Source organism: Pagrus major, chromosome 12, assembly GCF_040436345.1.
Source record: "Pagrus major chromosome 12, Pma_NU_1.0".
NCBI lineage: Eukaryota > Metazoa > Chordata > Actinopteri > Spariformes > Sparidae > Pagrus > Pagrus major.
Window position 1 is genome coordinate 435,912 of NC_133226.1, and position 72,089 is coordinate 508,000.

Below are 72,089 nucleotides of genomic sequence, written 5' to 3' on the forward strand. Positions count from 1 at the left end.
CTCCCCATGAACAAGTATGTCGTCCAGGTACACCACGCACTCCTGGCGGGGAATGTCAGCAAGGACCTTGTCCATCAGTCTCTCAAAAGTGGCAGGGGCATTGCAGAGGCCGAAAGGGAGGACCTTGAACTGCCACAAGCCCCTACTGGTGATGACGGCGGTTTTAGGTCTGGCCTCAGGAGCAAGGGGGACCTGCCAGTACCCGCTGCGCAGGTCCAGAGAGGAGAACCAGGAGGACCCTGACACTGTATCGAGGGCCTCATCAATGCGTGGAAGGGGGTATGGGTCCTTTTTTGTAACCTTGTTGATGGGTCTGAAATCCACACAGAACCGCCAATCATCCTTCAGCTTTATGGGAACCATGACAACCGGCGAGGCCCAGGAGCTGGTGGAGGGTTCAATGAGCCCAGCCTGTTGCATCTCACACAGGGCTTTGTCTGCCGCCGCCTGCTTGGCCAGGGGGAGGCGCCGAGGTCTCATCCTGACGGGCTGTGCATCTCCAGTGTCGATGTTGTGCCGTATGAGATCTGTCTGGCCCACATCATCCTCTGAAAGTGAGAAACAGTCCTTAGCAAGAGTTGCCACAGCAGACCTTGTTCACTAGAAGTCAGTCCATCACAATTTTTCTGCCAAACCTCTTTCACAGCCAAGACTCTCTCCCCGCTGTCAGGTAGTGAGACAAGGACTGGTTGTGGTTGTAAACCAGTGGCAGGCAGGGTGGGAGTCAGCAGGGGCTGCAGGTTGGGGGAGGTGCAGCAGTTTCCCGTGGCGGCTGTTGTCTCAGCTGCGAGCACTGTAATGGTGTGGGCGGCAGAGCAGCCAGGCTGGGGTGGCCTTTTAGATATCTGGATAACATGTCCATCTGGAAAAGTGAGCGTTCCTCTTCCTGTGTTAATGACACAGTCCAATGCCCCAAGAACGTCCAGCCCCAGAATACAATCGTCCAGAGCCGCAACCTACACTGGACAGCGAATTGACTTCTTCCCCACGCCCAGAGTCACTAATGCCTCCCCCACCATGGGAGCTCGCTCTCCTGTTACTGTCTGCAGTTTCACCATGGTGGGGAAAATAGTTGTATTCTTTCCCACCAAACAAGGCTTCACCAGGGTTGCTGATGAACCTGTGTCCACCAGCGCAGGGCAGCATGTACCCCCAATAGTCACCGGAGCGTACCAGCAGTCTCCTACCCAGGTTCGGCCCAGGACCACTAAGCGTTCAAGCTTACCGTCCAAGTCACCTGCTGGTTGTAACACCCCCACTCGGCCGGTGCGCTGTGCTACATCCTCCTCTGGAGAAGGTCGGGACACAGTACAGGGGGCCCACGTCGTCCCAGTTACGCGGTCCCCTTCTCGTTTCCCTGGTTCTCATGGTTGCGTGGGCAATGCCGGACCAGATGGCCAGGCTGACCACATCCCCAGCAGACCCTTGACTGTTGCCTGAGCTGCCGCTCCTCCCTCAGAGTGGCAGCTCGCTCTAGCTGGGTCAGCTCCCCCACCCAGGCAGGTTCTGCTGCGTTCAACTCAGTCCCACTAGCAGCCCTCACCTGTGGTGGTCTGTTGAATGAGGAGTCAGCATCCAGCATTTCTCTCTCTGTCGCTAACTCCAAAGCCTCCTGTAGAGACCTGGGGTGAGCCAGTAGTGTCTGGACACGCAGGTCAGCTGGTAGCAGAGCTGGAGAAAATGGTCCCGGTCTAGTTCACTCTGGATGGCAGGTGGCATGTGAGCATAGGTACGGTGAACTAGCCCCTCAATGTCGTTAGCAAGATCCCTTAGCGGCTCCCCAGGGCGTTGCTGACGGCTACACAGTTCAGAGTGGAACAGGCTAGCCGCTGAGCAGAGCCCAAACCGCCTGTTCAGACCTCCCACTAAAGCATCATAGCCACTCCTATCATCAGGGCTTAGCAGCAGCAGGCTGGACAGAGCGTCTCCAGTAAGGCACATTGCTTGCTGGAGGGCTTTCTCTTTAGTAGACCACTTGCCGGCCTGGGCCAACAGTTCAAATTGGGCATGAAATGCTTCCCAGTTAGCTTTGCCATCATACCTGGGGGTTTTCATTGAGGGTGGGAGGGCTCCGCCATGCGGCTCACTGTGTCTGTTTATGTCCGTAATTTTGGCCGCGGCTGTGTCCCCACGGGCAGTGTGTCTGTCGTTGGAGCGGCCAGACGAGCCCAAGCCGGCCTCGGCAGCCATCCTCACAGTCATTTCTCTCACCCGGTCTCTGTGCTCGGCCGCCCTGTAACGTCCCCGTTCGTTGGCGTCCTCCTCCCACTTGATTCCGGAAAGGTGACAACATGCTTCTCACATGCAGCAAAAGTCACAGCAGCAGCTAGCCCGTCACCACCCGGTACAGGCGAAATCTGTTCGTCACTTCTGACACCAAATGTAGCGTCCCTAAATGAGAAGCTACGAGACGTTCAGCTGGGTTTCCTTTTCCTTTATTTCTCACTTGAACACAGGCTACTGTGGGCCGTAGCCAACGCCAAAACAATAAAAACTCGCTGCCTCAAAAGTGAACACACACGCTAACACCGCTCCTTCCTGCATTCACCCGCAGACCTCTCAAAACCCTGACCTCTCTCACTCTCAGCCAATCACAGACAAGCTATCTCACACACTCCCTGTCATAGGTAGCTGAAAATGACTGACAGGCTTCACAGTTTCTGAACTTAGAACATGTTCACTGACATTAAGGAAAACTCAGTAACTGCCTTAACATTACCTTGGTTTAACACACAGTATCACACAGTGACCTACACATCACTTTATCAACCCAGTCCGTTACAATATGTTTAACATGGTTCCTCCATATACATTTCTAATAAAACCACAATCCTAAATATTTGAACTTACTTACCCTTTCCATATTTTGCCCATATAATTTAAGCTGCACATTATCTACCCTTCTCTTCCTGGTAAAGATCATGTAACATGATTTTGTAACTGACATCTTCTCCAGTCATATGACCATTTTTCAACCTTTTGTAAAGTTTCCTGAATGCAATTAATCACATGTCTGATGTTTTTCCCTCTTTTCCATATAGCCCCATCATCCACAAAAAGTGATGACCCTATATCTCCACCAACATTCACAAAAATATAATTTATCATAATGTTAAACAGAATAGGGCTTAAAGCACTGCCCTGAGGAATACCATTTACTATATCAACCTCTTCTGACACAGCATCTCCAACTTTAACACAGAATGTCCTGTTAGATTCGAACCCAGTTATACAGTCTACCACCAATAACAATTTTATGCATTTTTAATCAGGAGTCCTTCTCTCCACATTGAGTAATAAGCTCTCTCAATGTCAAAGTACACTACAGCCATGATCTCTTTCATTGTAACAGCTTTTTCTGCCTCATTACTAAATTTAACTAAAGCATCTACCGTAGCTCTTCCTTTACGAAAAACACTTTGACATGTGCTTAACAAACCTCTTTGTTTTAAATAGTATGTCAGTCTATGAACAATGACCTTTTCCATCCATTTACACATGTGAGATGTTAACGCTACAGGTCTATAGTTTCCTGCGTTAGCTGGGTCTTTGGCAAAAGGCAGGACCAGAGCATTTTTCCAGCTGTTAGGCATTACACCTTTCCTCCATATCATATTAAACAGGTTTAATATAATTTCCAGCACTTCATCTGGGAGTTGTGTGAACATAGCATAGCATAGTTGATCTTGTCCGGGAGCCGTATATCCACTTCCCTCTAATGCCATTTTCAACTCATGTAATGTAATATCCATATCAAGAAATGATCCATTACCATCCTTCTTCTTTGTTACATCATTATTTCTCTTAAAATGTCATCTTTTCATTGTTTATGGATTTCATCTAAGTGGCTTCCACTTTGTACAGTAGCAAACTTCTTACCCAATAAATCTGCTTTTGCTTCTAGGTGCTGTATCGTAGGCAACTGGACTTGTTTCTTGAAGATGTTTAACCCCTTGTCCAGAGAAGACAGATGGTTTGAAAGAGGAGTAAAAGAATCCATCTATGTCTAACTGGAACGACCGTCTTTGAATAGAGGAGGTGGTCTACGACATTACTTATCACCCACCTACAATGCAGTACTGAGTTCTCTCCCTAGACAGCATAACAACCATTTACACCTGGGCTCACCTAGCTCTTGCAACCCACATGAAGGCCGGTTTGACCAATGACCCACAAGTGGCCCTAACGAGTCTGAAACTCAGAGCTCACACGTGTCCTTAACGACTCAGTAAGAACACTCCCACACAGACTTTAAAAGCCTGCAACTCCCCTCCAGTTAGTTAGAACTCAAAAAGCCTCTTGGATGAGAGGTGAAACATCTTCAAGAAAGTGAAAAAAGTCCAGTTGCCTACGATACAGCACCTAGATTTACCATGACTTGGATGACTGAGAACCTTCATCAACATGCTGTTTTTTGCTTGTTTGTAATTGCCAGATATTCTCCATCTACCAGCACTGGGATTTTAACAGATTTCCTTTTTCCTTTTTCTTTTTAACCATTGCCCAAATGTCATTAAGTTTAATTTCTCTGCCTATGGAGGAGCAGAATTGTCTCCACGCATTCTTTTTGGATGACTTAATTGTTTTCCGTGCCATGCTCTCTTTCTTTGGTAATCAATCAGATTATCTTGACTTAAATTATTTTTCAAAACTCCGAATGCACGGTTTCTTTCTTTAATAGCATTTTTGCATTGATTGTTCCACCATGGAACCATTTTCTTTTTTCCCATTGAATGTATGTAATGAATGCTCTTAGGAATACATGTTGATGTATCGCTAATAATCAAGGAAGTCACAGCTGCTGCACATCTATCTATGTCACCCTCCATTGTAATTCCTTCATTAGACTCACTGCAGCATGCTCTAAATTCTCCCCAGTCAGCTTTAGGAAAACAGCATCTTTCTGTTGTGTATCCTTCCTGTGCATGCATATCAAAATTAATAGAACACAAAATCTGAAAATTCAATTAATTCTTCCACCACTTCTCCATTAGTATCTGTATGATCACTTCCCCAAATAGTACTGTGGGCAAGTCTCGACACCAAATTTCTCACTTGTCTGCACTTCCTGATATCTCCTGAAATATTTGCATTTTTAAGTTCTTCCAAGGGTTGTAAAAATTAATGACTTTACCATCTCCTCGGGGACTACACATTTCTGTCACTGTGCATTCATACTCATTTGGTACATTGATTCTTCTATAAGCTAAAGTGTCCTTAATAAATGTTGCACATCCTCCACCTTGCCTTCCAATTCTATCATATCGTACGGAACTATATCCTGGCATGGCAATGTCCAAGTGTGGTCTTAACCATGTTTCTTGTATGCAAATAACATCTGGTACAACTTTCAGATCAGCCACAACTCTTGCCCATTGGCAATTAAGCTTCTGGCATTCCATTGTAGGATATGGATTACCATAAGGATGATACTAATTACCTTGAGACAGTCCATCATTGTTAGTCGGGTTCAACATTTCATGTATCAGTTCAGCTGTAATGTCTTTAAACCCCAGGATCTATACAGCTGCCTCAACAATTGTCTTGATTCTATCGCTTTTTCTCTTTTGCTGCATTGCAACATTCACAGTCTTGCAGATGAAAGCAACAAAGCTAATTTTATCCACAATCAGTGTGTCTTCATTAATCTCCTCTATGTATGGATTTGGTGTAGGAAGCTCTTTTTGTTGGTTCTCAGACTCCACTTTATCACATGCACAGCACTGGGTCTGGCTAGCTCACTTTCCTTTACTTTTTATCTGCGTCAGCATAAGACACCTGGTTTGTTACTTTATATTTTTGCACCTCTCTGGCTTGCCTTTGAACAGGGCACCCTCTATAAGCAGCACTATGTTCACCACCACAGTTACAGCATCTGATTTTTGCGTCTTGGCCACACTTTCCATATTGATATTCACCTGCACATCTTGCACATCTTGGTTTTCCTTTACATTGTCCTGCAGTGTGTCCCATTCTCTGACACTTGAAACATTGCAATGGTGCTGGTGCTCTCTCACATCATAGCTCAAATATCCCATTCTTACTTTCTTAGGCAAACTTTTTTCAAACTCAAGGACTACTGACAGGCTCTCTGATTTCACACCCTTTCTTTGTGTTTGAAAAATTCATTAAAAAAATAATTTAAAACTTCACCATATTCGTGTTCAATATGTCCTCAGGTGCCTGTGTGGTGATTTTCAGCTGGTTTTACTGCAGCCTTTTTTAATGATTAGATGATAGTCTGCCCCAATATGCAGCATTATTATACTATACTTTACATTATTTCATAAATGTACAATGTATAACCTTATGCCTAAACGTAACTGTCAATATTGTAAGAGGTTGAAGGCTATGTTATACTGTACATCAACATTCTGATGAATCATTTCTATAATTCAATAGAAAAAGTATTCTGCTTGTGTGTCGTATGATTTCATACTTGTTGTTAAGCCGCAGTATGAAAACTGAGGCAATCAGCCTTCCAGTAGCCTATATGATCATATATCATTTGAAAGTAGGAATTGTCTGGACAAAATGCATCCTGTGTGATTACTTCTATATTTGATTTGACTTTCTGTAGGCCTACATTTTTGCCGCTAATATTTTTGAGCTTATGTGAAATATTGAATGCAGGGCGGTGACAGAGATGGGAGTACACTCACTCTATTAGTGTACAATTATGAGAAACTTGTACTTCACGTGAGTATTTCCATTTTCTGCTACTTTATACTTCCACTGCACTACATGTTGGAGGCAAATATTGTACTTTTACTCCATCACATTTATTTGACAAGCTTTAGTTACTAGTTTCTTTGCAGATTGCATGCTGCATCAGAGCCAAACTAGGGATTTTTTTCTTTATTTTATCTGCAATTATACAAACAAACGCTGATTCTGATAATCAGACAATTGCAGATAATCGGTCGACATACAGCCTAGTGTACAGCGTATACATACTGTACATGTACGTATAATTAACTTTTACTTGAACTTTCACTCTTAAATACATTTAATATCAGATACTTTATGACTTTTACTCAAGTGTATAGGTGATTTTCACTTTTACCATAGTAATAGAAGTAATAGAAATTGAAACTGGGTTTGTAATTAGGAGGCTGCACAAGAGGTACTGGGATGCCATCAACGTTTTCAACAGTGGAGGGCAGTAATGAGCGATGTCTGTTTTTAAATCTGCCTAGAATACACGAAGAAGAGTATGATCCTCGCCATGGCGGAAACGGAGAAGCAGTCAGGTATAGTAAATTGAATGCTTCTGCTCAGTATTAGCAAAGAACTGTGTCGCGTTTGTCTTGTTGTGTTAAAAGCTGGTGGTGTTAGCAGGTACACCACACCGCCACGCTGGACATGTTACCAATTAACCTTTGGTTTAATGCGCCCAGAATGTATATCACCGCTATCTTAGAGCTCATATATATATATACATCTATATCTATAGCAAAGCTGTCCATATACCTAATGAATAACGTACGTTGCCATTTTGGTTGGTTACACACTTGAATACCAACTTGAAGTCATACTCAATCTCTGAAACAACCCTTTATTAACGTCACTTGCTTTCTTGTCCAGATGTGTCAGCTAGCATGTAGAGTGAATGTGGAGAAGACTTCAGTGTTGCACCAAAGAACAGCAAAAGCATCCTCAGGACAGACTCTTATTTGAAAGTGTCAGGGTTAGATTATTACATTATGTATGCTGTACAAATGCAAACCAGCCAAGCACGAAGACTTATATGACGAATGGAGACAAGTATTCACCTTATCATTGATTAAAACGTTGTGATTAAAGGGCTGCTCCTGCACTTTACTGTTTGACGTTTGTAGAGGTACCCCAGTTGTAAGAGACACATTTAAACATTAACATGTCAAAAGTGAAGCAGCAGAGGTGGACATATACTGGATTATAGTCCCTATATTGGGACAAGCTCGAAAATACTGGATCCTACTTTTCCTGTGATGCAACTCAATTGCATATTTACATTAAAATGTCTCTGCCTGGTACTCATTCTACGGTAATATTAACAACATCAGATTTATTGTTCACTTATTTAGAAAAGCTAATGTTAGCTTCCAAAAGTATCTGCTGCATATCTAAAACTCTTCAATCTCTACTTTACTTATTTAGGATCCACTCCTGAGGATGAAGCACCTGAAGTCATAGTCAGCAACACCTTCATGGTACCCAAGAAAGAAATTAGCATGGTTCCTGACATGGGCAAGTGGAAGCGATCTCAAGTAGGTGTTTCAATATCTTCCGTTTTTGTCTGACTTTTCATGTCATGTACAAAAAGTACTGAACCACGTCAACTGACCACATATATCACCTCTCTTCTTACAGGCATATGCTGACTACATTGGCTTCGTTCTGACGCTGAATGAAGGTGTAAAGGGAAAGAAGCTCACATGTGAATATAAAGTGTCAGAGGTATGTTGTCCTTCTTATCATTGGCTTATTGCGGGGGTTGTAGGTATAGAGTAGCGTATTTTGAGTCAGAGGCGTCATGCTTTAAGAGACACAGCTTTACAACTTGACATGAACAGTTTTACTTCACCATAAGAGACCTTCAACATGTTTCACAATATAGTGTGTGGCGGTCCTACAGACTATATTACTTTGTTGTGTGTGAATCAAGCACATCATTAATTGGGTTTCCATCCAAATGTATCGAATTTAAGAGCGGATTTTGTGAAAATGCGCAAAAAGCAAATGCGAATTTATGCCCGTTTCCATTTGTTATTGTTTTGCGATTATTGGGAGAGGAGGAGTGCGCCATGGCGTGAATGTATCCATGACAACAGTTGACACTCACCTGACAGTTGACACTCAGCTGACACTCAACATCATGGACAATTTACTGGTGAACCTATCGGCTCTTGGGAGAACATTAGCTACAATTTTGTCAGCGTTCACAGCCTACAAAACCCTCCTGAAGAGGAGAAGGAAAAGAAGATTTTTAATGTTACGAGTGCTGTCGGAGTTTGCTGGAAGGAGACCGCGTCGTTCTCCATTTGTTTGGGAACGTCGCCGGGTGAAGGACTTTTGGGAAGTCGTCGTCCAGCAGCACTTCAGACGTACCACGACGTCACATCGGGGTTAGTCATGATTTATTCGCAAAACCTGTTTCCATAACAAAAAGTCGCATTTTCCTTTTATCGATACGCTGACAAATCCATCCCCTCCAAGCATAAAAACTTTTTTGCGAATTTACTGCCTTTTTTCGAATTTCTGGCGTAACCATCCAAGTATTTATTCGCAATTTTTGAAAATGCGAATAAGAAAAGGTGGATGGAAAAGCAACTATTGACATGGACAGGTATAGAATAATGATGGTGTGCTCCGAACAAACCTAAACCTAAGTGAACATTTCCACTCTGTTTTGGCCTTATGTGCACCAAAGTAAAACATTTTTTCCACGCTCAAAGCAGAACCTTTTTTAAATGACACTCTCCAGAGTTGACAAACTGTTAGATAGGCATGTTGACGAAGAATACTGATGACGTACTGTCGTAGAAAATGCACATACCAAGTAGCAGAAAACCCCATATGTACAGTGCACATAATATACACAGAATGTACGGGGCTCCACGTTAATCTATCAAGTGAAGGCCTTGCACAGCACCTAGGGTTAATCAGAACAACTTGTATATCAACATGGGATATTAGCAATGTTTCTATCCCTCTCTTAAACTCGTTTACGTCACCTAATGTTACCCCCGTGTGGAGCAGCATGCAGAGAAAGAATATTTTTATTCCAACCAGAGAGAAATGGATTAAGGGTTTACATGCTTACTCGGCGATAATATTTTCCTGTCGATCAGGCTGGTTGGGCCAGTCTCTTCTGACGAGGCATTTTTATTCTGTTTATGTTACATTTCAAATCATAAGTGGAATATTATTGTAATGCATGTAAATACAGCTTGTGTTGCTACAGTCACTGTTGTCTTGTTGTGTGACAGACAGTGGAGAAGTTACTAGATCTTCTGGGAACTCTAGACCGTTGGATAAATGAGACGCCCCCTGTCGACCAGCCATCACGCTTTGGTAATAAGGCCTACAGGACATGGTACAGCAAACTAGACCAGGTTGGTACACACACACACACACACACACACACACACACACACACACACACACACACACACACACATATCCAAGAGCTCTATTTTCTTTCAAATAATTTATCAATACCTACCAATCTGATACCAGTCCTGAATGTGAAGTCTGAGTCTGTTATTACTTTACATCAGTTCTTAACTTGAGTGAGGCTGTTCACAACATCTCATTTGTGCACTTAAGTTTGTTAAAATCTGTGTAGAGTGAGCACTTCTCCTGTGTCAAGATAATCCATCCATCTGACAGGTGTGGCACATCAAGGATTAAATTAAATTAACTAAAGTGCTGTGATAAACAATGATCAGGGCTGATGATGAACTTGCTGTTCTCTGTGTCCACACAGCGGCTGGAAAAGGCTAACTGTAATGACATGTTTCTACATGGCTTTATCAAAACACCTCACAAACCAAAACCGACCTGCTAAACAGCAAAGCTCCTCTGTAGTGCTTTATGACTCTAGTTGTTAAAAGGTCATTGTGAATTAGATGTAACATCCGTCCTTGTTCTCAGAGCTGTTCTTTTTCATCAAGCTTTCATGTGATGACATGAATCAGATGTTTTGTCTATGCAATGTTTTAAAACTCTTACTTGCCCAGAATCGCAGAAAATTACTAAGGCCCTGTCCACACATGTACGGGCATTTTGTACACTCATAAATGACATTTTAGGTCACTGAAACAGACCATTTGGAAAACTCCTTCCATGGTGAAGATAACAGAAACTCTGTTTTCAGTGTTCACGTCTGGACAGACAGATGAATTCCAATATAATATTGGAATATCTGAGTTTGTACCGTGACAGAGTCAATATTATATTGTTTGACGTTATATTTAGGAAGACGCCTGAATCTACTTTAACAAAACCACACAGAGTATATTTAAGTTCATATTACCAAACGGCAGACATTTATAAGATACATATCCAATTTAAAGTAAAGGTCCACCACTGCTTTCACATTAAAATGCATTTGTCATGGAGCACAAGAGTGTGTGGATCAGTCACATCTGACTGATGGCCAGTCATCTTAATTAGGTCAGTGTCTGCGCAAATACAGTGCATCTCTAAAGGACACTGCCACACACTCTCTTACACAGCCATACATATGACCACTTGGTCTGTATGAACATGCCTAGACTGACAGGTGATGTTGCTGCCTGTGTGTGTCTGTGTGTGTACAGGAAGCAGAGGCCTTGGTGTCAGCAGTGCTCCCTGCTGACAGATGTGCTGCAGCTCGTGAGATAGCTGTCTATCTGAAAGAGTCTGTGGGGAACGCCACCAGGATAGACTATGGAACAGGTAACAGTGCTGTTTTTCAGTATTATCTTTCTTCAGTTTCATGCTTCATTCAAAAAAACATATATAATAATATAATGTATAAGGTGGTAAGGATGACATATTAGGTAGGACAACATGAAGCATTAACACGTTCACACACCTAAGACATAAACCACAAGATAAGTGACATTAATATCACATTCATTTGTCTTATACAAATCACAGTCATCCCATACCTGATCCCAGCACTTGTGCGCATAACCCTGCTGTCATCTGTCATGTCAAGCTGAGGGGTAATTGGGTAGCTGCTGTGTTGCCATATTTCATAAATGTGATGCTTTCTGCAACTTGATACCAAGTATATCACACTGTAGATATACAACACAGACAGTAGTATATGTTTGGCCACCAGGATGCACTGAGATACTATCAGTGATTCAGAACTGTACAATGGCAGCAGGCACTTAGTCCTACAAGTGAAACCCTAAGAAGAAGTTGCACTATGCGAGGAATAAGACTGAAAGTTCAGCTTTAAGGTTTACACATGGATTTAAAATATTTTTAAAAAATATATGTGTATACCAAATGTATTGTCAATATACTAAAAAGCAGTTTGTAATAGTGTGTGGAGCAGGAGTGTCACAAAGAGTCCAGTAATCCAAAATGGATTCCCTCTAGCTTTAGTAAAACATTTGGACAAAAGGCCAAATATCCTGTTAACATTACACTGAATAATAGGAAATAATGAACGATTGAGCAGGCACAAGTGAAAACAGTGGTAGTATCAGTAGTAGTACTATGTACATTAAAAGTAACGTAACTGATAATAGCAGTAGTAAGCTGACATTATTATCGATAGTTCAAAGCAGAGGTAGTAGCTTGATTGATATTTTTCTTCCTCGGATCCAGAAAGGACCACTTGGTGATCCTGAGCATGTCAGAACATCTTTCATGTGTGTGAATTTATCTTCTCAGGTCATGAAGCTGCTTTTGCTGCGTTCCTCTGCTGCCTCTGTAAGGTCGGAGCCCTCAGGGTAGACGATCAGCTGGCTATCGTTTTTAAGGTTTTTAACAGGTGAGCTGTTACTGCTGTCGTTTACTTCATGTTACTGTAAAGATGAGATTGTTTATAGGCACACAAACAGTGTGGCTATAAGGTCACGATAATTACATTAACAACATATCATTTTTATCTTATCGACTGATTGATATATGTACATAACCTCCATCATTTCTGCTGATCTTGATACTGCCTGTTGTATTACATGTACATTTACATGTAAGAATGTCCCCAACATTTTATCCATTTTAAAACATTTTTATATGTTTTGTTTATTTTGGATAGTCCAATTCTAATAATTATGGTAACACTTTATAATAACCATCATAAATAAATGGTAGTTTAAGCGGAAATAGACAACTTTTCGTTTCCCTGTGGTATTACTGTTGGCACCACTTTCACAAACACAGCATTAGTAGCATGGCTACAGCTAGCAGCCTGGCTACTGTCCACAGCAAATAACAACTGTAAGAATCCCAGTTCGACCTAGAAACCCTGGTCTCAGTGCTATGAAAATGCAGAGTTACACAGCCCATAAGTTAACTCTTGTTTTACCTCGGTTTCTTCACCTTCTGTGCCTCCTCCATTAGTGGTCTTCTTTTTCTTTTGCAGTGTAAAGTTTCCACAGTTATTCCAGTTGTTCCTCTGTTACCTGGGGATAGTGATCGGGAAAAACAAGGCAACTCTTCCTGTTTTGGTTGTGCAATGACAGTCGAGCTTCCTTTGTGCCATTATTTTGACTGCGTTTTTGTAGGAAACATCCGTCCTGGTGGGCAGGCCGAATATCATAGTGAAAGTGAGGCTTATAGTGAACCAATCTATAGGTGGATGATGTCATTTTTCTACAACCATTATACATCAGTATTCAGTATTTACTGTAGAATGAGAAGTAGAATCAAAACATTTGTCTTTTGCCAGTTTAATTAAACTTTAGTTTGACTGTTTGAAATCCTGTATAAACATCCATTGCAACTTCATAATGGCCATCCAGATAATGTTTATAGATGATCTACGCAGTATTTATTAACCATTTACTTATAAACGTCAGTTGCTTCAAGCATTTCAGTGTTAACAGTCAAAAAACTGTTAACTAAAGTTTAATTAACTATAAATTGACCATTTATTAATAATTGTTCTTATAAAGTCTGAATGAAAAGTTCATCGCTCTTTGAAAGGGTCAACTTGCATTATTATGCTGTCTTACTATCATTAAAATCAGGGGCAAAAATTGACTTAAAATGACAATGTAATAGTTCATCGCAGTTATTTTTGAGACAGTGTGTCGTCCAACAAAAAGTTAATATCATGGCTGGTCTACTAGGGAATTTAATTCTTTCTGTCAGTCTCTGGCCACTACTTTGGTCCAGACTGAAACATTGTAACTACTGGATGGACTGCCATGAGAGTTTGCACAGACATTTGTGATCCCCAGAGGATGAATGCCAGTTATTTTGGTCATCATTTGACTTTTTGTGTAATGCCGTCATCAGGCCAGAATTTCACCCTTGTGTAACAGTTTTGCAGGACTGCATTATATTTGCAGTAATAGGTTTGTCCAGTTTTTCAATCACTGCCTGCGAGGCGTTTGTCTCTGTTTGCTTTATTTAAACCTTCTCAACTGAATTTATTGTAAATACACTGTATGAAGCTGCAATAGAAAGTCAATTCATCAATTGGTTGGTAAAAAGAAAATTAACTGCCACCTATTTCAATTAATCTTCTCAGTCATTTTTCAATCATAAATGTCAAACATTAGCAGGCTCCAACTTAGAAATGTGAGGATTTGCAACTTTTCTTCATCACTTATGACAGTATGAAGAGTGTTCAGGTTTTGGACTGCTGGTTGGACAAAAACAGTGAAGACGTCACTTTGAGTTCTCTGAAACTTAAAAGTGTATTTTTCACATTTTATTTGACATTTTATAGACTAAAAGATTAATCAATTAATCATGAAAACAATCGGCAGATTAATTAATAATAAAACGATTGTTAGTTGCAGCCTTAATATTATATAACAATACATATCATTACTGCAATATAAGATTGTATAGATCTTATCCACATCACATATCGTTTGACCAGAGTGTAGCAGGCATGATATCAGCTGTTAATATTCATCATGGTCTTTTCTGACTCCAACATCCTGCTGCTGCGTGTGTGTTTTTCTTTTCTTTGTGTTTGCAGGTATCTGTCAGTGATGCGGAAGCTGCAGAGGACCTACAGAATGGAGCCAGCTGGAAGCCAAGGTGTGTGGGGACTGGATGACTTCCAGTTTCTGCCCTTCATCTGGGGAAGCTCCCAGTTTATAGGTAAGAGAGTGACTACAGCAGGTCAGTAACAACTAGAGGTATCGATTAATCGGTTTGGCCGATTAATCGGTTGACCTCTAGATATTTTTTCATAAAGTAATTCTCCACTCCACGAAATACCTTCCACGCATTACTCTAGGGGTAGAAAATATGGGCTGGCATTAAATCTTTGCGGTCCCGGGGTAACATTAAATGTTGGAACAGCTGATTTCACCGGAGGCTGACAAGTGTGGAATTCAAGTCATACCTAGTCTCACATAGCCAGACCTCTCTCATCTGACCCGTTTTCAGTTTATCTGTTCTTGAATGTATAACCCAACACCATCACCTTGTCCACGATAGGGACAGGACACTGAAGGCAACCATTCTGTTAACGTAATACTGTACTTACCAATAATCAATAATCCAGCCAGGTAACTATCCATCCATTCATGAAATTAAATAGCACACTTTAGGATCCTCCTTACCCTGGGAATATGCACAAACATTAATGGTTTGTAAGAGTGGCATTTAGAAATGTAATGGGACGCACAACAGAAGTAATCCTGGCCAGTTCAGCCACAGAGCAGCTCATCGTCCATTGTAAACAGAACACATACCAACCGTGTATCGGGCAATTAATTGGCTATTGGCTTTTTCCTTCTCCCAACTATCGTTATTAAATCGGCCTTTAAAAATCCACTATAGGTCGACCTCTAGTAACAACTATTGAAAACAAGCATGTATCTGAGTGGGGCCTCTGCCTGTGTATTTGATGTTGGGACGTGCAGTGACATGACTCTTATGTGTGTAAAAGTGTAAAAGGAGCCTAAAACAGGCACCGTCAAATGCAGGTTGATGTGAAGTAAGCACAGTTGCAATTTCAATCACAATTTTCATAAATTACAGTGTCTGAGCATGGTATAACAGGTGACAGTTTTGACTGGTGAGGGTGGCAAGTCTTTCTACTTAAATAATCTATTTAATCATAATCTATAATAAGACTAATAAAATAATGATAATAATAGTTTTAGTAAATAGTTTTATGAAGTGTTCCTGAGCCATGTAGCAATTTCACAACTTTCACAGTCTTTTGTTGCTCCTGTCCCAACTTGTTTGAAATATGTTGCTGGCATCAAATTCAGAATAAGCATAGATTTACAAAAATCAATAAAGATGTAATTTAAATTACCACAGGCATCTTTTGTGTATTTTAATCTTTATATTATGTTTTCATATTGGACAAAAACAAGTATGCCAGTAGTGATATCTGCGATAGGCCAATATCAGCCAACCGATATATATCAGTCAGGTTCTAGTTGACTAGGTGAAACATTAAACATATTGTCTTTGTACTGTTGTCAGTTGAGTATATGTCAAAAAGGATTAGTAAATGATCACATTTCTTTGTTTTACACAGCGCCCCAACTTTTTGGGAGTTGGTGTTGTGGTGTACTGCTTGTCAATAGAGCATGTACTAGGTCAAACTGATATTTGGTTAAAGATTATCTTGTTTAAATAGAATGTGGACCACAAATACAGGCCTGTAGTTACATTTATAGGAAATAATTGTAAACACAATATATTGTCAGAAAAATTGCAACTACACAATTGCCTCAAATCGTTTAGTCCTACTCAAGGCATCTAAGGCTTGCTCACCCCTGGATGTTAATCTGGATTCTGGGACAGCTGTGGTCACTTTCACACTTGTAGTTCAGTTAATTTGGTGCAGACCAATAAAAAAAAATAGTTCTGTTCTTTTCACATCTACACTGACCCTGACTACAGTCTAAACATTAAGTCATATGGACGGACGGATAACTCATCAGTCGGACAGTTTTGGTGATGTCAGCCTGCATCATCAGCGCTACATGAAACCACAAGGGAAAATCAGGTTGTGCAGCAGATCATTACAGAGCCTGATGTGTTTACTTATCTTCTATGGTGTCACAAATAAATAAAGTCATGCTCATGTTTATGAGCAACTTGAGCTCCTGTATCATTATCATAAAGTATTAGTGACAAACAGACAAAAAAAAGCTTTTTTGACCATAAAACTACAGGGGTCCACCATTGCTACCTTTCACTCGCTTTTTATTGGGAAACTACTAAAATACTCTCACCTCTGGCTCAACTCATTTTAATCGGGGAAACTGATTAGGTGACGCACATATGTGTTAGCATGGTTACCAAATTATCTTTAATAAATTCAGGCTGTGTACATTACTTAGAGCTGACAGGTCAGCTGGATTCAATAGTAGTCTAGCTTTTGAATGTAAGCTAAAATCATATATAGTATGTCATCATCATCATCATCATCATCATCATGATAGCATGTGGTTGGTCTACTCTGCTTTCACACCTAAAAAAGTAAACACACCAGAGCATGAAAAGCAGTAAAACAGTGATGCTCAGCAGTAAAATGTAAAACCAAATGTAAAAGAAACAGGCTGATAGTTGAGGGGAGCTAGCAGACATTTCCACCTGCCATAGCAGGGAAGCACACAAATGATGACTCTCGGATCAGTTCTTATGTTCCAGTGAGTCATGATTATTCATTTAGTTATTTACACCTGTGCTGTTCCTACTGCCACATGTCACAAAGAGAGCTAAATGAGAGCTACAAGACAACTCTAGCATGCATGTTTGTCCTGTGTGCTGCTAAAATGGCTCCACCGAGCTGTGAGGTGGAGGCAAGCTCAATCTCAGTTAATGTGAAGGTCAGTGGTGACACCTGGTGGTGAACATGTGCACTCACAGCTCACTCTCGCTGCAGATCATCCAACACTGGAGCCTCGGCACTTTATCGATGAGAGGGTGGTGAACGAGCATCACCCAGACTACATGTTCCTGGACTGCATCAAGTTCATTAATGAGGTGGGAAATCAAACACAGTCACAATCTGGACATCTGTTTTTTCTTTACATTAACATTTTAACATACGGCATATTCAACTTACAAATTGATAGTTGGGTATACTGACTAAAGGTTACAGGGGGGTGGTCAGAGTTACAGGAACACTTCTCAGTTTAATGCAGTGCAATACAAAGGTAATGCTATACATATTATGTATATATGCTTATACCTCCTGTATAATTATTTTACTGTTGTTCCAACAGTGTCTACTAGACTCCACTAGGCTTTGACTCAACTTAATAGTAAATTGGAGTCTATACTATGGTGGTTTTGGACTCTATTGTATTATTCAGATGAAATAATAAACACCTTACAATAGAATACTTTAAAGCTGCCCTATCACTGATGTTATATTAACAGCTGATCAAATGATCACTGAAAGGTTTCAGCACATTTCAGTTCATTGTTTTGGTTTTGTGGCTCACAACTTTACTGTTTTGGTTTCATTCTGTAAAGTCTAATTCTTTCCAGCAGCATGAGACAGCTGTTTTAGGAAAAACAAAAGTTGTATTGTTTTTATGATTAACACTGGAATGATTCCTTTAGTGTGTTTTTACCGTGTAAGCACCTTGTAAACCTTGTTGTGAAAAGATACTATTTGGTAAAAAGGGCTGCATTATAGTACTGTCCACCAACCACTCAAAGCACTTTACAACACTTGCCAAATTCACCCATTCACACACGCACACAGTCTCTCTCTCTCTCTCTCTCTCTCTCTCACACACACACACACACATACACACACACACACACACACACACACAGTCATTCACTGATGGCTGCCATGCAAGGTGCCGACCAGCTCATCAGGAGTGATACATTGCTTTCTAGTGTAGTAGTAGTAGTGGTGGTAGTAGTAGTAGCAAAACAGCATTGCAGCATTCTCCTAAACAACTGAAGCAGCTGGGGACTAGTTTTAAAACGGAAAAAACAACCAAAAAAACATCAAATGTCTCCATACAGCTCGTCCGCTGTAATCCAAGTCTGCAGAAGCCCCAAGATCACGAGCTGATCTGAAAAGAAGTTATTTACAGCCTTTGTTAAGCTGAAAACTTCACTGTAGTTGCTAAGATAAGATAAGCGTTAGCACGCACCCCATCTGAAGTGGGTGCACAAGTTCGACCGTGCATGGAGAGTGTAAATGTATTTTCAAACCTAATGGACATGACCCTCATTGTGGGGCTGAATTCTTTCAGTTTCTTTAAATGAATTTAATATTAAATTTTTTCCTAATGTACCCTGTCACCATTGACTTTTTAAATAATTCAAATTAATATATATTCAATATGTACATACGGTACTATGTGTCCCGTATGTTTGTTTAAACATCGTACTGGTTTTATACTGGTTTTGCTGTTGGATTTAAATTGGAGGTCCACAGCTGCATGTGGTTTTGTCCAGGAAAAGGAAGACGGGGGAAAGGCAGATGGATTCTGTTGGTAGAGTGCCAGAGCAGGAACCGTGTGCTTTGTTTTTGGTTTTAGAGGAAAAGGAGGGGAGGGAAGTAGAGGAGGGCGTTGGTGGAGCAGCTACATCCTTTTCCTCCTTCCCCCTCAGAGGCACCACCTCCTTCCCTCTTTCTCCTCCTCCTCCTGCTGCTTTGACCTCTCCCTCCTCCTCACAGTCATGAAAGGATGCTGCTGTTATGTCAGAGGAGGGCCTCATCCATTACACTCTGTTTTTTATTATTTGTGACTTTGTTTTGTCTTTTTAATTGTCTATTTTGTTTAGTTTGGTATTTTTACTGTGATTTTTGACCTGAATCCACTAGTTACACAGTTTGTCAATTGACAGAAAAATTCATCTGCAACTATTTTGACCCTCAGTTAGATGTTTGGGTCAGTTTACTACTCTGTGGTCACAGCTTCTCTAATGTTGGGATCAGCTGTTTTTTCTGTTTTTAAATCATTGTTAACTAAACATCTTTGGGTTTGCTGTTGGCTGTACAAAGCATTGTCAAAATGTCACCTCTTGCTATACAAATTGGAAAGGTGAAGTTTTTTTAAAAAATTTCCAACATTTATAAACAAACTAAACAATGAGCGAAGAAAATAATCTAGTCACGATTAATCAAAAAGTTTAATAATAGTTATTTGTAGCCCTTACTGTGTTTTCTGCCCTTTTTGTTTAGCTTTCTGTCCTTCTTCTCTCCCTCTTGTTTTTGTAAAGTTCAGTGTCAAGTACCCTTGTGCTAGAGTTCTCACACTTTATTTTGCTGTCGGCTTGAAAAAAATCAGTATTTTTTCAATTGCAAATTTGAAATTTACCTTTGGATAAAAGGACTGAAAAATGACTAAGAAGTGTAGACATTGAAGTCCAACTCATACATATTGTATACAGCCTATACTAGCTAGCCCACTAGGGATGGAAGGACACAGTAGTGGTTGAATCTTATCAATAACTCCTTTAGGTCCTATTTCATTTGTGCATGCACCTGCATTTTCAGTGGTGGAAAAAGTACTGAAAATTTGAACTCAAGTACGAGTGCTGTTACATTACATTACTGAAATATTACTCAGTTTCAACTAAAACTAGTAGTATTTAAACATACATCATAAAAGTACAAAGTATACTTGTCAAACACTGCTCAGAGTATTCGTTACTTTTTAACCGCTGATGTTAAATGCATTATCAAAGGCAGACATTCAATCAAAGGAGTTTCTGATTCTCTAAATCTTCAGTCTGTTCTGCTCAGTGGTTGTGGTCACCTCTCCAAACCTGTGCCTGCTGCACAGTTTTCTGTATTTGTCCGTATGCCAGGTTTCATTGGCCCATTTGTGATCGGAGAGCCTTTTTTTGCTACAAAATTGCAAATGAAAGGTTGAGATATTAATTCAAATTGTACACAGTACTCAATTATGATTTTAAAAGTAGCTAAGTAGATTACATGGTCTAAAACGTACTTAAGTATGAGTAAAATTACAATACAAATAACCCAAAAAATGACTTAATTACAGTAATTTGAGAAGATGTAATAAGTTACTTCCTCCCCTGATCTCTACATTGTGCTCCACTGTTTCCACATTTCCATTACTGTTGTACAGTCAGTTAATAGAAGTGAATATAGTTCAATTGCACACAACAGCTTAGTTGAAGGTTAGTAGTTGATCTGATTGAAATGATTGATCTATAGTTTATAAAGTTTAGTTTAAAAGAGCTATTTGTAATTTCTAGCCACCAGCTTCAACCAAATTGGGGGCAGTATTTCCCCCTTCTCAAGGTTTAGTTCATACCCTTTTTGCCATTTATCTTATGTATTTCATTTGTTTCTTTGCAAATTCATTATTGCAATTCGTTAAAATTGTAAAGACTGAAATAATTACTTCTATGTATACACTAACCGTCAAAAGTTTGGACACACCTTCTCATTCAATGGTTTTTCTTTATTTTTTATTATTTTCTACATTGTAGATCAATACTGAAGACATCCAAACTATGAACACATATGGAATTATGTAGTAAACAAAAAGGTGTTAAACAAACCAGAAGGCTCAGATATATACAGTGTAAACAGTGATGTGATCAGGCTCAGATATACACAGTGTGAACAGTGATGTGATCAGGCTCAGATATATACAGTGTGAACAGTGGTGTGATCAGGCTCAGATATTTACAGTGTGAACAGTGATGTGATCAGGCTCAGATATATACAGTGTGAACACATAGCGGAAACATTGACAGCAGAGAAAACCATGTTCATCAGACAGCCACATGGTTTTCACAGGGTACACAGTTTACAAAGTACAAGTAACTGAGATCTTCAGCCACTTTAGACTTACTTGTCACTGTCACTCAGTCCAATGCTTGATACAGCAGGATCTTCCAGCTCTGCAGGCCTGGTCGTTTCTTCAACTGGGTAGAAACTGGAGCTGTTTCTTGTCCTTTCCTGGAGCAAGAAGATCATAATTTACTGACTGTACACAATATCTAACACTGTCACTGCTACAGTGAGACACACGTAATAAACCTTGTAATGTCCTCAAAAATGTATAGTGAAGTTACTTAACAGTCTCATAACTGTAATGCCAAGTCGTTGCAGTATAATGAATTGAATGACAATATTCGGTCTACTACGGGGTTCATACAATCACAATTTACAGTCAGCTGGTACAAATAAAGGCAACTAATAAGTGACAGCAGAGCAAGAATACAGCTGGTCAAAATAAGACTGCTGTCTTGTGATCTTCATGTGTAGCATTTGTGTATACAGTACATTTACATTACAGCTGACTTAGCTCAGCTTTAGCAACGCCACAGTACTTAATTTCTCTGCAGTACTTTCCTCTGGCTGACTTCTTCATCATCTCCTGCAGCACACTAAAGGCTACAGTGACTCACTATTGCCCCCAGGCCAGATAGACTTCTTGGACATAATGCCAGATCTGTTACTTCTTCGCACTTTATTGATAGGGTTAGTTAATTTTTTAAATGTTTCAAACTAAAATTACGTCCAGATCTTACAAAGTGCACCTTTTAAAGAGTAACTCATGAGCGACGATTCGTAGCAGCATAAACACTTTGGCGATACAAATTTTGCATGAAGAGGAGGACTTCTCACCTCCGGAATCTCCTGTCGGCTGAGGACATGGAGGGACAGGAGAGTGTGAGGGACGTCTCTGAATGATGGACTATGTCCCACGCAGGATTTTAATGTTGCAGTTATTTGTCTATCGGAACAGATTAAACATTTCTAAACAAACAATTTCTACTTTATCATCGACCCAGTCACCAGAATAAATGTTTGCAATGTACCTTTCTGTAAACCAAGCATGTGTTATTTTCCATTTCATCATGTTGCATCTTCATGTGTCTTTAGGTTCAATTGATTTTTCAATTTTATCTTGTGACAGCGCTGTGCTTATTCAAACATGGCTGGAAATTGTCCCATGGTCTCATTTAAAATTTTTACTGGTTTCACACCACTTCACAATCACTACACTCAATACTCACTACTGCTCTGTCGACTCCTTCGCTGAAACTCCCCTCCACAGTCTGCAGAGTTGGGAGACATTTGTTTTATAAGAGGGGGCGGGCAGGGGGGAATGGTTGCTGACAAGAGCTCCAGACAAATATGTCACCTACCTTCAGATTCGCACATAGCAGTAGCCAGCTTTCAACCAGAAGGGGCAGTCACTATGCATATTTATAACGCAATATGCAGAATTAAAAAAAAAATTGTACCAAAATGTCCCGATTTTGGACCAGAATCAATCAACACTACTAAAGACCCATATACGTTTTCAGTTGAAAAAAGTGGTTTGGGGTTTAATTCCTCTTTAATTTTAATCGTTTCAATCCAAATTTATACTCTGACTCTGACCAAACTGTCAGAAACAGACTCAAAGGGCCCGACGTCCTCTAGTGGGACCTGTGCTCACAGCCCAGCACCGTGCAGCCAACTGGCATTTGCGAGAGAACACCAGAATTGGCAGGTCTGCCATTGGTGCCCCATTCTCTTCACAGATGAGGGCAGGTTCACACTTAGCTTATGTGACAGGCGTGAAAGAGTCTGGAGACGCCGGGGTGAACATTAAGCTGCCTGTAACATTATCCAGCATGACCGGTTTGGCGGTGGGTCAGTGATAGTCTGGGGAGGCATATCCTTGGAGGGTCATAGCCAACGCCACCCTGACTGCTGTTAGGTAACGGGATGAAATCCTCAGCAATTGTCAGACCTTACGCTGCTGCAGTGGGCCCTTGGATCCTCCTGGTGAAGGACAATGCCCGACCTCATGTGGCAAGAATGTGTAGGCAGTTCCTGGATGACGAAGGCATTGATGCCATTGACTGGCCCTCTCGTTCCCCTGACATAAATCCAATTGAGCACCTATGAGACATTATGTATCGGTGCATCCGACGCTGCCAAGTACTGCCACAGACTGTCCAGGAGCTCACTGATGCCCTGATCCAAGTCAGGGAGGAGATCTCCCAGGACACCATCCACCGACTCATCAGGAGCATGCCCAGACATTGTTGGGAGTGCATACAGGCACGCAGGGGCCACACACTACTGAGTCACATTAAGAGTTAAATCAATTAAGAGTCGCTGTGATAAAATTCACGCAAGTTGGATCAGGCCGTTTTTACAATTATTTACTTTGATTTTCGGTGTGATTTTGAATACGGTCCTCAATGGGTTGATGATTTTGGTTTCCACTGACTGTTGTTACATTTTGTTCTCAAAAAATAATACAATGTACACCAGGAAAGATTTTCAACTTGAATAATACGTTCATCAAGATCTGATGTGTGACTAAAGTGTTCCCTTAATTTTTTTGAGCAGTGTATTAACTTGTGGAAATAACATTATGACACTTACACCAACAGATTGAGCTAAGTGTTCTTGGTTAAAATCATGACTAACTGTAGCTGCTATGAATAAGCAGTGCTTTTGCAGGTTTGGGTTTAAGACATTGTTGCCATAACAGCAACATTTTAAGCCAGTTTTGAAGAATGTAAATCTTCGGATTCATGTCAGACCATAAAAGAATCAACTCAAGGTAACTCACGTATCCATTGCTAAATTAAACTTTTGAGTTCAGCTGGTCGCCTGCATATGCTTTGGTTACCAAAGCCAAATGACTATTTATGTTATAACAAGCAGGCTAACTGCTAACTGGCTGTTGTTACTCAGCCACAAGAGACCAAATCACTGCGATGTTGCATTAACAACAACAGTCACTTCTGGGCACACAGCTGGCCGTTGATTTGCATTTCGAGAACTTGTTTCTTTCTGTTGTCATTTTCACCTCAAAGATATATAGTTAATCACGGTGGTCTGACCTGTCTGACATTTCTGCTGTGCTTATGTCATGTACTGTGTTGCTTTGCTAATGTCTTTGATAAACCAAATCTTCCCAACAGCAACATCTCACCACCAGTCTGACTACTGTAGCTCTAACTGCTAGTTCTGGGTAAACTCTGTTCTGTACTACTGTTGTGTAGTCTGTGGCCCAAAAGTTAATTGGGTCTCCAATCTAACGTTAGTGAAAGTTTTAAAAAATAAAGCATCAAGCGTGCATTTTAGATCAATGAGAGGCACTGAAGTGACAAAATGAAAAAAGACAGTTAAATTGTATGGAAGCAGGAGAACGTGAGTCAGGTTTTCGTCCACCCAGAAGTTATTGTAATTAAACAATAAGTGCACACGGTTTATTCAGTAGAGCTATTTGTACCATTAACTCCTGTCACTTAACTGTCTGCAAACTAGTCCTATTTTGTGAAGCAGTTTGTGCTAAGATAGGTTAGCTAAACATAGATGCTGCAACACAGCTAACAGACCACAATAACTCCCTCCATTTTGGACTTTTTGCCTCTTCATTTTCTCGTTCAACAGCACTGTCATGACTACTTGCCATTGGTCAACAACACAATTTTTGTGGTCACAAAAAAAATCAATCCCATTTGACAGCTGAAGAGTGACAGAATGATACAGGTTACAGGACACAGCCTCTGTACATGGGCGCACAATCTACCAACTGAGCTACTGGGCCAATTTATTTATAGCATGTACAAGGAAAATACCATTGTCTGATTGACCAGTAGGTGTCCATTACAACAGGGGGACACACTGAAGGGGGTTCCAGTCAACATTCTAACCTCCGTTATTACTCAAAGGGCAGGGTTTATTTAACTGTCGCAACCATGGCAACAATACCCAACAATACTGGTTTAATAGTTAACCAGTTAAGTCTGACTGATGAAGTCAACTTGGATGAAGTCAGCTGTGGGTTAAACTGATTACAAAACATGTTAAATGCACTGTTTTTTTTCCTTTGGTAAGTGACTCAGGTAAAACATGATCACTCACTCTCCTGTCTTGGATCTGTTACTTGCCTTATTCAGACTCCACTGCCACCTTGTTTTTTTGTTTTTCCTCTTGTGTTGACTGTTGCTCCAACAGGCCAGCATACATGCAACACTCCATATGTACACCCAAGTATTTTCCTCCTACTCACACACACGTGGATACTTTGAACTCATGTTCTTTTTTAAATTTACACACAGAGCTCTGTGTGTGTGTGTGTGTGTGTGTGTGTGTGTGTGTGTTTGTCTCGTCCCAAACATGAGTCACTTCCTTCCCCACATGCTGCTGTGAATCACTCCTTCCTCCAGGGAATACGGGCTGTCTCCGCCCCCCTTTCCTCCCTCTTCCATGCCCTTCCCCCATGTGTTCTCATGCGAGGCCCTGGAAAGTGTCTGGAGCCGTGTGAGGAGGGGGGGATGGAAAAAGGAGGTGGTTTTTAGATTGATGCCCGAGGGTCTGGGTTTGGGTTCCTCTGCCTCTTGGGAGAAAATGGTGGGAAAACGCTCTATAGTCCTCACTCATTCATACATTTATGAATTCATACATTTGTTTTTGTCAGTGTCACAGTGACTGACTAGCTGGTGTTATTCTGTATATTCTGACTGTTTGTCTGTAAGCTAACACACTCAGTGTTAAATCAGTGTTATTCATGTTATTTAGGTGATTGCTGGAACAACAGTCAGCCTTTTCTTCTGCATGTTCTTTTGACTTAATTGATTACATTGCTGAAAGCGGAGTAATCAATGTAATAAAAAAGCAATGTATTCAGTAGCTTTTATCAACATTTTCATGAGTGATTAAGGAAAAACGTCTCTTGTTTTTCATATATTTTAGTCACACTCATTCTTCCTCTTATTTTATTGCTTATAATCTTCAGGACAAACCTAAAAATTAGTTTAAAAAAGAGCCCCAAAAGAAGGAAAAAACAACAACCATCACAACTTTATAGGCTACCTAACCCGGTTCAATACAACATAACAGGATAATTTCCACAGTTCACAGTTGCATTTCCAAACATCAACAGCGGGGGCATTATTGGGTCCTGAAGTGCAGCTTTTAAGTTCTGGTTATCGATTAGCCAGCCAGCAGCATCAATGAACTCCACAGGGACTAAAGTCCCTGCAGTGCAGTGACCAGTTTTTCTTTATACTGTATGTCTTTTCTTACAAATTCCATCTCAAACCTATAATTTGTTTGTGTCTCCTTTTTTGGCATTTATTATTCTTCCAAAAAACATTTCTTAGACCTGTCTTTCAATACCTTCATAGAAATAAAGTCAAATATGAAGATTGATTAAAAAGTCTGCACAGATGATGCAATGGTAGCTATAGGAAAATTAAAACACCAGTTTATTGGAGTTGCTTGTCAGGGCAATACTGTTACATTGCCACATCTTATACGGGTCATTCCTTGAAAACATTTACAATTTCATGTTCAAAATCCTGTAGCTGTACTCCAAAGCCTTTTGTAGTTCTGAATTTTTTAAGTCTGGCCCTTTTGGCCGGTCAGAGGGACTGCAACAGTCGATGAGTGTAGTATATTTACTTGGAAAACTACAGGTCACAATCCCCATTATTAGCACAGCCGCTAAGCACTAGAAGAGAAGGCTGAAAATGCGATGCTTCAGAGCAGACAAATCATAATCCTGTGGTCTGTGTCGCTGCGACATGCAGTTACATTTCTGGGGAGGTTCATGCTACGCCGTGGGTACATACAGCAATTAACCACATCCCATTCTTGGGTCGAGTAAGAATGTTAACAGTTAGAAACTCTGGCTGGACGAGGTCTTTTCCATTCAGCAGGCCTATGCTCAGCAACGTTTAGTCTATTTGTTTTAATTCGTTATTTTTTTTGATGTGTTATTTTTTATATATATAAGAGCTCTTGCATGTATATATATATATATATATATATATACATATACATATACATACATAACTATGTATATATATATATATATATATATATACATATTCACAAATCAATCGAATGTGTAACCATTTAGCTGTAGCCTGGCACTGGAGCCTGGGATAAATTAAACAGCAGGTTTATCTGTGGAGTCCTGACTGTTGTAAGCTACACAGTAGGATCTGTTCCTGTACAGGACATACTGACTGTACTTCCTTCATTATCACTAGCGCAGCATCTCTGACATCCCCTTTTTGTACCAGCGGTGCCCTTTTAAAAACTATACATAACAAATGTTTAAGAAAGTCAGACTTTAAAGATACGTATAAAAAGTTTGTCATTTCATTGTTAAATTAGCTTTAGTGTAGTTATTTACAGTGGATTCTGCTGGTGACCCATTTTCACAGTGTAAAACTTCTCCACTGTCTATGAATAAGCTCATTATATTCCAAAAACTCCTGGTTTTGCCAGAATATGGCTTTTCTGCCATGAAAATGGGTCATCATTGGAATCCATTGTGACTGACTCAACCCAGGCTGACCAAAGCTTCATCACTGAAAACTGAAACTTTGTAAAGCCACTTATCAGCCTACAGAGAAACTCTGAAACTGATTTTGGATATATCACTTTAATAATGATTTCAAGAGGACTGAAGAAGTTTTAAAAGTTATCTTATTGAAATAATTTCAATCTTGCGGTGTAGTCGAATGAACTAAAGAAATGAGCTATGATTCATACACTGGCTGAAGTGCGATGGTTATCAAGCATCATTTTTTGTCTTAAGCCTGGTCACACACACGCACACACTGTGTTCGCTCATATGCAATAATGAACATGCTTCAATTCAGAATTCAGAATCAGTTTTATTGGCCAAGTATGTGTACACAAACAAGGAATTTGACTCTGGTAAAGTTTAATCTCAATGTACAGGGAATAGTTTTTTAAACAGGAGTGCAGAATTTCTTGTCATCCTCCAAAGTAATCAACAAAGTGAGTGAGTTTTGTTTTGGATCCTTGTCAAATCTACTGTTTGTCACAGTTGTGGACGAGTTACTCTGATTATGACTCACTTGTTCGTCTTTATCTCGTCTTTCTTTTGCCCCCCCTGGGGACAAATAAAGTATTTTTGAATTTGAATTTGAATTTCTCACTCTGTCTCTCTTCTGTAGATGAAGACAGGTCCGTTTGCTGAACACTCCAACCAGCTGTGGAACATCAGCGCTGTTCCCTCCTGGTCCAAAGTCAACCAGGGCCTCATCAGGATGTACAAGGCAGAGGTACTTTAATCTCTCTCATTGTCAATGGCCGGTCCAATTTTTTAGTGATTCATAATACTGATGAAAGTAGTTTGGTGTAGAAGGAGTCCATGTTTTAATCTTGGCTGACCCGAAACTAAAAACCTAAAGGCATAAAAACATAAAGAATGCTATAGAAGATCTTTGTCTGTGCTTTGTTTGTGCTCTGCTTTGCCACAGCAGAGCAAGGTTATATGAAAGTGGATGTATATTCATCCAGTTTGATTCGCTCTTGGTTATCTCTATGGTCAGCTCTGTGGGGATGGTTTGCAATCACTGTACAAATTTTCCAGATACAAAATTTTCCTCACCTGCACAAACAAATCCACTGATCAAGGCATGTTGTTGAAACAAACCGATTTCAGTCTAAACTGTTGAGAATACTGGTGTGATTAAACTAGAGATGCACCGGTCAATCGGCCGCCGATTAAAAACGCCGGTTTTCTATCCAATCGGCCCAATCGGTCACCGGCCGGTCACTGTCGTAATTTCCGGTTTTTGGCCGGTCACGCTGATACGCATGCGCAGCAGCTCAACGCGGACAGATGAACCAAAGCAGCCGAAAAGACAAGAAGAGGGTTCATGTCGTGTTGCGTGACAACGCTCGGAATATGACCAAGGCACTGGATGATGGTAACTTCCCCAGTCTCCCGTGCGTGGCACATACACTCCAGTTAGCGGTGAATGAGGGACTGCGATCTCAACGCGCCATCACCGACGCCGTGGCAACAGGCAGGAGCCTAGTCACGCACTTCAAACACTTATCGCTAGCCTACTCGAAACTCCACGTTATCCAGGCGGAGTTGGGTCAACCCAAGAAGCGCTTGCAACAAGATGTTCCCACACGATGAAACAGCACGTTTTATATGTTGCAGTCGCTGTTGGAACAAAAACGCGCCCTGGGCTTATACGCAACAGAACACGAGCTGCCGACCATATTCACCACACACCAGTGGGATTTAATTGAGAATGTGTTGAGCATCCTTCAACCTTTTGAGGAACTCACAAAGACAATTAGCTCCTCGTCAGCCACCGCCGCATCCGTCATCCCTGAAATCACTGCACTTAAGCGCCTTTTGGGGAGAGCAGCAGACACCGACCGTGGTGTGGGCACTGCCAAGGCCACGCTGTTGGAAGCGGTCCAGAGACGGTTTGCAGACATCGAGAAGAATCCACTGTACGCTGTGGCCACTGCTATGGATCCTAGGCAAGTAACAACTTACTACTAACGATGTTTATTAGCCCAGTAGAAAAGAATAGAAAGCCTTTATTGTCTTTATACAGGTACAATGACATTTAAGCTTTCCCATAAAGTACAGGCAAAAATAAAAATAGATAAACACAGAAACATATGTACAATGAGGTACAAAAGGAGAGGGGGGGGCTACTATAAACTACTATTACTACTACTAATCTTAAATCAATAAGCATTTGTCCATAAGCTTTTGATTCATGTTTGCATGGATTTATCAAAACATAAAATTTGTGTTGCCATTTCAGTGCCTGCTTATGTATGTACAGAGTGCACAATATTTATGTATTGTCTGGCTAATGTGGCCGTGTAATAAAAATAAAATTCCTTTTGTCTGTTGATACAGATACAAAACTTGCTACTTCTCAGCAGAAGCAAAAAATGAAGTGAAAAGGGTACTTATGAACATGCTGGACAGAGTGGACACCAGTGCCAGCAGACCCACACCTGATCAGCCTCCTGAGGAACCTGCCATCGCACCTCCAACCAAAAGGGCAAGCCTACTGCTTTCTGTGCATGATGAGATACTGATGGAGAATGCTAGCAATGAGGAGGAACACCTGCTGGGCCGCCCTGCATCTGCTCAGTTACAGCGTTACCTCTCAGAGTTGCCCATCAAGAGATCTGAGGATGAAACTGTAAATGATGTACTGAAATACTGGCATGAAAACAAAACACACTACCCTGCACTCGCCCCGCTAGCCCAAGCCTACCTCTCTGCTCCATGTACAAGCATTGATAGTGAGCGCTTGTTTAGCTTGGCTAGTAATGTCATTGATGAGAAAAGAAACAGGCTTTCTGGGGAGAAGGCAGAAATGCTTCTGTTTGTGAAGAAGAACCTGCCATTGATGGTTAAGTGATTGCACTGGGAGTGGTACAGAGCACTTTGTTCACAACTGAAAGCTACCTGTTTATTTCAAAAAAATTTTATTTCATTTTATTTTTTTATTTAGAGATGTCAAGAGAGGTCAAATGCAAATGTTAAAAATATGTTATGAGAACCAGTTTCAATTGACAAGAACATGTAATGCACTTTATTTTATCCTAGGCCTATATGTAATCCTGCACTTTTATTTTGAAATGTGAAAAGAAATCAAAGGCCTAAAATGTGATGTGTTTACTTAGAGAACCAGTTTTCAAGTACGTATGGTGCACTTTATCTTTTGTTTGTATTAATATTTTAGTTTTTTCCTATATTATTTGAACTGACTGTTTGAATATAAGTTAAGTGATTGACCTGTAAACTGGACTGAATGTTATGGTCAGTGTTCAAAATAAATCTGCTCAGGGGGCACTGTTGAAACTCACTATTTCTTATTTTTGATGTTTTATTCTCAAGCCAAGCAAATATGGTGTCTATTGTATGATTATAATGATTTCTTAGATAGAAAATCGGTATCGGAAAAACCGGTTTTGACAGGTCAGACCCCCTCTAAAACCGGAAATCGGTATCGGCCAAGAATTTTGCAATCGGTGCATCTCTAGATTAAACCTGTATTAAATAATTTTCCCATTAATTTTTTCAGCAAGACTTGGCTCACACTACTCATCTTTCAAAGTCGTCAGATTACTGTACTGTTCACACAGCACAACTTTCTGTCTTGTAAACTGGAGTCTTGAAGTTGTGATTTTCTCACTACATGACTGATCAGCAACAGGGGGTCACATATTACAGGATTACACATTCAGGACGTGACACAAGAGTGATGCAGTCCAAGCATTCAAGTTGTTTGTGTGCTGATTTGCAGTGAAAAAACAAATACACACAAATAGATGCAGAAGACTGGATTCAGAGAGTTGCTGCGGATGACATCAGAGGAGAGAGGAGAGGAGTGTCTGCTCTCATTGTCTGTAGCTCACCCCTGGCTCCAACTCTGTGATGCAGCCAGGGATTTAGCCTGCTAGATATCCAGCGGACGTCTGCGACACGCCGACAGGCTGTCCCTGGATTCCTGGATCACATCTTTGAACAGTTCACACATACTGACCGTCGTGAGTCATCGTCGTTGTCTATCTCTGATATGGGGCTTTTTGTTAGTGATCTCCAAAAAACGTTGGCGAGTGGAAGATCAGGACTGAAGTCTTGTAATGTGAACCTAGCTTAATACTGTATAGCCATGCTAGGAGTATTCTGAGGCTGTGCTTAACATGTCTTTGTGCTAAATGCTATTGTAACAATGCTAACATGCTCACAATAATAGGCTAATTTAGACTTTCTAGGCTGCGTTACCTTCATTATAAGACACAAGTATGTTTTGCGGCTCCAGACAGATTTTTTGGGCGAGGGACGGGGGCAAAAATGGCTCTTTAGATAGTAAAGGTTGCTGACCCCTGACCTAGATAGATCAGCAATGGCAGTCGTTTAATAATGAAGACAACAACTCCCATGATCCCACACTACTTTTGTTTTGTTTTGATTGAGAGACTTTTACTGCTGTGCGTTTGGGTCTATTTTTCACTGTAGAAATGGTTTGAGTTAAGAGGAACAGCATGTTTTGTGACACTAAAGCTTGACGGTGTGTTTTTTTAATGTCCTAATTGGAAGTTTTGGACTGACTGGACTTGAGAGTTTTTATCAGTTTTTAAGGGATAACGTATTTCATTCACTCAACAACGTGATTGTTTTGTGTACAGAGATGCAAAACATCATGTTATTGTCTTTTGTTACCTCCCTCAGCGGTCATATTTTGCCTATGAAGGCTTTTGAAATGCACATATTCAAATAAGAGGCCCGTTAGAAACCACGTTAAGCAATACATGGTCAAGAAACCAGTGAGAGAAATGTAGCCATACAAACTTGATTTCTTGTAAATCCTTCACCCTGATTACTGAAACTGTGTTTTCTTGTTTACATGACATTTAAGAAATCAGGTTACTGCTGAAAGCCGACTGTGAGCAGAACGCCCTGACACACTGCTGCTGTGGGTAGTGGAAGAGAGGCAGGAAAGGGTTAATAAAGGAATGGAGAGAATGGAATTGTGTGTGTGTGTGTGTGTGTGTGTGTGTGTGTGTGTGTGTGTGTGTGTGTGTGTGTGGGCGGGTGGGGGTGGGGTTGGGGGGATGTCTAAACCCGTTCTCCCCGCCTGCATGCCCACATCCTGTGTTTTCCAGAGCAGCCTGTGAGTCTTCCCAAAGAGCTGAGGGGCCAAGCTGTCTGCCTCTCCCTCCCCCACCTCCTCCTCCTCTGCGTTCCCTCCATTAAATCCTCCCCTCCCTCTGTTCCAACCTTCCTCCAAGCCTGGAGCAGCCATCAGCAGACTTGCATTCCTCTCTCCCTTTTCCTGGCCCCACACAGGGTTTCGGGCAGAGTGCTGAACTACAAGTAGAAAGAGCCGAATGCACCATTTTCTGTGTGAGAGAGGAGGCAATTCTGGAGCCTGTATGGAACATCAACTAAATGTGTGAAGTGACACAGACTCAGGGAAACAATGGGAGGTGGACTTGGCTTGTTAGCTTGACTTGAATGGACAGAATTACACCGTATGTCTTGTCCATACTTGAAAAGAAGAGCAGCCACACAGCTCTCACCTGTACACTTTAAAGGCCCCATCCTGTGTTCAGCAGATTGTAGCCTGTTTACTGCCAGTCATGTGTAAGTGTTTGTCTTTGTTCTACTTCTTAGGGCAGCTACAGGCTTCAGTTGAATTCAGCACACTATAAAAGCTCAACTAGCACAGACATGAAACTTGCTTGAGAGGGATAATTCATCACCATGAACGAACATCATGTCTGATTTATTGTTGTCAAAGACAAGCGAGTTGTACGTCTCAACAAGTTCATTTACATACTGGAGGGAAATGAATAAAAGCCAGACTGCTTTAAAGGAAGGCAACTCACTCAAGAACCCTTAGAGGATAGCCTGGTGGCATTCTATATTTTTCTCATTGTTAAATGTCATGAAAAGACCCAAACTGTCTGTGGCTCTCAGCTTTTAGTTCCCACTGAAGACGTGAGTCTAAAAGATTCACAAATATCGTTGCACTTTCAAAAAAGGCTCAGGAAAAATATCTGGACACTGTAGTTTTTATCAAACGCTACTCAGACAGGATGAAATTGTGTATTTATGGGGGACTTTTTTCAGTTGCGTATTAATCCACATTTCATGCCCTAGTCAGTGCTTGTGGCATGGTATGTGTTCATGGTGGTGAGGAAACATGTCACTCAGTTAAGGCTGGGGTATATATCAATATTATATGGTTAAAGCATAGGGGTGTCTGGATTTGATTTCATTTTCCATTTCAACATTTCAACATTCCAGAGTTCAACAGAAATTCCAACATTCAGCTTTTGAACAATCAACAACAAAAGATAGAAATTCAGTTTGCTACAAAAATCTGTCCAGAGTAAACCCTCTTCACAAATAAATCAATAACAGATCCACAATTGGAAATTTAGCATTTAGCCATCGTAACAGTTTTCTTGGTTTAAATAAACAACAACAACAACACAATCACATGGAAAATGTTTATTTAAAATTCTTACTCATGGTTTTCCATTTTTAATTCTCTGTTGCACGGTATAATGTCTCCGTATGTGCTTTGCACAATTTATTTTACTATAGAAGTATGTGCATTGCAGTATGCATGTGAATGGCAGCTGTAAACAATACTGCAGTAACTTTATAGTGACAAGTTGATAATTTGAAACTTATGAAGTGCTTTCTTTTAAAACTGAATGAAATTATGGAAAATAAATTATGAAGATAGAAAGAAAATACAGTCAAATATATGTCCTTAAAGAACTGCTAAACTGATGATGGCTACTATCAGTTATTTACAGATGTTGTGTTGTTACTTTGGCCAGGTCATCATCAAGAAAGCAAACGGACATTCATGATTTTGTCCATGTTGAGATTTTTCTTCGCTTTTCTTAGCTTTTCAGTTAGACGTCTAAAGTCTGGGCAACTCTGGGCCGTACTTTGCCTCTGATTGGCTAAATTTACCCACATTTGGCCAGTGGTGGGTGCTAATTTCTCACCCTGAAAGGATCTCTGAAAAAGAAAATAAACCCAACATCTCCAATGCTGTCGGAGTTTCCTCTGGTGGCAATCAGTTAATTGTTTTCCCACAAGGGATAAATGTCTGGAAGTGCAGCTGCAGGCTAACGCTAAGCTAGCGTTTGATTTTCGATTAATCGAAATTGAATAGACACCGGTATTGTCGGGATATGAGACTATATGTGGTCTTAGATTTCAGATATCATTAAATGGTGATACGACATAGGTGTCATCTTTCTGGTTTCAAAGACTCATTACAGGAAAGTGACTCAAGTCTTTTTGTGAGCCGGACTTACTAGACTGTTCTACTTGTTCTAATACTTGTCTTTACCTGCTTTGTCTTTTCATCCATGTTACTGATGATTATTGATTATTATTAGTCACAATTGTCATACCTACGGTATTGTCAAAAATATTGTGATAAATGATTTTATCGCCCAATCGTGGCATTTATGGAGATTTCAAAATATCAAGATGCATTTTATGTATTGTGATCTAACTTAAAAGTACTTTGACATGATTTTAAGGTCGTTCGGGCCCAGCCCTACTCCCAGTGCAGCAGTGTGGCTCACTGTCTGTCTTTAAAGAGGTCATATAATACCAATTTTCAGGTTCCTACTTTTATTTGGGGGTCCTAGTAGAATAGGTTTACGTACTTTAATTTTCAAAAACACATTATTTTTCTCATATGGTGCAGCATCCTTTTTCACACTGTGTCTTGAATGCTCCATTTTAGCTACAGAGTGAGACATCTCGCCTCTGTTCGATCTTTAGTGAGAGTTGCACATGCACATTACTTAACAGGCAGAATGTAACCAATCAGAGGCAGAGTAGGGTGGGTCATGCTGAGCAAGGTGGTGTGATCTTAAATAACGCTGCTAGAGCAGTAGCAACTGTATGTCTGCTGACTGACTGGAGTGTATATATTTTATTATAAATGTATTAAAATATATATTTATAGAACGCCTGTTACATAGTGATGCACATAAGTTACGAAGGGCTTGACCAAACCAGGCGTTTCAGGCAGTGCAGGAGTAGTGTTTTATGTGGGAGAAAGTAACTTCCTTTGGCATGGACTTTGGGCTTTTTCACTTTGCAGAGGTTTTACATGCACAAAAATGCTACATAATACAACACAATACAATAAAGCAAAAACCCAAAAAGTAGAATATGACCTCTTTAATCGTTTTGCGACTACAGTGGAGCTTTATGGCACAGAGGAAGAAGATACATCAGGCTATGATAGACACACCGTTCTTATTAGTAGGAAACATGTTTTGTATGAAGACTTTATCAATGACCCTTTAATGATTTTACAAATCTTCATTGTGTGTATATGTTCATACCAACATTCTCTGAGGCCTGTTTTTCCACCCCAGTTCTGCTCGGATGATCATGACTGATAGTGTCACTGCACAGACAGAGTTAAGTTCCGCTGTGTTCCCCCAGCGCAGCCTCTCAACCCCCACCGCAGACACCCTAACCCCCACCCCTGTTCCCTAAAACTGGGTCTGTGTCCGTAAGCACAAAGGGCCTCCTCAGGACAGGTCCATGACCATTTTGAACCCGTTCGGAGTGAAAGGCTAGTGTAAAGAATGAATGGCAACACTTCAGGTCAAAGTTAAATCTCCGGGTTTGGGCTTCGCTGAATGTCTGCTGTAAAGACGAATACCTGTCATGTGTTTACTCCATCAAAGTCCTGTTTGGTCTCTTGACCTCTGTCACGATGTCTGTAGAGTTCTGCTCTCCATTCCAGCCCCTCTTTTGCAAACCTCCTCCCAGTGGTCCAAAGCTGCGGTATTATCTTGTAGCTACAGTACGCAGCAGTTAAAGGTTGCTTTCAGGAAACTGTATCAGATCAGAGAGTTGAGGCAGCACACCGGGAGGACATTAGAGCGAAAACCAGAGAACATCTTCATAGAATATGATCCTGTTTCACCAAAATCCCTGATAGTTGCTGCTGTGTGTGATGTACTGCTGTAAAGTGTTTTGATGCTAGTAGTGATGCTACTCTCTCACTGAAGTTACATAGTGCAAAAACAAGTGAGCGGAGTGGCTGTGATAGAGACACCATTCACTCTATTATAAGTCACTGTAAAATTAAAATGATTTTAAAGCTTCTTTTTTTTTTTTTTACACATAATATCACAGAAGTTTAATTGTGTCCATGTTTTTTCCTCATCTTTCTCATGTGAGTAAAACAGTCTCTCTCTTTTTGCCTCCATCTCAGTGTTTGGAGAAGTTCCCCGTGATCCAGCACTTCAAATTCGGCAGCCTGCTGTCCATCCAGCCAACGAAGCATTGACGCTCATGCCGTGCATACAATGGAAAGACCAAACTCTCAACAGTTTCCCCTTCCTCTGGCATCCTCTCGAGCAAATGCAACGGTAGCAAAAATTGACCACATGTAGTTTGAAACTCACATTCCCACATGTACACACGCATGTGGTAATGAAGGCTTATAGGCCATCCATAACTTGAATGCAGCATATGTTGTGGATGACCTTTGTGATTTTGGAGCATTTATATTTTTGTCATGGTATTTATAGAAAGGATAGTTTGAATTGGCTCCTTTTGAGGGTTGAGGGTTGAATTTCTTTTAGAAGTGTGCTCATTAAAGTTTCATGCTTGAATTTACCTCAGAGTTTGGATCCTCATGAGCAGGGCCTCATTCACACAGTGGATTTAAGGAACTTTCTTGGTTTTGCTTTAAGGCCAAATGTTTAAATTTTGTTGCAATTGCCCACTTCTCCCAAAATGTAAGTCATATTAACAATTTGCTAAGAAATGGCTGTGAGTGTTGATTTTTTTTTTCCTAAACAAAATGATTTCAATGTCGTGTTCAGAGGGAAAAGTAAAGGATTCGATCTAAAAAGCTTCCAGAATAGCTCATCCAAAATGGAGTGTACAGACTTTTCACAATTTCTTGAAAAGTTAGTTTAGGTAAGAATCTCTGCATGAATCTAGTTTTATTTTTCCCTCAAAGTCTGTCCCTTAGCAGTCCCTCTCAAAAGCCCCCCAGTCTTAAGTTAAGTGATTTATTTTGTATCAGGTAAACATTGTAGATTGATACCATACCTGAATAAATTCTTGTGGCTGTGCTGTGCAGCTTTTTTTCCTCAAAATCCTCAGTGGACTCAGATTTGATTCCAGATTAAATGAGTCAATTCTGCATCTTTCAGTTGGCACATTTTGAAGATCTTGGCATGTGTTTTTTAATTTAATTAAAGAAAGGCTATTTTTGTGTTATATACACGACTGCCTCTAACTTTGATAACACTAGGCCACATTTCAACCCAGTAGCTTCAGTTAGACAACAGCTAAAGTTAGCATTCAACCATTTCCTAGCTAACAGTACCATTAGATACATGTTACACAATACAATAGGAAAGGTGTAAATTAATTATAAAATATGAATGCACATCTTAGACACATTTAATAAAGCCTGAAAGTAAATCACACTGGATGTAATCAAATCATAATGTTAGCTAGGAGGTGGTTGAATGCTGATGTCAGTGAACAGGTTTCCAAACATATTGCTTTACCTTTATCCCAATATCCTTTCAGAGCCATTGTCTTTTCCGTTGCTGATCAGTTGAGAAGCAGTGAAAAGATAATGATTTGTCAGGTTCCTTGCCATTTTCAACTTTAAACCTGGAACACAGCAGTATGACATTTGAGTTTCCCGGCCTGATTGGATGACAGAGGAAAATGGCCGCCATGTAAATACTGTCTTCAGTTCAAACTGTTTACCACTTTGGCAACCACCAGTCATTGTGTAATAAGACAGCACTGATCGCTGCTAGTTCGAAAGATACAACAGTGGTCTGGAGATAGTGGTTTTAAGTGAGAAATTGTTAGTTTTCTTTGCATCACATTTAAGAAGCCTTATTTTGGGGTCAACAAAAAGTGCCACAAATTCTTTAAGATGTTACGACCTAATAACAAAGTGTCTGTACGGGTGCTTCTTGCATGAGCCCCATTGTTTTATCTGAAAAAGACTTGGACTTGCTTGTGACCCAGAGATGAACCTAGCAGTGAGGCAGATGGATTCTGAAATGAGGGAAGAAAGTGTTGAATATTGTATGAGTCAGAACAACTACTTCTCCATGTGAAGGATGATTTCTTTTAACAGCTGTGGTTGCCAGGAGTAGGGGAACTCCAAAACAACATGCAACAGTCCATTTTTTCTTTACTTACTATGAGTCCTCATAAGGAAGGAGATGGAATTCCCCTTACATACAGGATGTTGGACTGCATTGCAGAGAGGGGTGGAACGAAGCACAGCAGTCCAAAGGCGACTGAGGGACTTGCTGTATGACGCAGCCTGTGAAGGCGTGTCCTTCACAACAGTGAAGTCTCTCTACCAGACGCTTTACAGATGAATTAATGTAGTATCATGAGCTCGACTCTGAGAGAAAAAGCACTGGTGCATTCAGGTGATCCTCTTCAACCCATTTGTGACAGTCATCAGTTTGTATCAGCAGGTCTTTGTGTTTAGTCACTGGTCAATACATCATATAAAGAGCAGGGTTGGGTTACTTTAAAAATGTACTACGATAAAGTCACTACGTAATTACCTGTTAAAAAATGTATTCACTAACTAGATCCAAGTATTAAAGTAATGTTACTTTTGGATAACTAATCTATAACATTTAATCTTATTTAATCTTGATAACGAGTGTGTGTCTGTAGGAAATACACACTTTTGTGTCGGCTGTTCAGTTTCACTCACTGAATGTATCTGTAATCTAATTACATGTTCTTTTTGGTAACTTTACCAGAATACAGTTATGTTTTGTATTGTGTTTATTCTGCTACTCCCCAGCCTGATGAAGTGGTCAACTGAAAGCCAAGTGTAATCTCCAGTGTTTGTTCTTATCAGCAGCCTGAACATGTTGCTCACCCAGCGAGTCTGCAGGTCCTAAAAAGAGCTGGTGGCACAAAACGCACCGCCCCTCAGCCAAACAACGAGTGAGCAGCAGCGACAGTGACAAACTGTCATTCAGCCGCCAACCGACTACCACAAAGTACACAGCCCCTGAGCCCAATAAAAGAGCCTCTGCGACAGCAATGCACTCCTGTAGTGGCTTACGTTAGCATAAACCACACAGCTCCTGAGCCAAGCTAACCTTATAGCCAAAGCACACACCTACAGTGAAGAGTGACTGTCGTGCTGGAGAACCTTTTCAGATTGAGGTGTGTTCTAGTTGGCTATTTTGCTTGTGCTTATCAGATTGCTTGTGCAGGCTCTGATACTACCTCCACTGGGGGATCAGAAGATGAATGAAACTTTCCCCCTTTCCACCTCTGTAACTTTCACACAGACAGCGAGGTGGAGTATTGGCGCATGATTCCCACCTTGAAAGGGCAGTGTGAAGTGGGTTTGTGTCCATGTAGTCAGGCGTTCGCTGAGGAGTGGTTCTGGAAGGAGGCCTGACCGGAGGAAAGGGGATTTTTTCGGTTGGATACTTTCAAAATGTAGCTCACTCTTGCTGGTTTCTACAGTCTCCCAACCCCAGCTTTAATTTAAGTTTCATAAATCGTAGGCCTTAATTTGAATATGTGGGGTCTTATTTGCCAAAAACATTTGATCTTGTTTTTCTGTCTCTTAATTTCTCTGGTAACACCTTATCATATCCATCATTCATAAAAATATATGTTAGTTAAACTTTAGCTAATAGTTATTTGACTGTCAACAAACAATGAAATTCTTTATAAAACATTTATTAAGCCATTGGTCATTATAAAGTTGCAAAAGTTGCTGTTTATAAATCTTCAAAAAATCTACAACTACTTAAAGAATTAATTATAAAGCATTTCATTGTTAACAATGAAATAACTATTTAGTACTTAAATTAACAATAAATGTATCATTTATTAATGACAGTTATTATAAAGTGATACCACTCCTTTATTTCAAAATGAGTCAAGCTCTTTTGCGTGAATGTCCTCATCTGTGATGTCACACATGCTTAAACTAACAGTCTTTTCATTTTATACTTGCACTGACTTGTTAAAACTGAAAAATGTAGATTACTCTAACTCACTCTAATCACCATATTAAACATAAAGCCCACCACTGAACGGGACCGCATGTATACTTTACTACACCTTTATACCTGCAGTGCTTTAAAAGAGCACTATGTAGTTTTGGAGAAGAAATTCAAATTCAGAATTTTAATAATTTCAATATTAATGAGGTGATAATACAAATTTTCTCCATCAGTGAATAAACAAGCTGATCTCAGAGCAAAATAAGGTCCCAGAACACTGTTTGAAGCTAGAAAGGTGGCAGGGTCCGCCACATATAAACAAAGTAAAACAGTATAAATTGTGTTGTCCTTTAAGGTCAGTTTGTTTATTCAGTCATGAAACAAAGAGAGTTTGATTATTTAGTTTGTTTAGACACAAAAAAAATCAGCCAATGAAGATCTGTCCCCTCTCATTAACATTTCTTCAACAAAACTACAGAGTGCTCCTTTAATAAGAAAAAGGTTGGTCTAAAAATAAGTCTTAAATTTGGTTTAAAATCTTGAAAATGTTTTGAAAAGCTTTAAGTTGAAGTGTCTGATACCTGTGCATACACCCTGCTCATCGCTACATGTGGACTGTTAAACCAGCAGTCTATTCAACCTCTTCTCACCAGCAAACTGGTGGATTTGCAAATAAAGTAATATGCTAACTATGTAGCCTTGCACTCCTATGCATGTTGTGATAGAGAAAGTGATCTTGACAGTTTAGAAGTATTGTTTACGAGTTGTCCTTTGTGTTGGAGTGAAGCATCACAACTAGTAAGTTGGGGCTATCACAGACGTTGTCTACCAATGAGATTTACCACTCAGGTGTTAGCAAGCAACAAGGAAATGGCAGACTATGAGTTGATGGTGACCGCCTGAATTCACGATTCATAAGTGAGTGTGTATGGTGGATTTGGGGGTGCAAACCTGAGTGGGAACAGGGCTGAATTTCTTGGCCTCATTTGGAGGAATGTTTGGAATGGGACAGCTGCGTCAACCCGTTCTGACTTGCCTGGGCTTGAAATGTGGACTTCATGTAGGAAGATTCTGAAATGAGATGCAGCTGCAGACTTTGTGACAGACTGTGAATAGCAGTGGTGGAAAGCAGCTAGGTACTCAAGTACTTTACTTAAGTATCATTTCAAGTGATTGTACTTCTGACGGATAAAGTTAGTTTCTAGGTTAAGATGTTACATATTACACTTTTTAAAGCCCAAACTTTCTGGCTTGTCACCACTGAATTGGGGCCTCTAAGTTTCAAGTCTGTGAGTTGTTGTAGTTCCACCAAAGGGAATTTTCCAGCCAATGGGTGCTATTATCTCACAATTAACGAAAGTGAGATCACCTGAGTGCAGCGAATGTGTCTCAATTGATTGTAGTATAAAGACACCTGTGTTAATCAGTTTTCCTGGCTACAATTACACCATGAAAACAAAACAACACTCCAAGCAACTCTGTGAAAAGGATATTGAAAGTGTAAGTCGGGATGGATACAAAAACATTTCATACAACAACTGTTGCCGGGTTCTTCAGCAGTCAAAGCTTTATGGGGGAGTGGCAAAGAGAAAGTCACTGTTGAAGAAAGCTCATTAAATCTCAACTAGAGGTCACCCAAAGGCATGTGGGAGACTCCGAGGTCAACTGGAAGAAGGTTCTTTGGTCTGATGAGACCAAAATGGAGCTTTTTGGCCATCAGACTAGACGCTATGTTTGGTGTCTGCCAAACACCACCACAAAAACACCATCACCAATATAGGGACATCCTGGAGGACAACCTGATGCAGTCTACAAGAGATCTACAACTTGGGAGAAGATTTATTTTCTAGCAAGACAATGACCCGAAACATACAGCGAAAGCTACACAGAAATGGTTTAAAGACAACAAGGGGAATGTTCTGGAGTGGCCGAGTCAAAGCCCAGACCTCAGTCCAATAGAGAATTTGTGGCTGGACTTGTTTTTTCTGCGGAGGAAGTACTTTTACTCTGATCTTAAAGGTGTACATTTATTTAGCTGATACTTACTGTATTTCTACTTAAAGGAACAGTTCACCCAAAAATGAAAGTTAAGTCATCTCAACCCCCTTCTCCAGGGTCACTGAAGAACCCTGAAACATCTGGAAAACAGCAAAATACTAAGAAAATACGTGAGGGCAGGACCTCTGCAGATAAAGACTTCAGCACACACTTCTAGAGGGTAATATGCGATGATTGAGAGAGGTAGTTTTGTGTGAGTCAATACATTGTTTTTTAGGATAATCCTGCATAGTATAGCTTTAGTAGGATTTGAAATGCAGGACTTTCGTTTTCAATGAAGTATTTAATGTTGTTGTATTAACACTTTTTTTTACAACGCAGCAACACACTCAGCACAAACATCCAGTCTTTATTTGTCTTTACAGTTCACTCAAAGATCCCCTCCACACATGTATTAAGACATACATAAAGATTCTCTAAAGTGTGTCTGACAAAAAGAAGTATAATTACCACATTAAAATCCTGAAGATAGCGCCTACTTCTTCTCCCTCATTAAAAATCTCAGAATTTTTTTTCTCTTCACAAGTTTAACTGCTGGACACTCATGCTTCACTCAAAACTATTTGTGATGTCACAACTCATGCTCGTAGCTCCGCCTCTTAAAATCAGATTTTAATGAGCTCAGAGAAAATTTACACTTTGAGCAATGAACATGAAAATAGCCTTCTATCTCTTTTTGTTCCCACACATACATCAGGAACAAATGATTGTTCAGTGTCTTGCTCAAGGGCACTTCAACATGTGGACAGGAGCCACCAACCTGAAAATTAATGACCGACCCTCCACCAACTGAGCTCCAGCCACTGTACTTCCATCTATACAGGCTTCCACTCTTGCAGGACTGGTTGTTGCCCAAAGATCACACAAACTGTTTCCCAACAGTTCGAGTCAGTACAGTCGAGGAGTCAGGGAGTTCAACACTGACAGGTACAGTATCAAAGCCCCCAATGAGCTGAAAAGCTGTCCGTTGAGTAATAATAATTATGTCATGCTATAGTTTTTATTAAAATTACATACAGAATGATTTTCTTCCAGGGCAATGTTCCGGGTGTGGGACCTCATTTGTTTTTATTATGCTATGCAAATAAGATGCAGCATATTATCCCTAATATGCAAATAAGTGGATAATAAGTTTGCAGTATGCATTAATATCCAGTGGGTTATTAATATTCAGGTGGGAGTGGCCTGTTTCTTTCAATGTTGACGTGTGGCCACAGATGTATCATCAATTCAAGCAGGTGAAGGGGGTGTGGTCTATTTTTCCCTTTACTGTTGTGTTGGGGTGTGGCCTATCTGTTATTGATATGCAAATGATATGCAAATAATGGTCCACTGTGGTATTATGCAAATAAAGGAGAGGCCCATTTGTAAATACAGATGTGGTCTATCTTTTCTCCACTATGCAAATAAGAGTGTGACGCGTTGGGGTGGAACATAATCTGTGTCATCTTACATTAGTATAAATATCTGACTGAATGAAGCATGGCCTGTTTTTTTGTTAAAAAGGACAACTGCTGTGTTTTACTCAAATATAATCTGCAGCTCATTGTGTTTCTACCAGTTTTTTCTCGCGACTCACCACTTTATTTCTCTGTGTCGACTGCAGTGAACTGTGTCATCTTTAAAAGTTTTGTATGTGTGGAAACAAAAGAACATTCCTTTAACTGTGACAACTGTAGCTGCACTTGTAGCTATACATAAAATCATGTTTTCTTATGAGAATCAGATTACTACAGAGAGCACACTACATAAACACACATTCAACGAGTCACTTGAACCTGCAGTGATGTACAGGTAAGACCCAGTGACATCACAAAACATTCTTCTGACCCCACCCCACACATCCACCAGTGATAGTGGGTGTGGCTGGAGGTTGAACAGGCTTGAAACTATAAACCAGAGAGGGCAGCAGAACACTGTTCATCACAGTGCTGTGAACTCGCTCTTGAAGATCCAACAGCAACAGAGAATGTGCCCCCCTCTGTTATCAGCACCATTGCAGTGGCTCATGGTCTGCTGTATTGATTATTTTATTCTGCAGCCATCTGAACACAGACACATGACAATGAGGACATATGGAGTGTGTGATCAGCTGTTTACGGTCAAAATCTCCAAGTGGAGAGAATGTTGGCGGACGTAAATTCACTCAGCTTAGATGAAATGTTTCAAAATTAGCTCTAATGGTACAGTACAATATCTAGCCTCACTGTAAACAGGTCTCATGCACACAGGTCTTTCGTTAGTAGTTCCAGTAAATGAAATTGTTGCTGTTGAAGACCCACCAGACATGAGGTTCTGTAGATGGCAGTGTTAGTCCAGATAACCTGGATGAATGGAATCTACATTGTTGGATAGGCCTACCACTAAAGGTAAAAGAAAATAAGTTTTGTTTGTAATTTGGGTGAATTGACCCTTTAAAGGTTAAATATATCATATTTTGAACATTAATACAGCAGCAAACAACCCTTTTCTATTTAGAGATAGTGCAGTAATGATGTGCTCTCATCTGAACTTCTTTATTATTTGTTTTGGTCGCCGGGCCGGCCGTGTGTTGATATTAGTGTACATTAGTCGCTCTTAGGCCTCCCCGTGTCTGTTCTCAACATGGCGCCCTGGTAATAAACATTCTCATATTGTAGATCTTGTTACAGTGAATCAGTACACTAAAACATGTTTCTGAAAACACTTGAAGTGAGAAATGCAGTAACAGAGTCTTGGTCCATATTTGATCAGCACTGGCTCATTTTACAGTTTGGTCAGCAGTGTGTGATCAGATGCTGCTGTCTTTTTCCCAGTTGGTTTGTTCTGAGATGCTGGTGATCTTGTGCGATATCTAGTGCCACTGAATTCCATATGTTTCAGCTTCAGCATTACATCAAGCTGCGGTGATGTGGGAGTGTCATCCCATGGTCCCTTTAACCAACACGCCAATCCAGAAGGTGGTGCTCATGCATCTAAAAGCGGTTACCAACCTCTGTCAAACAACAAGGAGAAGCTGCTGTGTCGTTCTGCTGCTAGCATGCTGGTCTTGCTCGTAACTGTTGGTCCATTTCCACAGATTAAAAAAAAAAATTAACAACCAGGATGTGAGGCACATCATTAATCATTAAAATTAAACATTATGTGACACAGAGAAATGTCCGCTGTGTCCCCCTGTAGCATTTAGCCACGCTGCTAGCAGTATGAGACTGACCCGTCCTGCTCAGCCTCTGATCTGTTGTCACGCCTTAATCATAGTTGATTTGTAATTTTGTGTGCCGTTCCTCCCAGTGATTGTCTGCATCAACAGATCATAATTAGTGTTTAAAACTGCACGGCCACATGGAGTGGGTTGTTTTCTGCCTCCCCCTGTGGTCTTCACCGCAGCAGCATTAAGACACTACCCTCATTCAAGTGAATGGAAGGACTGGCCGCATCATCTGATTCAATCTGAGTGGGGCCTTAAAGGGTCGGTTCACCACGTCTGTGAAAGCCTGACCATCACGCAGATGTTCAGAAGGCTGTTTACTCTGTTCACAGCACTGTGACATCATTGTTCCAACTGATCACACTTGGAGAGAAAACATTCAAAAGAATATCAGAGCAGCTAAAAGACGTCAGCCTGTTTTACAATACGGGTGAGAATGGAGAGTTTTCTGGTGTTCACATTAGCCTGGACCTGGTCTGCATCAGATCCTTCTGACAGAAACCCCTCCCTGACCTCCCATCCCCCCGCCCTCCCCCCACAGACCTCTGTCCAACCTGGCTGACCTGCACAATGTGGGCTGCCACAGTCTGGCCCCCCTCCGCCTGTATACCTATTCCCTACAGTCTACCCCCTACCCCCTCCCTTCTGCTGTTACATGTGGCCTCCCCCCGTCACATCGACCCCTTCTCCTGACAAAGCATGACTCCCCGCCCCGCTAACCCCCTCCCTCTGTTGTCTACCCCTCCTCTGCCCAGCACCCCACCCCCAACCACCTGGTTTGTCCTTTAATATGGATAAGGTGAGTGATGCACAAAATAAACAAAATGACTCTGAAATAAGTTCACCATCATTTGTTTTCTGTCATGCTTCAAAGTTTGAGCTTTAACTGAATTCTTTTTCTTTTTTCCTTGTATATGCCACACTATTCAACTAGCATGTTCAGATATCTACGTTTTTGGTTTTGTGGGTAAATTTTTTATTTTACATACAGTATGTTATGTTTATCATATTACAGATCACATATATAATATATGACATATATCCAAATCAAAATATTGAAAGTAATTGAAGTAAATAAAAAAGTAAGGGAAAAAGTGAAATCAATCAAAAATCACTGATGCCAAAATGTCAATCAAAGATTTTGATTGTGTGTGTGTGTGTGTGTGTGTGTGTGTGTGTGTGTGTGTGTGTGTGTGTGAGTGTGTGTGTTTGTGTGTGTGTGTGTTCATGGGTGTCACTCTTTTCCAATCCAGATGGAGGAGCTGTGTATACACCATTGTCCACCCCATTTGTGACATTTACATTTACATTTAGGGCATTTGGCAGACGCTTTTGTCCAAAGCGACCTACAATAAGTACATTTGTCACAAGAAAGACACCACAACACCGTCGATAAAGTAGAAAAGAAAAAATAGAAACAATTTTCAAGCCCTCATCTGAGCAAAGTAGCTGCTATTTATCAAGAATACCTTAGTACATAAGTGCTATGGTTTAAGTGCTAAGGGTAAGAACATACATATGCATATATGTTTTTTAGGGTTTTTTTTGTGAGTAGTGGAGAGGGCTGCTGTCATAAGTGTCTGATATCATTTCACATTGTTTTATTTTTTTGTTAGTCTTTATGTTTAAGCAAAGACCTTGCAGTAAATACTCAGATATTGTAACCTCCTGCAATAAATACTATATAACCACACAATGCATTGTTCACATTGTCTTATCACTTCCATTACAACCTACCAACTGCAAGTTATTATGGGTAGAGGCAGCTGGAACAAGGCTGCAGAGGTGGAGGAGCGAGCGAGCAGCAGCGATGGATGTGATGTGTCTCACTCTAAAAAAACAAGCCAGGCGGGAGGAGGAGGAGAGAAAGAGGAGGAGGAGGAGAGAAGGAGGGTGTTGGGGGCTGGTGAGTGGAGAGTTTGAGGGAGGGTCAGCCTGAGGTGGCTCTGCTCTGCATACAGCCCCACTGATATCTTCATTCATTGATTTTAAAGAACACCACCAAGTGGCACACAGGAGAGATAACAGGACTCAGAGTTTTGGGAGGAAATTCCAGCTGAGATGAAGGCTAACAGGAAGTGTAGTCAATGTAAAATAATTTAGAAATGATTTAAAAATCAGTTAAAAGTCATAAATAGCAAGGACTATTGTTTGTTTCATAAAAAGATACGACCAGCAGCTCAGAGACTGGAAGTGTAGCAGATAACAGCTAGCCTGGATCTGTCCCAAAGTATCAAAACCTGCTCTCCTCTACAGGTCACTAATTAACATGTTACATCTTGTTTGTTTCATTTCTTAGAAAAACTGAAGAATGAAAATGACCATTGGACATTTTAACTGCAGGACTTTTTCTTCTCTCTTAGCCGTTGCCAGGCAACCAGCAGAGACTCCAGGAAGTTGCTGAAGAAATGGCACCTCACCAACCCTGACCTCAAGATCCAAGAGCTGTAGAATAAACTGTTTATTAGCATGTCTGTCTTATTTGTGTCTTATTAAGACAGCCTTACTGTCCAACTTCTGTCTGTGGACACGTTGCTTTGTGTCTGTGCAAAATACCATGTAATGCAGTGTTGTCAACTGGTATTGCTAACAATAGCTAACCTGGCTAGAACTGTTTTTCCAACTTGTGCTGCAATGTGGTCAACTGGGGTATGACGTCATTCCCAACTCTGACTTCCGACTTCTGAGGTAAATGGAACACACAATAAAATTGTAGTTAAATTAAACAAACAGGATGTGACATAGTCAGTGAACTTTTGACGTGGTGGTAGACAGATTTTGTTACCTTTTGACAGATCCAAGCTATTTTTATCTCCATTTCTATCCCTGTGCTAAGCTAAGCTCACCGTCTGCTTGTCCTGTTTTAGTTTCATCAAACTCTCGGCCAGAAAGTGAATATGTGTATTTCCCAAACTTTTCATTTAACCTTTAAAATTACAGATAATGGATCCTGTGTTAATAATGTATAAACAGTTATAACTAAGGACATATAGCTTCATCTTTGAAAGGATGTACCTTCCTACTATTTTGTTTTGTGGTGCTGAAGTCATATATTCCAAGTGCTGAATAAAGCTGTGAAAGCAGCACAAATCTCAGTTTCACAAATGAATTCTGGCCATGTCAACCAAAATGGTTATGTTTCATTAGCTAACGTTTTTCTGGTAAAATTGAGATTTGTCAACTTTGTCCTGAAGATTTGTGCGTGAGCTACCATTATACCTCAGCACTGGACTTGTACAATTTATTAGTGAGAACTCGGTGACTGTTTATTATTGACTAGTTGGTTAACATTTGAAGCATTTATTGCTGAACAGAAAGGAGACACACCAGTCAGGGGATTTTTTTAGTATGTGCTCTTTTCAATTGCTTACATCAGATCTGTGACTTTGATAAGTGATTCATCAAGCAGTAATAAAGATATTACTTATAAACACTTTAGAATGGTATCTTGCTTCTGTGTATTACAGATAAGTGAGTGTGTTTGTCATCATGTGTGACAAAGGTCAGTAACTCCATTAGCCTTTATCAACAAACAGCTTTATCACTGCAGTCAAACACAACAGTTAAAGATTAAGATTTTCATTTTTTATTAAGATTATAAATTTTTAACAAATATTTTCTGGAACAGTTTTACCCGGTGATATACAATTTAGTAAGCACAAAAATACAAGAATAACAACAAAATATGTAGAGAATGGCTGAATACTCTCTTTATTTTGGTACACATAGTGCTCATAAAGCTAATGCGTGGATTCTCAGGTCATGGCTAAAATCACGAGTTTGCCTTTTTAAAACAAAAGGACTAAGATCATTATTTTACAAAACAACGGAAAACTCACAAAACCAAGACATGTTGGAATTATGAACTGCTGTGAAGGCTTTGAGCAACAACCATGATTTAGAGAGGAGGATGTTCAAACTGCCAGAGTGGAGGTGAAATGATGAGCACAGTGACAGCCCACAAGTGTTACAGAATTGAAGTGTTGGCACTCGATGAGGTGGCAGGAGCTGGTTCAGTCCATGTACCATGAAAGTGTTCAGGAGGGAGTTTTGAATGTGGTGTTTGTTTCACATGACAACAAGCTGCTCAGAGTGTGCAAGGTCCAAACTGGAGATGGTGTTTTTCCAAAGGGACAGTAGAGACATTCAGTCACTTTCAGTTCATAACAATAGCTAGCAGTAGTGTGCATCAGATTTAAGGCAACAGAAGTCAATCCATTTTATTAGTTACAGAAGTGTGTAGTGCGTCTCCCGCTCTGAGAGCAGGAGAGCCTGTACATCATACATATGGCACAAACTCTTTATTCTCCCTTCCAGAAGTACTCTCATTAAATATCTTTTCTTTTTTCTGCAAAAATAAAGTTGATTCAGACCTTGTGGGGGAGACAGGGTCAGTTGTAATGCCTCTATCTCCTCTTGTCCGGAGCCAGCTTGAGTGATGTCACCCAGTGTGCACCAACGAACCATGCTCACATGTTTCTGATGGGTTTTTAAGACAAAGGTGTGCTCTGAGGTATAATATTTGATACTTTGATCCTCTGTATTATTTGAATTGCCGAATCTGTTACACATGAGTATAGAGGCTGGCTAATGTCAGCGCTGGGACTTCAGCTCATTTTAGTGCAGCTGACACTATGGGATCAGGGTGCTCAAATGGATTTTGCTTAATGTTCCTTCTCAACGTTTTAACTAAAACATTAACATTTGCAACGTTCAGAAATGAGGTTATGATATGTGATATGCTAATTTATAAACCCCTTCACCAAACCAGTGGTGACAAATTCATTCACTGATTCTTGTGTGCTCATGAAAAAATGTCTCCACAGAACATTAGCTTCATGTTCCTTGCTGATTGCACAAATGACATCTTATTCTACATGAAACATGGTTCATATGTAAACTTTCTGTGTGAGAACAGTTCTTTAACAGGAAACAGTTCTCCACTGGCTTTTGTTTGCTCATACTTTGAGGAAAAACATCTTACAACTGACCCAGGCCCCCCGAAAATTAAAGTGTTTGACTCAAAACGCCACGATCGCCCGAGTCCATGCTCCGAGACTGGCCAGGACCTGTTTGCTACAGATCTGCTCCAAGTCCGTCTGTCTGCTCAGCAGCCCTGAAAACCCCGAACCGAAGATGGAGATCAGGTTGGAGATGTTGGAAGTGTCCGTGTAGTCCGGGTGTGTGTACGAACAGTCCTCCCGTTTCGCCCTTTTGCGAGCCGCTGTAAAATCTGATACTTCTTCAACGTCGGATACGCAACAAGCGAACTCTACCTTCCGTTTCTTGGCCGGGGACTGTGCGCCCTGGCCGCACTGGAGCGCGTCACAGCAGCAGTCTTGGTGGAGGTAGCCGTTCTCCACCGTGGTCACCACATGCGTGTCCAAGTCCAGGACTGTGGTTTTGTTGCAGTGCGCGCTGCTGTTCACAGAAAACTGGTCACAGTGTGACACAGGGGAACCCTCCATGCAACAGCTCCGGTAGAAGGAGGGCTCCGGTTCTTTACTGTCGTCTTCCAGGGGAGAACAGCCGGGGAGGATGCTCGCTGTCCGGGCGTGCGCCGCGTCTCTGTGGCACGCAGAGTCGCACAGACTCACCTCTTCGCCGCAGCAAGCAGCCCGCGCCTGCTCCTCATCGTCGGCGTCCTCTGCGTCCAGCTCTAGCGGGTTGAGCTGCTGGATCTCGTTGCAGACCGTCATCACCTCCTCGTACTGCTGCATCCTGTAGATCTCCGCGTATTTCTCCTTGATGTAGACCTGCCTGGCGTTTCTCAGCACATAGGAGACCAGCAGGTTTTTGTGCAGCTTGATGCCCCCTCTCTGCGTCCTGGAGTTGTGGATCTTCATTAAGGAAATAGAGATCAGGCTTTGCGCGTCCACTGCGCATTCCATGGTGTTGATCATTATAATGTTCCCCCAGTCCACCTCCAGCCCCTCTCTGGGAGAGCAATACCGACTCTCGGCTATCTGAGCGGGACTCGTTTTGTTCGAGGAGAAAGGCTCAAGTCAGCTCTGTGGAGACACATTGGACACAATGATCCGCCTCCCTTTCTATGCCAGCAATCATTTGCAGATGGCCTGAAACCAGAATATATATAGTCAAGACAAAAGGTCCGACCTCTTCAGGGAGAGCCAATCAGCTGCCTGGGATCTGATGAGTGACAGACTGCCGCTCTGGAAATATGTCGTTCTCGACCAATGAGCGTCAGGCGGTTCCTCTGTACTATTCAAATTCCACCCAGGCTGTCTAACAGGAATGCCCTCATTTCAGCTGCAGCAGAGCTGGGACTTCCAAAAACCAGCTCGTGTTCCGGGTAAAGGTTAGACTACATGTTTCAATAGAGATTGTTGTTTTTATCCAACAACAAAGTAGTCACAGTTTCTGTTAAAGATTGGTCTTCCAAGTTAAACTATTTGTTTCAACCTTTGAAGAAGAAACAGAAACATAAGTTTAGTTTAAAGTTGTCTGTAGAACTATGACAAACATAACAAGAAAAAGACAAATAAACATCGGAACATTTTCAATTGAAAAAGGAAGATCTGCTTACAAAATAATAGTCCTTATACCCCAGCAAATCATTTCATCTTGATATAATGTGATACAAGATGTTATTTTTGTGTTAGTATTGCATTGTACTATTCATGTACGTTATTTTTGGTCTTTTCCTGGGATTTGATGATAAAAAGGAAAATAAACTATAAAAACACATCTATCTTAGGGGTCATTGTATTTCTGAGAATAAATCTATTACATGGAACCATATGTATAGTAGAGAGCAGGCTGTTGGACACAGTGAGGAGTGTGGTAGATTTATTGAAGTCATTGTCTTGTGCAGGTTTCACTTTTCAGTCGTCTCATATTAGTTAAGGCACAAACTGAAACAAAACATATTTTCTTACTTATACTTTCTTCACTGATGGTATTTAGTCATGCAGATAATTTCATGTTGTCCTACTTCTAAGATAATATTACTCTCAGATTTCTACCTCCACCCCAATACAATGGAGAAACTGAAGAAGTTCAAATTCCAGTGTGCTTATCATCTTTTACAGAGGAGCAATAGAAAGCATTCTGACTGGAAACATCACAAACTGTCGTGGTTCATCACGGCCCAGGACAGGAAGGCTCTAAAGTGAAGTGAGATGTCTGCACAGAGCCCAAAGATACTAAAAGACAACACCCACCGAGCCACAGTCTGTTCACCCTGCTGCCATCTGACAACAGATACAGAAGTATCTGCTGCCGTACCACCAGACTACAGAGCAGCTTCATTACAGAAACATTGTCCTTGTTGCTCTGGATAATCCACAGACCTCACTGTCAACTGTTTTCATTTGGGACTTTCTACCACAGAAATAGTCCCTATGAATTTGTTTGTAATTTTTAAATAAAATAGTGTTGGGGTGGAGGCAGAAATCTCACAGACACATATCTAAGATCTGAATAAATAAAACAGTAACACATTGTCACCAAACACTGACCCATATCAGAAGCAGTGAAGACATATAAGCAGTCAACAGCATGGCTGAAACTGTGCCACTAACGACCACTAGATGGTTTCTCCAAAAATTCCCCAACTGCACTGCATTCCACTCCAAATGTCCCAACTCTTCTTCTACCGAGGCTCTTAGTTGACTCCTTCTATTTGTCATGGTGGCATTTGATCAGCCAACTGCAGAGCCTTTCAGCAACACAGTTGGTACATTTAGCTCATCTAAGAGAGTGAATATCAGACTGACATTTCAGGTGACCAGAAGCATCACTCCAAATGAATGCTGATGTTGCTCAGCGTCTGCTGTGTGTGCGTGTGTGTGTGTGTGTGTGTGTGTGTGTGTGTGTGTGTGTAAACGACGTTTCAGATACATTTGTAATGATACACTTTTTTTTTCAAATACTGCATCATAAATGACAAAGAAGATGTTCTTTTTTCACAGACAATATTCAGACAGGCAGTGATACACTGGAGAACATTTTGTCCAGTCCCTAGGGAGGACCAACTTTTCACTAAAATGCTGCTGACTGTTTACTGTGAACCACTGCTCCTGGATCAGAGTCATGCTTCTGAAAGTAGTAATTTAGTAACACTGTAAATAAAACAGAGCACGTCTTCAGTAACTGGGAGGAGTTAGAAGTTGCACAAGCTGCTAACGTAGGAGAGCTGTGAAGCAGGTATGTGATTGAGCAACATAGCAAACCAGCAGGAGACAAACAGGTTGCACACACCAGAGGCACAAAGAGACAGTGAGTTACTTTGAAATATCAGTTTTGACTAATGACTTGATTTTTCTCCCAAATTTCATGCAGAATATAATTGTGATCTGCAGCTGTGTATCGATCTATTCAATGTCTGACTCTTGTCTTAATTTTCTGATACTTACATCTTTATAAGCTTGTTTCCAGTTTTAATCAGAATTTAAACTTTATCAAATAAAAATCTATCAATGTTGCTTTACAATTGAGCCCAATGTTTTTCTTGCCGTACTCTGCCTCTGATTGGTCGCCTTCATTGGTTGGGTTGGTCAGATTAAAACATGAGCAGTGAGATTGGTAAGGGTAAGAATCTCAGGGTAGGCCAATCAGAGACAGAGTACGGCCAATCAGAAGCTGTGTAGGGTGTGTCTTGGCAAGAAAAGAAGTGTGATCCATAATGATGTGTCAATGTTGGGTTTGTGGTGGTTGAGCTGCCCCCATGTGGCCAAAAATGAATGAATGCAGCTTTTAAATTGAAGTGTGTTCTTGAGGCATTTGGCACATTGACAGATATGTCCAACCCGCCCTCCTTACACAAACAACTATATAGGTCGACTGTGAAAGCAACTTATTATGGCACATATGCAAGTTTCTTGTTCGGCAGTGACCTCTTGTTGGTGTAGTAATTATTACAGCAACAAAGAAGGAAGTTAGGAGAAGTAGTATAAATAGTGTCAAGTCCACTTAGGGAGGTAGTTAAGTTACATCACATATGTTGCGAAACTGAAGTTACGTATGTTATATAATGATTTTAAGCCCAACCGCAATGTTTTCCTCAACCTAACCACATAGTTGTAGAGCCTAAACCTAACCAAGTAGCTTTAGCATCTAAACCTAACCAAGTAGTTTTGTTGCCTAAACCTAACAGAGTAGTTTTAGTAGTATCTAGTAGTATGAGGATGTGTTGGAATATCAGACTTGTCATTATCAGCAGTGCTGGTCTCAGAGTGTACTCTATGACTGAACTCTGGTTTTCTGGTTAAAGATGACAGATGGTCAGGGTTAACCTTACCTGTCTGTGACATCACAGACACACTGTCAATGTTTCTTCTACAGAATATATATGGCAGCAGCATGACAGTCGTGGTGGGGCATGATACATAAACAAAGACAGAAAGTTTCACATGACATCACAGCAGATTGATGTGCCTGGAATAGTTCTCATTCCTCAAACTGAGTGATCTGCCAACCTGAATATACATGATTCTATTGTCAATAAACATGTTGGAATAATAACTGATGAACAATACAATTTCTGATAATTCACAGTGTGGGTGATCATGTAAATGTAGCTGAAAACCTGGAATGAATAAAGGATGACAGGATATTGAAGAAAACAGAGTCTGAGCGATCCCACAGTTACAATTGCAGGAAACCAGCATTGCAGTGGCCTCTACAGGTTTAATCATAGGTTCAAATGCTTGCCAAGAGAGTGCAATAACCTGTGTTGAACCTGTAGAGGCCAGTGCAGCACTAGTTTTCTGCCCTTTGTGATTAGTACTTTGTTACTGTTTCTCCCTCCGAGGTGGGACTGTGCTTCTACGGCCTGCAGAGAGCAACAACATTTTATTTTCATGCAGGATGAAGTAGGAGTGGAGCTCCCTCTGGATGAGACCAAGACCATGCGGAGGGATGGCTGAAGGACGCCTGCTTGTAATGTTCCCTATGAATGATGAATGTACGATGCAGAGCAGGACACACACTTGATTTTTCTTCCAGAGGAGGTAGCTGTTTGCAAAGAGGAGCACACCCCAGAGGGTCCCTGTGATGGAACAGGTTTCCTTCAGTTTAACGTATAGAGATCACCGCTCGTGAGATAAAGGCTTGTTGGAGGTGCTTGAACTAGTATTCAACGTCTAAGGAAGAGCATCCCCACACTGCAATCTGTGATATATTGATTTATGGAGGAAAGCTTCTTGTAAGGAAACCTCTGCAACCTTTGAACAGAAGCTTTAGGGGGAAATAAGCCACTTTTTCAAGCACAATGAGTTGAAAAAATAAAAGAATGCCTGACAACATATTCAACAACAGACAATGCATCACAATTACATCAATGCATTGTAATAATACATGTGTAGCCACAGTATGTACAAATAGTGCACTGCTTTACCATAAGAGTACCTGGTTATTACTGTACCAGCAGGATGACGATGACAGCTGGACCATCAGAGAAGCTCCATGCTCTCTTTATCCATGTGAAAATCTGCCGAGAGATTGTGTCACGTTTCAAAGTAAAGGGTCAGGTCACCCAAATGACAAGATAGTTCACTAGATAGTTTTAGCTTTATTTATTCAGCTTTTTTTAAATTTCTGCCTCCAACCCGCTAATAATAACTATAATGATCAAATGAATTTGGTAAGCACTACTCATAGTTTTTTTTCTAATCCAACAGCAACATGTTATTCCCTGTTACCCTGTATAATTCACAACCTTGCTGTTTGTATTAGAAATGACAACAGTTGAGCAAATAAAACCCAAGCTATCTGCATTGCTAAATGGTGCAGTTACAGCATAGATAAAGCTTCAGGTTCTTCTCAAGTGAAAACGTTTTATTACTTTATATGTTTTGGTTTTTTTTTTTTTTTTAACCATTTATATGCTTACCATCTAATAAGTGTTATAAATACATGTTGTATATAGGGATATTCCGATACCGACACCAGTATCTGAAATGCCTCTAATACAGTCTAAAATGCTGCAATTCCGTATTGGTGAGTACACGAGCCTAACATTGATCCAATACCGCATCATTTATTTAGGTAGTTGGAGACGGGCACCTTTTTTCTTAAGCAGGGGCAGAAGGGGCCACTGAATATCTTGGGGTGAAAACCAAAAGGCGGGGATGTGACAGACAGCCATTTCTCCATCAAAGGGTGGGGCTAGGTGTGATGGTGGGGTAGCTGTTAAAAATCTTGGACTCAGTATCAAGAATGAAAAACTGGTATCAGTGCATCTCTAGTTATATACCTTGTCTTTTAAAGTAAACGAGTCAAACACATGTACAATATTGAAAGGAACAGTTCAACAGTTTTGGAAATATGCTTATTTGCTTTCTTTGCATGACGAAGATCTTGTCTGTGTGTTCAGTACAGAGCTGGTGTCAGGATATGGTTAGCCTAGCTTAGCATAAAGAAGCAGGAGGAAACAGCTAGCCTGGCTTTGTCAAAGATCAAAAATACACCTACAAACATCTAAAGCTCACTAATTAACCCTTCATTTATTTAATCTGCTCTACAAGAAACAGTTTCAGTCTGAACCCATAAAGTGTTTCATTTCTACTAGTTTACAGACTTCATTCACTTAATTTCCACAAGTGACTTTGTATCTGTTAGCCCACACTCGTAACTTTCAAATGGATTTTGTTTGCATTTGGATCATTCCATGCCAACTCACCCGAAATCCAGAAAGACACACGGAGCAAGATGACATTACCTATTTGCAACTATCTACAGATGAAATAAAACCACTGAATGTGATATTACAGCCAGTGAAAAGTATGACAAATTAGCTAATAATATAACAGCTTTACATTTTTTTTTACATATATACAATGAATATGAACACTTTCACATACTAAAGTGTCAAGGAAATTAAAATAATCCAAAGCCATATTTAACAAGATCTGTAGCACTCAATCTTTTATTCCGGACCAAATAACTTCTAGATGTGACAGAACTACATTAACACTACACAGAACTACATTAATACTACATAGAACCAAAATGTGGTTGCAAGAAAGTGAAAACTGGTGGAGATACAATTTTTTGAAAATGACAGATTCTCTTTATTCTGGTAAAAAATGACTTCCTGTTATTAATTTGATTACTGTAACCATTCAGCAACAACTATTTAAATGAATGAATATTGCCACATTTCCTTAGTGTCTCTTGGATATTCAGGACCAGTTCCATCCCAATCAAGGGAAAAAATGAGCAATTGGTGAGGTTCAGAATACACATACAAAGAATCACAAAAATGCTGAAATAGAGCTCAGATGGCCAAACTTAACTTAAAAGGTATTTGGAGTACAGGATTTCTTTCCCAGAAAATCCATGACATGAACTGGGAGGCCATAGGTGAGTTGGCATGGAATGATCCATTTGTGATGTACCTAATCACAGCTTAAGGGGTGTTGGTACTTTTAAACTTTGAAGAGAGCCAGACTAGCTATTTCTCTCTTAGTAAGTTATGTTAGGTTTGCTGATATTGTTCTTTATGAATGACTCTTTAAGAATAATGAGTTAATCTAATGCAGATGTGCATGAGAGCCTTAATTTCCAATTTGGAGAGACTCTGAGTCATTCTGCATACACCCGCTGAGCCGAATAACGAGTGAGACAGACTCCAGTTCAGCGAGCTAACCTAGTACACTCCCGCTGAGCCAAAGAATAAGTCGTTGACAAGAACAAACCTGCTGAACCAAGTGTTAACACCAAGTGAGCCTGACTTTAGTGTCAGGTATTTGGAACTCTGAGTCAGAAGGGAACAGTGACTAGCCAGGTAGCCAGTTCGGATTAATTGTTCATGTTGGCTAAAGGTTCAGTGTGTAGGATTTAATGGCATCTAGCAGTGAAACCAACTGAACACTCCTCACTCCTAACTGAGTTGTTTTTCATTGGACTACAAAAGCTACGCAAGCTTGTGGAAAGCTCACAGACATCTATGCTATCAGAAAAATACGGAACTAAAAGGGAAATTCATGTGCCGGTTCAACCAAGCTTCTCATCTCGACCCTCTGAGAAAGACAGCATGTAATTCCAAAATGGTGAACTATTCCTTTATTTCAGTAATTCTTGAAAAAGACTCTGAGCATGAAACATCAACACACCATTTCATAAAATCACATTTCGATCACATTTGGACAGTTGTCGCTGCAATTTTAGTTCATCCAGTTCCAGTTCAACCAGTGAAGTCAATGTACCTTCACTCACATGTTCCCTCCCACCAGTTCAAAATTATATATCAATATATACAATAAATACATATAGATCTAAACTCTAAAGCCAGATGAACTTGATAATAATACATTTTCATAAAACATACTGATTTGATTCCATTAGCTCTCTCTCTCTTTCTCTCTAGACTCTGACTGCAGTCTCTTTCTATTTTCAGTCTATCCTTGTTGTATCTGCACTCCCCTGTTCCACCCTCGCCTGTCTCCTCTCCTCATCTTTTCAGCCTCACTGCTCGATTGTCTCTGGCTCCTTTTACCACTCCTCTGTTTACTGTTCTGACATCCTCTTATTTTTCACCCCTCGCTATCATACCATGCATGTTTATTCCTCTCTGTACATTGCATAGGGAGTGCAGCATTGCACCCCAGTTGCAGGTGTCAGCAAAGATGCTCATGCATTCATACTCACAGTTATTATCAAATGTCTGAACGATTTCCCTTGTTTTATCCGTCTCTGTATCTTCTACAGCTAGTTTCTAATCATCACTGTAAGTGTAACAGATAGAAAAAGAAACGAAACATTTTGGTATTTTATTTTATTATTATTAATTTCACCAAAATCCATCACACGATGTCTTTTAGTTTCTTTTTACTTGAAATATAGATTATTCAAATTGTTGTGGTTTTATTTTTTTATTTATTTCCTTCTTTTTTACAAACCCGAGCTTTTATTTTGAAAGTCTGCGGATATGACGCATGTAGCTCCCGTCCTGGTCAGTCTGCGCTGTTCCTGACTGAGACAGGTATGTATTTGAGGCTCAGTCGAAAAGTTACATTGTTTTTGAGTTTTAATGCTGAGTTAGTGAACGTATGTTAATATAATACTGTTACAAGATGTGTTTATGGTGTCATCTGTCGTGTAACGGGATTGTGGGAGCCATTTTGAGCAAGAGAGAGAAAGTTATTTTACTGTGATTTCTCCCTGTGTGTGTGCGCGCGCGCGAATGAGTGTGGGTGTGTGTGGTGCGCATGTGCTAATGCATTCTCCATGTAATAGCCTACATGCTAAATGTATTTTATTTTTTTTGTGTTAGGCATTTTGTGGAGAGGATGATTAACTCACTCACATCCATATTGTTTTATGTCGCCATCATACAGGTATGTGTGTGGTTGCTCAGCTTCCATTTGTTATGTTCATAGATGTTTAGTTGTGTGATTCACTGTGTGGAAAGATGTGATAACTTTTAGGAGATAGTGCTGCATAGTCAGTCTGCGCTGTTCCTGACTGAGACAGGCATTTTGTGGAGAGGATGATTAACTCACTCACATCCATATTGTTTTATGTCGCCATCATACAGGAATAAAACTCCAGTGTGAAACCACCCCTGCGTCCCGTGTTATTGTGCACAGAACACAACACAGTGTAGTCGGGGTTTGCAGACCGCACCGGCTACATTGGTGCCGTGACCCGGATTTCTTCTCCATGGATCATCGCCAGAGTGGTCACCGGTGGTTGTTGTAACGAGTAGGGACATTTCAGGGGTTTTGACACGGTGAAAAAAGAAAAATATGTATACATTATACATTTGAAATATTGAGGGTTATTGATATTTTTATTTCCATAACTAGCCTATGTGAAGTTTTTTTTTTGTTTGTGTACACGTTAAGTATTGTTCACCTGCCTTTGTTATCAGTGAATGAAAGTTAACATATTTGGTTAACATGGCTGATGGTGAGAATATAAAGAGGGCACTTAGCTATGATGAGGGTGCTGTTGCAATGAGTTTTGGGCGAGGCATGTTTCTTGGAGCTTCAACTCCAGCTAAGGGTGTTAGTACAGTAGGTCACCCAGTTTTATCTTCCACTCGCATGTACCATGATAGCATTACTCCAAAACAGCATGTGCCTAACCCAACCACTAGTTCTTCAGCCTTGGGGAGAGGCGCTAGTGCAGTACGCCCCCATACATCATCTTCCACTCACATGCATACTGATACATTTTCTCCCATGCAACACAAGTCTGATGAAGGCATTAGTTCTCCAGACTTTGGAAGCCTTATAACTCAGTTATGCTGCATTCCAGTTACATGGGAGACCACTCGCCCGAGTTGCTCTTACGCAAGAACGTGACGTCATTTCCTGGCTTGTAGCACAAATAGCGTTCCCGTTTGTCTCGCTACACGACGAGTCGGAAGAACATGGACGCCATCAGGGTAGTAGCAGGCTAGTCATTGTTATTGTTATTGTTAGCTACATTAGCCTCTTTAGCAAACCAGCTCGAAAACAAAACTTTACATTGTATTGCATGCACAGCAAGACCGTGCAATGCTTAAATTGGTGACTGGATTAAAGCAGCAATGTAATCAAATGTGTAAGAGCATTTAAAATCGACATTAAAACGACCAACTTGGTACAAATACAAAGAAAATACATCAATTATGGGCGCAGCCATCTTTGTTTGACGAGTCGTTTGTCTATTCTCGCTCAACTCGGTGTACTCGCAGGAGCACCGAGTCGGACAGTGGATATTCTGACCAAAAGGGGGCGTGCCTCGTGAAATGTCGCGAGACAGCTGCGAGATTTCCCACTTTGCAACTCGGGCGAGTGGTCTCCCATGTAACTGGAATGCAGCATTAGCTCAACAAATTGGCTAGAGCATTGCAAACCAGATACAGAAGACTGCAGACAGTCATAACGACAAAAGTACTCCCACACCTAGTGCAAACACAGGAGAGGGTCATCCTGAGTTAAATATGACAGGGGTGAAGTTTGTGATGCAGGCAGATGTCAAAGAGCCGCCACACTTCAGAGGTGATGGAACCAACAAACACACAGTACATGAATGGGAAGAAATCATGGACGTCTATCTAAAGAAAAGGGGTATTCCACCTCAGGAACATTCCCAAGAGATAATGTCAAGACTGATGGGAAAAGCTAGGGATGTTGTCAAGGTCACTTTGCGCAGCATCCCATCCTTAAAGCCTGCTGAAGACCCCAAGCTTGTCTTTGACATTCTTAAACAACATTTCAGTGAGGTAACATATTCCTCAATGCCCCTAGCAGATTTTTACAACACCTTACCTTTGGCTGGGGAAAATCCAATGGACTATTGGATCCGCCTGAATAAAGCAGTGGATGTGGCTGACGAGTGTTTAAAGAGGCAAGGAAAGTGTATTGAGACCCCTGCTCATGAAGTCACAATGATGTTTGTAAAACATTGTCCTGACTCTGCACTCTCCAGCAATGTTCCCTCTAATTTTTAAAACTCCTGAGCAGAAATTCAACTCCCCTGATGACCTGCTTGAGCAACTGTGAGCGACAGTACGTCCACATGCCGGTGCTATGGCCTCACCTCTCCAACTCCAAATATCAATACAATTGACTATTACTATAATGATTAATAACAGATCATTTTGACAACATTACCTAGGCTACTCCATATCTAGGTCACAGTTAATGAAAACAAAATACAATATTGTTTTGGCAAAACTGATTTTGCATTTATTGCCATATGAACAATTATGTCAAAAAATAACTAAGTTGGTGTCATCAACTCTTGACACAGAAGCATTTTTGATATCAACAGTAATAAAAATCTCAGGCAAAAACATAAATCGTAGTTGCACTACAGACCACAGTGCATGTGTGTGTCTGTGTGTGTGAGTGTGTGTGAGAGCTTGCAAAATTGTAATGAACTGTAACTGTAATGGATGGAAACATTGTCCAATGTCCACAGCAATCCACAGAGTTGTACTGTGTCCAGTGAAAGACCTCCTTTGCTCCTTTGGCCTTATTCTGAAAAACAAAGAATAAAAACACACAGACAGCTGATTATATTAGCACTTAATACTAATGGTTAATTTTCATAGAGGATAATTATTTATGAGTGAGACAATATGAACATATATAATCTGATGACAGGGAATAAAATATCACCTTATTTTTCCCGCCTGTCCTTCTCACTTCTCCAGTGGTTGTAGACTTTGTCCACACTGATAGCAGCACCATCTTCTTCTTGCCTTGACTTTATTCGCATCAGCTGGTCCAGATGTGTCACTTCAAGGCGATTTCTGGATTTGGTCTTGATGCGATTCATCAAACTAAAGCCTCGTTCACAGTCAGCACTGGATGCTTGAAATGTATCACAAATGTCCACAAGTTGTGAGACCTCCTTCAGCTCCTCACATCTTAGTGTTGCAGCCACCATGTCAGAGAATGTCTTAATTGACCCTTGTTTGTGTTTTTGTTTCACTATGTACTTGAAATCAGCATATTCATGCTTGATGTCATCCATAGACTCTGGGTGGAGAATGGTCTCATACTTTGCGTCACTGCACGTCTTGCAAACGACTCCAGTCTCGGTTGAGAAAGAAAAAATGTCGCTGAGTTTCACCAGTGTTCCCTCGTCCGTATTTATGTACTGTGACAGCCACTCCACTTTAAACGACACACGTTTTTTCTTCACCTTTCCGCCGGCAGTCTCACTTCCCTCCCGTTTAGCCATGACTGAATGCTATTGCTAATAACAACAATGCCACAACAGCGGCTACTCGTCATCAGAGTTATTGATTGGCTGTCAAGCTAAACAACCGCTGCGTATTGGCTGGGCAGCGCCTCGTGGGCATGTTTTTTTTTTTTTTAATGATCACTGGCTGACAGCACCCTGTCACCTGTCACTCACTGCAGTGATAAACGCCCACACGGTTTAGGTAATAAATTTCAGAATTCGAAGCACACGGGAAGAAAAAAAAAAAAAAAACTAGTCGGGGATATTCGAGTGCGCAACTTTTTTTGTCTTCTGCGCAAAGAGGTGGGGGGCAGTGCGCAATTGCGCAGTAAAACACCTTAGAGGGAACAGTGCTCTCCAGTGTCCTGAAATGCAGAACGGCAGAGAAGTGGACATCACAAGAGATACAGGAGCACCTAATCGAACATCAGAGAGAGGCCAAGACGAAAAATCAAGGTAAAACATGCCGCTCACCACAGCACCGGCAGGTTGGTGCTCATGTTCAGATTTCAACGCTGGAAGATGTAACTACTGATAATGTGAGGGAGCTCACCTGTGAACAGAACATGGCGGGGCCATCATCCACTCCTCCGGTTGAGAATGCCTGCATCCAGTCGCTCGTCAGCCTGCTAGATCGTGTCTTGGAGCAGAAAGCTCAGGCAGTAGTAACTACAGGACCAAGCAGAGAGCAAGCAAACATTTTCCAAAGGAGATGTAAAGTCTGTCAGGCCACTAATCACTCCACCATGATGCACTGCAGGCAGGAGAACCTCTGCATGAGCTGTTTCCGACCGGGTCACTGGAGGAGAGACTGTCGACAACGTGGCTCGAGACATAATGCCCCGCCCCATCCCATCCAGTCTCAATCTAGAGAAGAACAAGGTGCAGCGTCTTTAAACTAAATGGCTTACATTCGGAGAGGGGACGTGTGGGCGTTAAAGAGACAACCCTCGAAGTTGGAGAAGATTTAAAAGAGGTGTATGCTAACGTATGCAAAGCAATGCCAGAAGATAGCACAGTAGTTGTCCAAAACATCCATAGAGTTGAACCGTTTGACGAATTATTCCATGCTACAGTGACGGTCAATGGTTCTGCTCAGCTGCAAGGACTACTCGACTCTGGATCAATGGCCTGCACAATAAATGAGGTGGCAGAACAGAGACTCTTATCAGAGAACATTCTGACACAACAGCAAGAATGGACGCAGCGCATCATTCTTGTCGGTTGCGGAGGAGTACAGGTGAGCCCCAAGTGCATGTATGAGATGGAATTGGGATTGTATGGTGTTAAGTGCATGGTTCCAGTCCTGGTGGTTGCTGGTCAGAGAGATGAGATCATCATAGGCACCAACATGTTGAAGTATGTGGTCCACCAGATGAAGAATGACAACAATTACTGGAAACTTATCTCATGCAGCACACAGGAATCTGAGGAGTGTGAGCAGTTTCTGGAGATGATGGCTAGCCTCACCAGGTGGAGAGGGATGGATGTACCGGACAAAGTGGGCACAGTTAGGCTGACTCAGGCAGTGACACTACAACCCAAACAAGAGTACCTGTTGTGGGGCAGATTACCCAGTAATGTCCCGATGTCACCTGGAAGCACGGTGGTGGTGGAGGCCACTTTGTCTAAGTGTGTCCCCCGAGGCATCATGGTTGGCAGAGTGGTCACACCTTTGTGGGGAGATGGTTGGACTCCTACACTCTAACAAATGATGTGCTGGCTCAACGCAAAAAAATTGAGGTAAGAATTTCCATGGATATTTTTAAGTTATTTCAACTTAGCTAGTATTAAGTACATGCCACAAGACTTTTCTAGTTAGGCCAACTCAGTTACTTTAGTTCAATGAACATGATTTGCCTATTCCTCTACAAGCTTATTTAAGTTAAACCAACTTAATTTTAATTGTTTTAAAATTACTCCTTTTAGTTAATCTAACTTATTTATTTTCCTTTCATTCAACTCAGAAATGTCCATGGAAATTCTTACCTCATTTTTTTTATGTTGAGCCAGCACAATTTTTTTGTACGAGAACTTATTTATCTAAGTCAGAAAATATCACACATTGAAATTCCACTTTTATGATCTGTTTATTCAAACAGCCAGCATCTCACTTAGATGTGAACATTTTCGCGGTGTGTCATTTTAAAGCAGAAGTAAGTGATATATTTGTGTTAATATAAGTCTTAAATAGTTATATCTTCCAACAGCAATCACTTACATAACAACTAGCAGTTCTGTTCAAATAACTTAAGGTCAATCAGAAAGCTATGATGCCTACAACTTGCAACTTAATAACAATACATTTGATTGAACTGTTTTTTCAAGATGGAAAACAAAAGAAAATTCACACAAACTACTGCAACGAAATGGGCAGGGAGAAATACACATGCGCTGTAAACAACAACTAAGACATCAATATTCTTGTCGTCAATGTGGATTTTGGTGCTGCAATGGCTGACTAAAACAAACCGAATGAGTGCAGTAACCTACAGCCTAGCCATGAGGCTATTGCTGCTCAAACACTACAAGTTTTAAATTAATTTGAAAGAAACAAAGTTAACCAGTGCCAATCAACATTTGCAACCTAAAAAACAAAACTTAGCAGCCAATACGGTTAGACCTAAGCTATGATGCCTACAACTTGCAACTTAATAACAATACATTTGATTTAACTTTTTTTTTTCAAGATGGAAAACAAAAGAAAATTCACACAAATTACTGCAACGAAATGGGCAGGGAGAAATACACATGCGCTGTTAACAACAGCAACTCAATATTCTCGTCGTCAATGTGAATTTTGGTGCTGCAATGGCTAAACCAACCTAAAAAACAAAACTTAGCAATACGGTTAGACCAAATTACTAGGAGTTACTGCTAGCTTACACAGTAGCACTGCTGACCAAGAAAAATCACCTAGTGTTGTGTAAAACTATTTCTTATACTGACTACTGATTAGCTGCTGTGACTAATGTGAGTCAATTTTTACTCACCAAACCGCAAAGTTAGCAGATGTGTGCTGTGCTCACTCGTGTCCTCCACTTCCATCTGGCAATGCCGCATGGTCTGTTCGCGCTCAGTCTTGTACTCAGCTAATTAAGTAACATGGACATGGATTTTTAAGTTGTGCAAACTGAATACACCTACATGTTGAGTTGAGGCAGAAATATCCGTTGAAAATCCATGCATTATTGAGTTAAAACTTTTTTATTTATTTTCAGTTAGACAAACTTATTAAATTAAGTTATCAACTCATTATAATGTATAAACATAACAAACTTATTTTTTTATACAGAAAAAGCTGTTGATTTTGAGCTGTACCTACTAACTCCATGAATCATTTCTTAGAGTGTATGAGAGTGACCAATGTCACTGAAAAGCCTCTCACCCTAAAAAGGAACTGCAAGCTAGCAGATGTTTCTCCTTGCATTGCGGCTGAAGACTTCACATTGTTTCAAGGCTCCTGTCAGAAAGAGAGTGACACAGATAAGAAGACACATGACCGACATAACACTGTTCATAATACTGACCCAAAACAGAGACTGAAGAACCTTGGCTTGGGAGATGTTGACATTGATGGTTGCCAGGTGAGCCCCCCTACCAAGAATCAGTTGGTGGAAATGCTGGAACAATATCAGGATGTGTTCTCAAAACACCATCTAGACTGTGGAGAAGCCAAAGGCTTCGTGCACAGAATTCGGCTCACAGACGACCGCCCTTTCCGCCTCCCATATCGCAGAGTGCCTCCGGCTCACTATCAAAAACTGCGCCAGGTCCTGACTGAGATGGAAGAGCAGGGAATCATCCGAAAATCTGTGAGTGAATTTGCTTCCCCTCTCGTGATGGTTTGGAAAAAAAATGGTGACCTCAGGATATGTACAGACTTCCGGTGGCTGAATGCAAGGACTATTAAAGACGCTCACCCTCTGCCTCATCAAGCGGACTGTTTGGCTGCCCTCGGCGGGAACTCTGTCTTCAGGACCATGGATTTGACATCAGGGTTTTATAAGCTGTCCATGCACGAAGAAGACAAGAAATATACTGCCTTCACAACACCGCTGGGCTTACATGAATATAACAGAATGCCACAGGGCCTTTGTAATAGTCCCGCATCCTTTATGAGAATGATGCTAAGTATTTTTGGTGACCTAAACTTCAGCAGCCTGCTATGCTATCTCGATGACCTCCTGGTCTTTGCCCCATCAGAACAGGAAGCACTCGATAGGCTGGAGATTGTTTTTCAGAGGCTGAGAGAACATAATCTGAAGTTAAGCCCAAGAAAGTGCCACCTGTTGCGACGATCAGTGAAATTCCTCGGTCACGTTATTGATGGCAATGGGGTAGCTGTCGACCCAGGTAAAGTGGAGGTGATTGTCAAAATGACAAAGAAAGACTTAATGGAAGATGATGGCTGCACGCCTTCAGTTCGGAGAATAAAGTCATTCCTTGGTATGATATTTTACTACCAACATTTTATACCGGACTGCTCCTCAATTGCAAAGCCTTTGTTTGCCCTCACAGCAGGTCAAAAACGGAGAGGGAGGGTTGGTAAATCAAATCAGAAGCCAGGGTCTTCAGAAAGCTCAAACCTGCAGACTGGACTGTTGACTGTGATTCTTCCTTCCTCAGCCTCAAGGAGAAACTTTTGAACTGTGCGGTCCTCACTCACCCAGACTTCTCCAAACCGCTGATCCTGTCAATTGACGCCTCACTCGACGGTCTTGGGGCAGTCTTGTCTCAGATTCCGGAGGGTGAAGCCAAGGCTCGTCCGATCGCTTTTGCAAGCAAGACTCTCACTGGCTCGCAAAAAAGATATCCTGCTCATCGTCTAGAATTTTTAACACTCAAGTGGAGTGTTTGTGAAAAATTTAGTCATTGGTTAAAAGGCCAGTCTTTTACAGTATGGACCGATAATAATCCATTGACTTACATAATGACGAAACCAAAACTCGACGCATGTGAACAGCGGTGGGTGGCCAAACTATCCCCATATACGTTCGACGTCAAGCATATCCCCGGGACAAAAAATATTGTGGCAGATGCTTTGAGTAGAGACCCCTTCACCAGGTCAGTGAGTCAAAGGCTGATGAGTGAGCCGTACGAGGATCTTTTGGCAGAGGCTGAGGGAACGAAGGAAGATGGAGTACAGGACGTTTTTCGGTGCAAGGTTCAATGTCTTCAGATAGATGAGTCAGGCTCTGCAACCACAGGTGCTCCTGGATGTAACCGAGCTGGAAGTCAGGGCTCCTCCGATGTTAAGTCCATCTGTGAAGCTCATACTGAGTGGGAAAAGGCCGCGGAGTCTCGAGCGGTACAGTTCCTCAAGGTTCTTCCTCAGATGGCACCCTCACAACAAGACATACTCCCAGCCCTGTCTCTTGAGGAGCTTCGGCACAGTCAGGAGTCAGACTCAGACATCCGAGAGGTCCTGCTATTGGTGGAACGGGGAAATCTGCCATCTAGGAGAGAGAGAAACAGGTTGGCTCCTAGAGCGCGAGCACTCTGCAAGCAGTGGCATCGTCTGAAAGTTCAAGATGGAGTCCTCTATAGAATGTTTAGAGAGCCCTCTACTCGACATACAAGGTACCAGTTTGTCCTACCGGCCATCCTGAAAGTCAAGGCCCTCTCTGGTGTGCATGACCTAGCGGGGCATCAAGGCCAAGCCAGGACCCTGCACCTTGCCAGACAGCGCTTCTTCTGGCCGCATATGGAAAGAGACATTAAAGACTATGTGAAATGCTGCCAACGATGTATCCTTGCAAAAAGCCCTGAACCAGCTGCCCGGGCTCCCCTGGAGAGCATCTGCACCACTGCACCCATGGAGTTGGTGTGTATTGATTTTTGGAGTGCTGAGGATAACAAACAGAGGTCAGTGGATGTCTTGGTCATAACAGACCACTTTACAAAGCTGGCTCATGCTTTCCCCTGTGTAAACCAGACAGCAAAACAAGTTGAAAAGAAGCTGTGGGATAATGTATTTTGCATATATGGTTTTCCAGAGCGGATACATTCGGATCAGGGAGCCAATTTTGAAAGCAAGCTCATATCAGAACTTCTCAGTCTCACAGGGGTAGCAAAGTCACACACGACCGCATACCATCCTATGGGAAATGGGCAGACGGAGAGGTTCAATAGGACACTTGGCGGCATGTTACGCTCCTTACCATTGGCAGCTAAACAACATTGGGCACAACAGATACAGACTCTGACCTTTGCCTACAATGCCACCGTGCATGAAACAACTGGATACGCCCCATTCTACTTGATGTTTGGTCGAGTCCCTAGACTCCCGGTGGACATGGTTTTCAAGCAGGTCTTGAAGGATGCCAATGTGGTTGACTACAACACCTATGCCAGCAAGCTGATGGCAAGCCTTCATGAAGCTGCTAGTATTGCCCAACAGCATGCAAGAAGAGAGCAGCAGCATCAAGCCGATGGCTACAACAAAAAGGTTCGGGGCACCTGTCTGAATGTTGGGGACAGGGTTCTGCTTGCCAACAAAGCAGAGAGAAGAAAGAAGAAGTTGGCAGACAAGTGGGAACCCACCATCTATACAGTCATAGATCGTAATCCCCAAACTCACATCTACAAAATCAAGGATGAGAGTGGGAGGACCAATGTGAGCTTTTTACCAATCCCTGAACAAACCAGTGCGGAAACGGATTCAGGCGCTTCAGATGAGATCAGTGGTTTTCAGCCTCAGCCACTTGATGCTTTGAGTCGTTTGGCAGAGGAAAATTCGGAGGATCGGATCTGCTCATGGGTGTGTATGTCATCTGATGTTGACTGTGAGTCATTGGTGGAGGATGAGACAACACATTTCCCAATCAGAGACTCTGATCGGGTGACATTTGGAAGTTCCAAAGCTGACCCTGCAGGCAGTGGAAGCATAGGATAAAGAGAGGGGGTTTTACCCCTAAGAGACTCACCTGGTGCCGGTGTGGTTCCCAAGTCCCCTAAGACCGATGATCAGAATGACTCTTTAGCCAGTGTTCCTAACATAAGTGAGACAGGACCTTGTGACATCATGCCCACAACAGTCAATGATAGTCAGACACCAACACAAGATTCAGGGCCTGAGAGACATGTTGTCAGAACACGCGCAGGCAGGGTTGTTAAAGCAGTTGATCGACTGATAGAGAATATGGTGCAGAACCCACTACCAGACAGCAAAAATGTGCATGAGTTTAGTAGGAGGTCCCAGTCTTTGTTGACTTTGTTTTAAAGTGAAACAATAGAGATATAGCTTGTGTGAGTTGAAGTATTTTTAGGATTGTGTACCAGGATTTTATGTGGTGTACAAGGCATCATATTAACTAGGAGAGACAGTAGCCTGATCAACTTCTGTTCTCTCTGAACTTATTTTTATAGGTAGCTTTATATGCTGGTTTAAGGAATCAGATTCCAGGGGACATCCTGGTTTGAGTGACTTTGAACACTGTATCTCTTTCATCATTTTAATTCGTTGCATACAATACTCTCCATTATGTTCAGGATTTTTGAGAAATTAAGGAGGGGCGAATGTAACAGATAGAAAAAGAAACGAAACATTTTGGTATTTTATTTTATTTTATTATTATTAATTTCACCAAAATCCATCACACGATGTGTTTTAGTTTCTTTTTACTTGAAATATAGATTATTCAAATTGTTGTGGTTTTATTTTTTTATTTATTTCCTTCTTTTTTACAAACCCGAGCTTTTATTTTGAAAGTCTGCGGATATGACGCATGTAGCTCCCGTCCTGGTCAGTCTGCGCTGTTCCTGACTGAGACAGGTATGTATTTGAGGCTCAGTCGAAAAGTTACATTTAGGCCTGTCGCGATAATCAATAAATCAATTAATCTAACGATAACAAAAAATGAGGTCGATAAGATTTCTGGGGTCGATAATTTTCATTTATCAAAGACACTGGATGTCAAGAGAGTTAACTCCAGTGCATTGATCTTGACTGATTACTCGCGGTTCCTTACTCCTCCGTGGAGTGAACCGTCTTGTCAATCACTCACTCTTTGTCTGTGTGTGTGTGAGGGGGAGGGGCGGGTCTCCTGGCGACAGTGCTAAATGGTGCGCACTAACAGACAGTGTAGTTCGCTACATTGCACAAGAAATGCAGCCCTTTAATACCGTCGAAAAGCCGGCATTTCGGCAAATGTTGCAAGCATTTGACCGCCAGTACGAGTTGCCTGGGAAAACGTATGTGTCACAAACTGCAATTCCACAACTTTGCAACAGCGTCAAAGACAACATACTTAAGGAGATCAAAGA

At 41.0% G+C, this 72,089-nt stretch overlaps 2 protein-coding genes across 2 annotated transcripts; one reads left to right on the plus strand and one right to left on the minus strand.

Annotated features, from left to right (window-relative positions):
* Nucleotides 1-7,181: 7,181 nt before the first annotated feature.
* Nucleotides 7,182-38,034, plus strand: ptpa (protein phosphatase 2 phosphatase activator). The gene is made up of 10 exons (XM_073478698.1): nt 7,182-7,253; nt 8,143-8,252; nt 8,356-8,442; nt 9,975-10,100; nt 11,310-11,427; nt 12,382-12,481; nt 14,651-14,775; nt 17,531-17,631; nt 28,555-28,662; nt 37,159-38,034. The coding sequence occupies exons 1-10, from the start codon at nt 7,217-7,219 to the stop codon at nt 37,231-37,233; spliced, it is 987 nt and encodes a 328-aa protein (XP_073334799.1). The 5' UTR covers nt 7,182-7,216; the 3' UTR covers nt 37,234-38,034.
* Nucleotides 38,035-49,853: 11,819 nt separating this feature from the next.
* On the minus strand, nt 49,854-52,187 carry ier5l (immediate early response 5-like). The gene has a single exon (XM_073477947.1). The coding sequence runs from the start codon at nt 52,070-52,072 to the stop codon at nt 51,191-51,193; it is 882 nt and encodes a 293-aa protein (XP_073334048.1). The 5' UTR covers nt 52,073-52,187; the 3' UTR covers nt 49,854-51,190.
* Nucleotides 52,188-72,089: the final 19,902 nt, after the last annotated feature.

Excerpts from the sequence above, each read along its gene's own strand:
- ptpa (XM_073478698.1), top strand. The coding sequence starts at position 7,217 with ATGATCCTCGCCATGGCGGAAACGGAGAAGCAGTCAG. Across the intron at positions 7,254-8,142 it reads GGAAACGGAGAAGCAGTCAG|GATCCACTCCTGAGGATGAA; the intron begins GTATAGTAAATT and ends TTACTTATTTAG. Across the intron at positions 17,632-28,554 it reads GCATCAAGTTCATTAATGAG|ATGAAGACAGGTCCGTTTGC; the intron begins GTGGGAAATCAA and ends TCTCTTCTGTAG.
- ier5l (XM_073477947.1), bottom strand. The coding sequence starts at position 52,072 with ATGATCAACACCATGGAATGCGCAGTGGACGCGCAAAGCCTGATCTCT.